This window comes from Panicum virgatum, chromosome 9N (assembly GCF_016808335.1).
Source record: "Panicum virgatum strain AP13 chromosome 9N, P.virgatum_v5, whole genome shotgun sequence".
Taxonomy (NCBI): domain Eukaryota; kingdom Viridiplantae; phylum Streptophyta; class Magnoliopsida; order Poales; family Poaceae; genus Panicum; species Panicum virgatum.
The window spans coordinates 72,903,644-72,973,702 of record NC_053153.1 but is presented as its reverse complement, the minus strand read 5'-3'; the positions used below and the strand labels follow the sequence as shown (position 1 = coordinate 72,973,702).

The 70,059-nt window shown below is 44.9% G+C and overlaps 4 protein-coding genes and 1 long non-coding RNA gene across 21 annotated transcripts; 3 read left to right on the top strand and 2 right to left on the bottom strand.

Annotated features, from left to right (window-relative positions):
* Positions 1-2,364: 2,364 nt before the first annotated feature.
* On the top strand, positions 2,365-6,370 carry LOC120692428 (transcription factor bHLH63-like). 12 transcript variants are annotated; one of them, XM_039975716.1, is made up of 10 exons: positions 2,365-2,508; positions 4,013-4,189; positions 4,316-4,487; positions 4,588-4,682; positions 4,785-4,931; positions 5,016-5,081; positions 5,180-5,248; positions 5,344-5,448; positions 5,550-5,708; positions 5,801-6,368. In XM_039975716.1, exons 3-10 carry the CDS (start codon positions 4,316-4,318, stop codon positions 6,011-6,013), a joined length of 1,026 nt encoding a protein of 341 aa, XP_039831650.1. In that variant the 5' UTR covers positions 2,365-2,508; positions 4,013-4,189; the 3' UTR covers positions 6,014-6,368. The 12 variants fall into 12 exon arrangements, 10 of the variants coding, with proteins under 10 accessions (XP_039831650.1, XP_039831649.1, XP_039831653.1 ...); XM_039975719.1 differs by lacking the exon at positions 2,365-2,508 and having other exon boundaries at positions 2,610-4,189; positions 5,801-5,888; positions 5,994-6,368; XM_039975722.1 differs by lacking the exon at positions 2,365-2,508 and having other exon boundaries at positions 2,612-4,189; positions 5,801-5,864; positions 5,994-6,368.
* Positions 6,371-30,982: 24,612 nt separating this feature from the next.
* LOC120691284 lies at positions 30,983-35,270 on the top strand. 2 transcript variants are annotated; one of them, XR_005682166.1, is made up of 4 exons: positions 30,998-31,449; positions 31,575-31,640; positions 34,412-34,669; positions 34,929-35,270. XR_005682166.1 is itself a non-coding variant. In XM_039974326.1 (3 exons), exons 1-3 carry the CDS (start codon positions 31,063-31,065, stop codon positions 34,565-34,567), a joined length of 609 nt encoding a protein of 202 aa, XP_039830260.1. In that variant the 5' UTR covers positions 30,983-31,062; the 3' UTR covers positions 34,568-34,663. The 2 variants fall into 2 exon arrangements, 1 of the variants encoding a protein (XP_039830260.1); XM_039974326.1 differs by lacking the exon at positions 34,929-35,270 and having other exon boundaries at positions 30,983-31,449; positions 34,412-34,663.
* A 7,065-nt stretch (positions 35,271-42,335) lies between these two features.
* On the top strand, positions 42,336-48,443 carry LOC120689530 (squalene monooxygenase SE1-like). The gene is made up of 8 exons (XM_039971817.1): positions 42,336-42,929; positions 44,531-44,642; positions 44,727-44,901; positions 46,349-46,517; positions 46,584-46,802; positions 46,937-47,212; positions 47,292-47,570; positions 48,087-48,443. Exons 1-8 carry the CDS (start codon positions 42,663-42,665, stop codon positions 48,192-48,194), a joined length of 1,605 nt encoding a protein of 534 aa, XP_039827751.1. The 5' UTR covers positions 42,336-42,662; the 3' UTR covers positions 48,195-48,443.
* A 3,846-nt stretch (positions 48,444-52,289) lies between these two features.
* LOC120690565 lies at positions 52,290-55,131 on the bottom strand. Its single transcript, XM_039973259.1, has 3 exons — positions 54,929-55,131; positions 53,359-53,435; positions 52,290-52,738 (listed from the first exon to the last, which is right to left on the bottom strand). The coding sequence occupies exons 1-3, from the start codon at positions 55,103-55,105 to the stop codon at positions 52,603-52,605; spliced, it is 390 nt and encodes a 129-aa protein (XP_039829193.1). The 5' UTR covers positions 55,106-55,131; the 3' UTR covers positions 52,290-52,602.
* Positions 55,132-62,244: 7,113 nt separating this feature from the next.
* Positions 62,245-67,142, bottom strand: LOC120690567. Of its 5 annotated transcripts, none has more exons than XR_005681821.1 (7): positions 66,201-67,095; positions 65,585-66,096; positions 64,927-65,100; positions 64,648-64,742; positions 63,907-64,008; positions 63,592-63,708; positions 62,245-62,632 (listed from the first exon to the last, which is right to left on the bottom strand). It is a non-coding gene; the product is annotated as an uncharacterized LOC120690567 (long non-coding RNA). The 5 variants fall into 5 exon arrangements; XR_005681822.1 differs by having other exon boundaries at positions 62,245-62,595; XR_005681820.1 differs by lacking the exon at positions 62,245-62,632 and adding an exon at positions 62,810-63,315.
* Positions 67,143-70,059: the final 2,917 nt, after the last annotated feature.

The window sequence follows — 70,059 nt, the reverse complement described above, 5'->3', positions numbered from 1 at the left end:
TCTTTTTCTTTTTTGATTTAACTTCATATGCTCGCAAACTATACTAAATGGATGAATTTTTGAGAAAATTTGACACCATTAGATTCGTCGCACCTTGAAGTATTTTGAGGAATTTTTTGTGAATTTTTCATTTTTTTGAATTTAAATTTGAATTTTGAATTTGGGCCGGTTTGGTACCGGCCCAAACCGAAACCGGGCCGGACCGGTTTGACCGGTAACCGGTCAAACCGGACCGGTTCCCACCGGTTTGGTTAACCCTGCTTGTGGGTCCTCATTACATATTTATTTATCTATTTTCTGGGTCTCCATTTATGATGGAAAAATGTACATATAATATTGTATTTAACTAACCTCTTATTGCTGTCAATAAAACTGTGATATCCATGTCCTTATTCTCATGGTTCTGACCTGGATGTGGTTCCAAAAGTTGATAATACATTATACATTGAAGGGTTATGTATTCATTCAAGCAGAATCCTAACTTTGATGCTAAAGGGTTATTCTTGGACAATCCACATTTCCCAGAGAGTCTATATTTAATCTGAACTTTGAGGTGCTTCTGAGTTCTGACTGGATCATTTCATTACGCAATTCAGTCATATCAGACTGGGCATAGCGTGGGATGATCATAATTTGCTGAAATTGTAAAGCATTTTTGCTTGATGCCTTTGTAGTTTGTTCCATGTTGCATTGATGGCCTATGATGGATTGAATATTTGAATGCCACTGGTGGCTTGGAGCTGGGGACCAAAGATTGCAGAATTTCTTAAGGTGAACTTTACATTGACCGCAGGAAGAAATACCACCATTTTGGTGTACGCGTGCATCTTGTTTAGCCATCTTCTATTGACTTTTGGCCTAATTATCCTTTGATAATGCGTTATTAAACCATTAAATATCTGTCATGAGATTTAGCTTTCTGATCACCGGTCATTGGACTGGGACTTTGAGCCACCGTTACCAATACTAAATTCAGAGCTGTACGGGGCACCCGGAGCCCGAGAAAGGCGTCAACTTTCTGTGAGATGAACTCTTTGCTTGTGGTTTGGTGCACTGAAAAGATTGTGGGGGAAGGGCATGGGAGCAAAGAGTTTATAAATCAGATGGGTTAAGTATTCAGTGTTTTACTGCCATGAGATCTCACTGCTATGATTGTTGATCTGAATTTTTATTCTAGGTTAATTTGTGGTTGGTCTATATGCTTTGTGAAGTAGCATGCACTCAATTGCACTAGGCGTGACTGCTTTACAAAGCAAGTGTGTATTATGTACTTCCGTTGGTGCTAGATCATTCTGTATGGATATTTTGTTGTTTCTCTACTGTACCTTCTATGTTTGTCAAATGAATATGCGATGCTTGGTGTACAAAAGATAGTTTCATCAGCTATGGCTGCTTTTGGAGAAGTGTTCTTTGTTCCAGTGCTAAATCTGAACTACTTAGATCTGTACTATGGTACTCTGCACTTCTATTATCTTGTGTAAAAGACATACAATACTTGTGCATGTCTGGATAAAACACAAATATGTTCCTGATGTGTTTTTGTTTATCCAGCATATGTTGATCTTGAAACAAAGGAAGATGATTGCAGCAAGGCAGAATCTCTATTCGTTACCTATTCACTTGGATTACCTTGTGAACAAGAGTACTACGATAGAAGCTGCAAGGTGCTGCGCAAGCGCCACCAAGCCCAACTACAGGTTTCCGGACAGTGAGAATCAGATTCGAATTAGGTGACGATACACCTCTACCTCTGGCACGCATGATGCCCCTGCTGCATGCAGTTCTTCGCTTTGACTGTATTATTCGGCGTCCAGCCCCCTACCAGCTTCCCCTCTCCACTATTGCTTGATAATAATTCTTGCAGCAGGAGCAGGTGGCAGCAATGGCACCGGATTCTGAAAGGCCTTAAGGTGAAACAGGACACTGATGGACTGCTTGGCCGCGTTTGGTTTAGGGTCAAATCAAGATTTCACAAAAAGATGAACTTCCGTATAGAGTACTAAATGTAGTCTATTTGCAAAACCTTTTCGGGGACGGATGTAATTTTTCGAGACGAATCTAATGGTGGTAATTAATTGATGATTTGCTACAGTGATGCTACAGTACCATCCTCTAATCACGCGGTCAAAGATCTCATTAGATTCGTCTCGCGATTTGCACGGGGGTTGTGGAGGTGGTTTTGTAATTAGACTTTATTTGATACTCTAAATTAGTGGTCAAAGATGCAAAAAAAATTCGCAAAATTTTTTTCAGCATTAACCAAATTAGTCGTCATCTGACAACAGTATGGCAATGTAAAATTTGAAAAAACTGTGAGAGGCTGGTGGAGAACTGGAGACAACAGTGGGGTCTCCAGCCATTCATTGTTTTCAGTCGTAGCCACATGTCTGCATGCCAGTACATGGTGAACACTATTCACTCTAGCAAAGGTGCTGGTGAGGAATAGCAGAACATCTGATCGAAAGAGGAGGAACAGGGGGAGCAGCAGTTCTAACCTCCGTGCTGGTAGTAAGAAATCTTCCAGTATTGTTTGGTACTTTATATATATTGTGCCGTGCTCTTTGCAAATAGTTTTGCATTTAGGACTAGTACTTCACTAACAATATATTATTAGTCTTTGGAAGTACTGCAGTATGATGTCTTCTGAAGATGGCAGATTGCTTTTATCCCTTCATGAGCATTCTGTCTTTTTGAACAGTATATAGGCATTCCTCTCCCTCTCTTTTGGAGGAATTATGGGCATGAGACTGTTAACTCATTAAGTAACATTGGACTTCTTCCGGATGATTTCTTCTCTTCATCGGTGTGTTTTGACTCTTCATCAAGAATTTTGCTCAATCTTTGCTTCAGAAAAGGGTTAGGTCCCAGCATTTGTTGAACTTTTAATCTTGGTTGAACCTAGCTTCTAAATCACCTGGTGATTCTTACATCATCATGCTACGGAACATGATGTGAAGTTGAGAACTAGTGACAATGATGCACCGATAATCTGTCTAAATCCATTATTTATTGTTCTGGCATGGAATTTGGATGGCTGGAGGGTCAGTAAGCACTGTTGAGTTTTGAGGAATCTACCTTGGCCACAAGAATACAACCAGCTAACTTTCTGGCTTTTCTCGATCATAGACCCTAATCTGCTTCCGCGGTTCCCCTTGTGATTTGAAGGTCACACTTTCTTAGCTGTTGCCCTCTTGTTCTGTGGATCTGATTCTATGGCTTCTGAATTCTCTCATTTCCATCGAGTGTGCTGGTGCGTGGGCAAGTCGGCAACTAGCTAGCTTGGGCATTCTGCCTATCAAAATGAGAAAAATTATGAGAAATTGGACTCTTAACCGATGTCCGTCATTAGTTACTATAGTAACTTTAATTTGCATTCAGATTCTGTGCTGTTATGTCGAATTGTGGAGTTTATTTCATCTTTTTATGCTAGAACTGGTCCATGCTTAGAAGTAAATCCTTGAAGAGTTCTTTATATTCTTCTGATGAAAATTAGTTACTTTCTCAAACTGTAGGCTCATATAGTTGGGTTGGTAAGAAAATCAGGAGGACAGAACTTTAATAGTGGCATGTTCAGAGGGTTTAAGCTTACGCCATGTTCGGTGACCGCATGAATAGTGTAGGACTGGTAGAATGAATAGTATTCTGTGAGAGGAAATAAGCCAAGACAAGCCAAGTCTAGATAAGCCGAACAGCCTCTTAGATGGGCCCTGTTCATTGCTTAATAATTAACCTTATTCTGGGCTGGGCCTGCGCTATACAGATCACTGTATGACAGTAGTATCTGATCCTTGGGTTGGTCACTAGGTCTTCTGTTTGCAGCACCAACTGTAATCGATCTTCATTCAGAGCCCTCTTTATTCTGATCTCTCGATTTGATCCAGCTGGTGCGTGGTTGTTAGTAGTACTAGTACCAGCAATTCTATTCCAGGACTTGGTTTCCACTTTTGCCCTTGCGTTTGTCTATTGCATCAGGCTTACCTAGCCTTCTCACTTTGGACAATCTTTATGTAAGGCTGCAAGGGTTAGTTGTTCCTTGTTGAGCCCTGCAAGGAATTGACTGTGTCGAGCTCCGATCTACTCCACCCTTTAAGTAAAGCTCCTTCAGTTCACAAACTTGGCAAGTTAGAAGGTTATCAGGCATTCCCAAAAATGATTGCAACATCACTCTGAGTTCAAGTATCAAACACAGGTTGGTGATTCCATTTCTTCAGTAGTACATAAGTTCATGGCTGGATCTATGTACCTTCAGTTTGCAACATGAATAGAGCTACCTCTTCAGTTTTCAGAGTGATGATCAATCATTGTTTCTTGGCAGATGTATTCCCCTCCCTGCACCGATCCTGAAAGCGAGGACAACCAGTGCTTCGCAATCGGAACTAACCTGCTTGCTTCACTAGACCACGGCATGGATTTTGATGGGCCTATCGTCTTTCCAATGAACAATGTAGGCGTGCAAGAGGGGGTTCAGCTTTACAATTCTGCTGGGGGTATATTTCTTCTCGGTTCAGTTTCTCAGGAAGATATAGCTGTTGATCTCTGAAGCTTCGACTAATAGCATTCATTGCCATTGTTCCCAACTCTTCCCAGATACTCAGCTAAGTAGAAATATGAACACAGGCAGGTGTTTAAAGGGTGGTAAAAGGAAGGGTTCTGGAGAGGACAGTTCATCACTACATTCTATAGTAAGGAAGCTAGAAGCTATCACCGCACCGTCTCATCGATTGTGTCGTATCTTGTCCGCTCTTTTTAATTTCATCTATTGTGCTCGTAATGTATTACTGCAGGATGAAACCGGTGCATTGTTGCAGCGAGAAGTCAGCATGGAGTGTCCTGATGAGAAGCCAGGTGATGCTGGTACCAACAGGGAGGACTACGTGCATGTCCGGGCAAAGCGCGGCCAAGCCACCAATAGCCACAGCCTTGCAGAAAGAGTAATTTTAATCTCTTGAGCAACATAATCAATGATCTTGCAATTCTCAACTCCCTTGCTGATAGCTTGGCCATTCGAAATGCAGTTTCGAAGGGAAAAGATAAATGAAAGGATGAAACTTCTTCAAGACCTCGTCCCAGGTTGTAACAAGGTATGTATGCATCGAGCAGATGGTTATGCTCATATTGATGTGATGGTGTTGTGCTCTAAGCCTCTAACCAGTGGGCACGTGTTGCTATGACAAGGCAGATTACAGGCAAGGCCATGATGCTTGATGAGATCATAAACTATGTACAATCTCTGCAGCGGCAGGTTGAGGTAAGTGTAATAGAACTTCTATTGGAAAGTTCTGTTAAGACTTCTCTTCGGCAACAACTGAACCTGTATGTCCATGTTTGCTTTGGATTTTTCAGTTCCTTTCAATGAAGCTCTCAGCTATCAGTCCTGAGCTGAACCGTGATCTCGATCTGCGAGATGTAAGATTGCAATTTGCAAAGTCCAACTGCGGGGCAAAGAACGTATTTCGGTTTACTGTCCCCATAGCGCATATAGATTGACCCTTCATTAATGCTTGTCATTGTAGATCCTTTGCTCACAAGATGCTCATGCTGCATTTCAGGGATACAGTCCACAACTTAGCAGCGTGCATCTTAACCTGTTCAGGGCATCTCAGCAAGGTTTCTCGCGTCCAGAACCATACGGGATGACCCCAAATCCAGCAAATGTTCATGTGGCAAGACCGGTTCAGCAGTTACTTCAGCTACCTGCATTTCCACAGGTTTGTACTGGACGCCCTTGAGCAGCAACAGCAAGTCAGCAAGTGCCTTGCAACAACTAACGGCAATTAATAGTATTTTTCTCCCATGGCAGAGAGGAGTCGTCTGGGACGAGGAACATCGCACCATTGCTCCGGATGCTTTCACTTCAGACGTCGGTGCTGGTGCCTTAGAGAATTCTTGTGCTTTCCCAGCTTCTCCTCCATTGCCATGTTCTGCATTTTTCTTGCAGGCTGCAGCTGCGTTCAACTTTGTGAAATTTCTGAAGGTCCATTTTGATGTTACAGATTCAATGAAAGTGGAGTAACAATCCTGCGGCTCGATGGTGAGGACCTCCACATGATCACATCTGAAAGCCTTGACAATGACAACTTAGTATGTTGGTCTGCTATTGGGAAGCTTTTGCAAGTTGCAACGGTGGCACGGCCTCTCCTGGGATGAACTAATTAACCTTGGCCTTTAATGATGAACACGCATCATGTACAGTTGACTGATCAAGGGGGTGAAAAGTTTGTGATCTGGTCAAAAAGATAATGTACTATGTTGGCCTGGAGCCCTGGAATTTGTGACATAGCTGGATTAGTGATTTGGCGAGTGATTCTACCTAGTTATTTGCTTGGACAACCCAGTTTTTGAGAAGCTTGATAAAGTTCTGGTTAGTACATATTGAGAAGATAAATTCCCTCTATCAACGGTAGAACCGAGAGATCGAGATATTTTAGATCATACTCCTCTGGTTCTTAATACTGGTGTGTCCACTCACCACTCTAGCCAACGTCCTTTTAAATTTGAGAGAGGATGGTTGATTAGGGATGGTTTCTATGATATGATTGCAAGTATTTGGCAATCAGAAACATGTGGACGTACTTCTCTGGAGAGGTGGCAGAATAAAATCCGTAGGCTCAGACAGCATCTTAGAGGCTGTGCCAAACATACAGCAGGGACATACAGAAAAGAAAAAAAAGAGACTTCTAGCTATTTTAGAGAAGTTAGATAAGAAGGCTGAGACTACCTCTCTTTCAGATTAAGAGGTTAATTTTAAACACTATCTAAAAGAGAGGTTAGTTCTTCTTTTGCGGGAGGAAGAATTAAAGTGGTACGAGAGAGCAAAGGTGAAAACACTTCTAGAGGGAGATGATAATACAAGATTCTTCCATCTAGTGGCTAACGGAAAACACCGAAAACAACATATTTATAAACTTGAAAATGATCAAGGAGTTGTTATTGGTGATGCCCAGCTTAAGAGCTATATCACTCAGTTCTATAAGGACCTGTTTGGGCCTCCGGATGCTTCAGACATTACACTTGAGGAAGATCGGATTCAGGATATTCCACAAGTGACACAAGAGGATAATGAGATGCTCACTAGTGAATTCACTGAGGCTGAGATAAAAAGTGCTATTTTCCAAATGGAACACAACAAGGCCCCCGGCCCTGATGGCTTTCCGGCTGAATTCTATCAAGTATTCTGGGAAGTAATTAAGGATGACCTTTTGGCCCTTTTTGCGGACTTTCATAACGAGGATTTGAACCCCTTCAGCCTGAACTTTGGAATCATTATGCTAATTCCAAAAGTTCAGGAGGCAACACAAGTTCAACAATATAGACCTATCTGCGTTCTCAATGTTAGTTTCAAAATCTTTACTAAAGTAGCTACGAACAGGTTGAACAATGTTGCCCAAACAGTGGTGGGGCCAATGTAGACTGCTTTCTTACCAGGCAGGAATATCATGGAAGGAGTAGTCATCTTACATGAAACTATCCATGAACTGCATACCAAAAAACAAAATGGGGGTCATTTTTAAAATTGACTTTGAAAAGGCCTATGACAAAGTAAAGTGGTCATTCCTTCAACAAACGCTACGCATGAAAGGGTTTTCCTCTAAGTGGTGTAGATGGGTTGAAGGGATGATTTCTGGTGGGAGTGTGGGGATCAAAGTTAATGACAAAATTGGTCCATACTTCCAAACTAAGAGAGGGCTCCGTCAAGGAGATCCTATGTCACCCATTTTATTTAACATCGTTGCGGATGTGCTGGCTCTCATCATTAAGAGGGCAAAAGACGATGGTCAAATAAGGGGTGTCATTCCTAACTTTTTGGATGATGGTTTGTCCATCCTACAGTATGCCGATGACACCATCATTTTCATGGATCATGACCTGGAACAAGCTAAAAATCTTAAACTGTTGCTTTGTGCTTTCGAGTAGTTATCCGGGTTAAAGATCAACTTCCACAAGAGTGAAATTTTTTGTTATGGGGCAGCTAAAGAGATGCAGGACTTCTACACTGATCTCTTTGGTTGTAATGCTGGGGAATATCCTTTTAGATATTTGGGAATTCCAATGCACCATCGCAAGTTACTCAATTCTGAGTGGGGAAAGGTTGAAGAACGATTTGAGAAAAAACTCTCTTGTTGGAAAGCTAAGTACCTGTCTTATGGGGGCCGTTTGGTCTTGTTAAATTCGATACTAAGTAGCCTTCCCATGTTTATGATGTCCTTTTTTGAAATCCCAAAAGGGGTACTAAAAAATCTTGACTATTTTAGATCGAGATTTTTTGGCAAGGCTCGTCGAATAAGCATAAATTTTGACTTGCCAAATGAGACATATTATGTCGTCCTAAAGATCAAGGGGGACTTGGCATCTTAAATCTGCAACTGCAGAATAAATGCTTGCTGGCAAAATAGTTAGTTAATCTGCTTAATACCAATGGTATTTGGCTAAGCTTACTAACGAATAAATATCTAGGTTCCAAATCCCTCACGCAAGTACAGGCAAAGCCTTATGACTCTCATTTCTGGAGAGGTCTCATGAAGATCAAAGATGAGGTTTTGGCCAATGGCTCTTTCACTATTAGTGATGGGAGCAAAACTAGGTTCTGAGACGATGTATGGGAGGGTCAAGTGTCATTCAAAGATAAATATCAATCACTTTACAAGGTTGTGAGGAATCCTCATGCGACTGTGGCCAGTGTTTTGGCCACAAGGCCACTCAATTTATATCTTAGGAGGGCTTTGGTGGATAACAAATTGGTTGAATGGCAAAACCTTGTAGCACAGATTGCTCATGTTCAACTGGTGGGTGGGTCGGATACGTTTAGATGGAATTTGACCAAATTAGGGTCTTTTACTGTTCGATCTTTGTATCTGCACTGTTTAGATAGACAACCACCTTTTAGACATAAGCTGATCTGGAAATTAAAGATTCCTCTAAAGATTAAGATTTTCCTCTGGTTTCTTCAAAGGGGGATACTTTTAACTAAGGATAATCTTGCTAAGAAGAATTGGACAGGAAGCCAAAAATACTGTGGATGTAATAGTAACGAGACTATACAACATCTTTTCTTGAATTGTCCTTATGCAAGAATGGTTTGGAGGATTATCTTTTATGCTACTGGTTTAACGCCACCAAGATCAATGCGCCATATGTTTAATTCTTGGCTGTCTAATCAATCTAAAAAGATTAGGAATGTCATCTGGGTGGGGGTGGCTGCTATTTGTTGGGCGATTTGGAGATGTCGCAATGTTATTATTTTAACAAAATCAAAGTTAACTCAATTTTGCAGGTCATCTTCAGGGAAACATACTGGTTCGGTTCTGGGCTCAGTTGTAGCGTGATGTGACACCAAGGACGCTTTCTCCAGCTTGAGCAGACATTTTGAGACAGTTGCTCTAGATTTAGTTAAAGGAGAGTGGAAGCATGTCTATCGCTTCCAATAGTTATATGTCTTTCTAGAGTTTGGTGTGCTCTTCCTGTTTTTTCAAACATTGTTCTTTTGGCTATGTATGCCTCGTCATAGAGGCCGGATTGACTATCCTTTATCTAAAAAAAATCTCTATCTCTATCTCTACTGCTAAAAAGGTTGTAGTGTCCTCACAGGGGTGGTTCTGCCGGCAGAACCATCCCACGCGTGCCGACAGGTGGACCCGCTCCCTCCCCGAAGAACTGCTCCTAGCCGCTGCTGCCGCCGCTCCTCCCGTCGCGAACACAGCACCCGTCACGGACGCAGCCCCACGCGCGCCCCGCCGCAGCCGTCGCTCCGCCATGGGCGCGGATCTGCATCCTCTGAGCTCCGCCATGGGCGCAGATCCGTTGCCGCCTCCAAGCTCCTCCCCTGCTCCGTCACGCTGGCCCCCTGCTCGTCCGCCGGGCGCCGGCCGCTCGCTGATGTGCCTCCGCGCGCACGTGCTGGTCCTCATCGCGCCCCGGCGGCCCCGCCCTCCGCCGCCCGACCGCCACCGCCTCGACTCCTCCACCGCCACTAGGAATGAGAAGGAGGGAGAGCAGGGGACGAGGCGGCGGAGGGAGGGAGGGAGGCCGGGAGCCCGAGCCGCAGCCCGAGCCACGTGGGGCCCCTGCTCCGGCACCGCCCGCGCGCCACGGCAGCTCGCCACGGCGGCAACGAGTGCCCCCGCCCCGACTCCTCTACCACCGCCAGGAATGAGCAAGAGGGGGAGCAGGGGACATGGCGGCGGAGGGAGGGAGGCCGGGAGCCCGAGCCGCGCGGGGGCCCCTGCTCCGGCGCCGCCCACGCGCCACGGCAGCTCGCCACGGCGGCCGCGAGCGCCCCCGCCCGGCCCCGCCCGCGCGCCATGGCAGCTCGGCATGGCGGCCGAGCTCGCGCCGCCCAGTGGAGAGGAGGGGGAGGGGGAGGAAGGGGGCAATGTGCGGCGGCGGCGGAGAAGCATGGGAGGAGCAGAGGAGCTGGTGGATGGAGAGAAAGATGGGAGAGAGAGAGAGGGGGGGAGGGCACGGGGGTAAAAAAAAGAAAAATCTGACGTGTGGATCCTACCAGTGGTCGTTGGGATAGAGGATAGAATACAGAGTATAGCGGGTGCAGAAAACTGAGGATAGAGAAGATAATTTTGATGACCCGAACAGAATATTCTTTTTAGAGGATGGATTTAGAATATGACGAGTACGGACAGTCTTAACAATTAGAGTATGCACTTGGCAGTACTAGAGATGTTTGGAGGTGCAGAGGGTTGCCGATTGATTAACATGGCAATGCATTGTTACACAAATTAACATTAATTGCACTGTTTGTCCAGTGGTGTTTCAGCAGAAGACAGATAAATTTGATGTTCAATTTTTGCTGTCTATTTGCAAGGCCGCCTCAGTATATTGTCCGTTAATTAGTGGCTCTCAGTTAAGTATAAAATATCCTCCATCAAACGCAAGGGTTTGGCTAAATCGGAACTATATTAAAGTGAGGCTAAAAGAATAGTATTTGGTTTGCAGCCTGGCTAAAGTTAAGGTAGTAACGAAATTGGATTTGTGTCTTACTGGATTTTTTTTAAAAATATGCCATGATACGTGGGGCACATAAATTTTTATCATTTATTTTATTCAAAACATATGTGGCCGTAGCATCGCATGGGCCTTTATCTAGTAGACAAAAAAGACAACAACAACAAAAGTATGTTTCACATCCAACCTCTTTCAGACCATTCCTGCTCATTCAGTAACATTTTCATGCTTCTTACGCCACGCATATGATCCTTGGTGCTCGCGATTCTGTTTTCCCATCTTATGTATTCCTTGTTTATCGGCTCTGCTGCCGCAGACAACTACCAAGGTATGATTTCTTCCCAATTCACATAGTTGTAACTAAACAAAGATGTTCCCTTTAGGGAGCACTCGGCTGCAACCCTTGCATAGTTAGATGCTAATCTGAATGGTGCCATTTGCCAGGTTGGTGCTGATGCTCAACATGCACCTGTGTCTGCATATGGAACCCCCCTCCTGAATGCGACTGCTGCAACAGCTTCTCCTAAGGAGCATCTCACAGGTTATTAAATCCTCCCCTCTTTAACTGACCCATCATTTGTTTGAGCTGTGACGATCACATTATGTCAGTCTGAAGATTCACAAACATAGGTCCTGTTTAGATCTTTACATGTAAACGCAAAAAAGCCGTAAACACATTAAAGTGAAACGGAATCTTGCTAATTTGAAGCACTAAATGAAGTCTATTTACAAAATTTTTTGCATGGATGGACTGTAAATCGCGAGACGAATCTAATGAGCCTACTTAATCCATAATTTGCAATAGTGATGCTACAGTAACCATCCGCTAATTATTGATTAAACATGGATTAATTAGCATCATTAGATTCGTCTCGCGATTTACAACCCATCTATGTAAAAAGTTTTGCAAATAGATTTCATTTAAAACTTCAAATGCCTTGTTTACATAGATAGGACCCTATATATTTCATCTGCATAATCTTATTGTCCCTATTTCAATAGATTGCAGGTTTCTCTAGAACAAATATACCAGGTTATTGTGCTAGAGAAGTTTGGTGTAACTGTAAGTAACACTGCATAGTACATAATAGAGGGTTTGTATTGTCATTGTGACCTGTGTGTTAGTTGCTAATCTTTATAATTGCTAGCCAAACGGAACACTTGGGGATATGTTTCTGCATATATTTAACATCCTCTAATTGGCAATCCAAATATGGAAGTTCTCTTATTTCCATTTCCTCAAAAGTCCTCTTCTGTTAACCTGAATTGTGGGTCGGGATCCACTTATTGAGGTTAGTTTCATCTGTTTTAACCATTGTTCTTATCTCAATTTTAATTTGTGAATTTTTTGTTTACTTTTCTTGCAATGTGGACCAATGTAATCATTTTCCCCTGACCGTTAAAGAGGTGCTAAATGATTGTCATCTTGTTATGTTTGGCTTCTGATATGCTGCAATTTAGGTATTTCTTTTTTTCATGATACAAAGTTAACCCTGTAAAGCTGAGCACGATGGAGTGAAATTTGCTTGCATCTTGTTGACGCCTTTCAGGATCAACACACGAACGCACTCGAACGTGCGGCGCGAAGAGGCAGCTCGCTGCAGCGCCTCCTACGTAGACCGGTCAGACCGGTCCCTTGGAGCGGTCAGACCGGTCGCCGCCGGCAGATTGGTGACGAAACCTACGAACGTTAGTCCGGGAAGACCCGTCGGGGCAGGCGCACGTAGGGTTGTTCTAGGGTCGGCAGGCCACCTAGAACGCCCTCAATCGACATAGAGACGATGGAGGAACAGCAAATAGTAGATTTGAAAAGCTAGGGCAAGAGAAAAGTAAAAAGATAAAAGTTGTATTGATTTGACTGATTGGATGTCCTAATCGGCCGTGACCCTTTATATTTATAGGGTGGGGTGGACTTATCCCGCAAGAAATCCTATTACAGATCTAAATCTACAAAGAGTTCTAGTTGTACTCGGATTCCAGGTAGACCGGTCTGACCGGTCAGACCCACCGGTCAGACCGGTCGGTGTTGCCAGACCGGCTACATGGTCCAGATCGGTCAGACCGCTCAAAAGCACCGGTCTGTTCGACTAGTGCCAATTTTGGTCGTCAACATATGCCCCCTGTTTTTTTGGTGATGCTAGCATGCCAAAAAACAAGCCTTTGGACCAAAATTGTCTAAGGACGATGATAAATATGCATCGGCCATATTTTGTTCTAAGGGCGATAAAATCTATTGGCCATATCTTGCTTCTTTTTCAAGCTGATGACGAAACAACTTGCTTAGGCCTCCATACCTGCTTCATGGTCGCCGACCTTGCTGGTACAACCTCCACTTGCTGTTCCATAGACTCCTTCTTGCGCATCCGCTGCAGCCTTCTCTTTTGGGTGTGAGACAAGCCTGAAGGGCACCACCTCGGCTGTAAATACCTATTGTCTTGCTTTATGTCTTTCTCACCCTCCTTGCTGCAATCAGGTTTGCTTTTGACCAGATTATTGCTAGCAATAATCGGTCTTTGAGAGGCACCATAACTTGGATATATAGAAGAATATTGAATAAAATATGGATGTATATACATTCTACTATAATCCATAGGTGTGTAATAGTAAGGATACGACCAGAACCATGGAGCAATCGGCCCACCAAATGAATATGGCACAAAAGCATTATTACCTTGTTGAACATGAGAAGCCTTGCTCATGATGCTCCGATGATGGATTTGTATCTTTAGCTTGATCTGGTCGCTTGTTTTGTTTCTGAGTAGCTCCTTTCTCCTCATACTTGGCCAAGAGTTGCTTGAAACTCGGCCTCTCCTTTTTGTTGTTTCTGGATTTTTTTTTAGAAATCCCAGATGGACCGGTCGGACCGGTCTCCAGACCGGTCTGAGCAGATCTGGCGTCCTTCTGTTCTTGCCCCCCGAGCGCTGAATTCTTCAATGAATCTTCAGGGACCTTCTTTGCTGGAGCTTCCTGATGAGATTTCGAAGGCTCAGACCTTTCTTCACCAATAATTATATTTTTTCCTTTTGTTGACTCGGCTTGATTTGGCCGAATTAACACTTTAGGATTACTCAATTCAAGCACATGTGTATGTGCAGGGAAAGAATTCTGATCCACCTACATTTGTGGAACAATTATTCGGCCTTCATTAACAGCCGATTGAATTTGCCTTCGAAGCACATTGCAATCATTAGTCGCATGAGAGAAAGTATTATGAAATTTGCAATAAGCTCGCCGCTTTAATTCTTCAAGCGGCAGTATGACATGCGACATCTTGATGTACTCATTCTTATATAATTCATCAAATATCCTCTCACATTTGGATACATCAAAAGTAAATCTTTCTTGCCAATCTTTATGAATCGGCTTAAGAGAACCGCAAACGCAAGGTTTATCATTAGAGGACCAAATAAATTCAGCGGTATAAACATCTTTACCTTCATCGTCCGAACAATTGGAATCACACCCGAGCACATAAACAGGACGATTAGGTTTTTCATTGGACTTTTGAGAATCTCTAGCTTCTTTAGCTCGGCTTTCATTAGCCAGAGCCTTTTGTAAGACTTGACTAACATCTAGAAATTTTTGTCCCTCTAGCTTTGCTTTATGAAAATCAAGTAAACCAGCAAAAGCTAGATCAGCTAAATCTCTATCAGAAATTGTCAAACTATAATATCGGTTTCTAGTATCTCTAAATCTTCTAATATACTCAGAAACACCTTCATGTATCTTTTGCTTAACCGATGTGAGATGTGACAATTTCAATTCAGTTTCACCACTAAAGAAATAATCATGAAATTTTTGCTCTAAATCAGCAAAAGTGAAAACTGAATTGGGTGGCAATGAAATAAACCATGTAAATGCAGCACCCGATAGAGATAAAGGAAATAACCTCAATTTGTAAATATCATTAGTGCTAGCTTCACCACATTGTATAATAAATTGACCTATATGCTCCAATGTAGTTCTACTATCATCACCAGTGAATTTAACAAATTCAGGAATTTTAAACCCTTGAGGATATGCAACATAATCGTAATTCTCAGGGTATGGCCTTTGATAAGATCGGCATTTGGCTTTAGGCTCTATACCAAAAGTTTGCCGAAATATCTTAATCGCCTCCTCTTTGATACTACCTGATCCAACATCATCGGCGTTAAGCCGATTTGTGATCAGTGGACTACTAGGTTGAGCAAAGTTTGGCAGTGTGGAATGTCGCAACGAACTTGCTGCTCCATATGGCACATTGGCATGAGGTGATGCATTATAATTAATTCGGTTTTGCTGATTAGCCGAATTAGTCACAATAGCATTATTAGTTGGAATTGCCGAACCACGAATTGTCTTATCGGTATTAGATGTAGACGCATTATTACCGACAGACTTCATACCAAGATGTATTCAATTCGGCTAAAACGGTCATCAAACATATCATGCATATTTTGACCAATAAATTCCAACTTATTATTCACATGAGAAGAAACAGCATCATCTATAGCATTAGCTATTTCAGAATTAAGGACAGGCTGCTTGTTCTCATCGAAATTTACCTCAAACTGTGAAGCATCGAAGCCGGCATCCGTCGTGACCTTCCCTTGTCGGTCGATGGAGAAGTGCGAGATGTACTGCTTCATGGCTTCTTCCTCCAGCTTCTGGATCTCCTTCTCCTTCTCCTCTCTGATCTTCTTCTGGATGTCATCAAGAGCCTTCTATTGTTCGACCGAAAGTTGCTGAACAGTCGGCCTTTGGATGTTGGCGGCATCAACATCGCTAGGTTTAGGAATTTTACCGGCCATGGCAGCCGATTGATTCTTTCCCCAGCGGAGTCGCCAAAAAAGTATGTTGACGCCTTTCAGGATCAACACACGAACGCACTCGAACGTGCGGCGCGAAGAGGCAGCTCGTTGCAGCGCGTCCTGCGTAGACCGGTCAGACCGGTCCCTTGGAGCGGTCAGACCGGTCGCCGCCGGCAGATCGGTGACGAAGCCTACGAACGTTAGCCCGGGAAGACCCGTCGGGGCAGGCGCACGTAGGGTTGTTCTAGGGTCGACAGGCCACCTAGAACGCCCTCAATCGACGTAGAGACGACGGAGGAATAGCAAATAGTAGATTGGAAAAGTTAGGGCAAGAGAAAAGTAAAATGATAAAAGTTGTATTGATTTGATCGATTGGATGTCCTAATCGGCCGTGACCTTTTATATTTATATGGTGGGGTGGACTTATCCCGCAAGAAATCCTATTACAGATCTAAATCTACAAAGAGTTCTAGTTGTACTCGGATTCCAGGTAGACCGGTCTGACCGGTCAGACCCACCGGTCAGACCGGTCGGTGTTGCCAGACCGGTCAGACCGCTCAAAAGCACCGGTCAGACCGGTCTGTTCGACCGGTGACAATTTTGGTCGTCAACACATCTGAATCTCAATGATCTAATAACTTGAGATTTTGTTACCTGTAGCCCTCTAAGTTCCTTAATTTGGTGGTGGTGTTGCTAGCCCATATGGTCATGGTTTCGAATTGAATAGCCATTTCAAAACAGTTTGTTGTTCGCGATATTTGGTGTGCTCTCTTATGCAGTCGTCTATCATGCCTTGCACTCCCATGCATACCCGCTATGGTGGCTATGTGCTACACTGATCAAGAACACGAAACTCTGCCTGACAACGGGCACGCTGATCTGAACCGTTGCGTTCATATGCACTCTGCCCAACAATGAAAATTCCATCAGAAGACTAGCCACGAACAACGTCCTGTACCAGCTCCTTCCTCCGGCTATGCTCACCCTTGCCGGCGCAATCAACCTCACCCTCGACTTCGCTAAGCGCCATGTGGTGGCTGCCTGTTCCTACATCAGACGTTGTGCCCTCAAGAACTAGACCAGCGGTAATAGGCCCGCATAGTCGTCCTTGTTATCACAGGTGCGTTCTCTTTGCCTTCTTTACTTTTCATCGCTGAAAGTGGCTAACACATTCTGCTCATTTCCATTTTGGTGCCTGTTTCCTAATCGATGCAGGTTCCGGTTCATGCGCGGCAAAGACGACGCCTCCGCAGTGAAAGCGATCGGGTGCGGGAGGGAGTAAATTAGGCACTATTATTTTTTATTTTAACCTATTGTTCCAATTAATTTGCACAAAACTTAAACTAGATCAAACTATCTAGATGTACAACTACGGTTCACCTTAGTGTGAAATCCTCATCCCAAAAGAATTTTACAACCTATAGCCAATCCTAAAAAGATACTACACCAAAAAAATAAAGGCACACAAGTTGCAATATGAAATACGGAAGATTAAAGGGAGGGATGAGAGGAAGCGAACTCTCGACACGAGAATTTATCCCGTGGTTCGGATTACCACAAAGGCGCCCCTACGTCCACTTTGTTGAAGCACTCACGAAGAGTATCGCTTCCCGGCAATCAAATCTCTTCCGTGAACACAATCACGGTCACCTTGATCCCGATCTTCACTAAGGGACATTGCCCACGAAGGAGGGGTCTCCGTCCCCCGCACAATGTTGTCGACGCCGCTCCACACCAAGCCGGAGGGTCGTTGACTTGCCGGCGAGCCACCAATTGCTCCAAGGGGCCGACGCACCGTAATACAAGTGTGGTTCACTCTAGAACCAGCCACAAGAATCTCAACCTTGCTTTTTTCACTCACTCAAGAGCTAATCTAGCACTCACACTTTACAAAGCTTGTGCTAAAACCTAAGGATATGATCAATGAGCTCTTGTATGGCTTGGAGTTGTTCTTGGGTGTGTATGAGATGTCTTGGGACTCCAGCAATCTTCAAATGGCCGGGATGAGACATATATATAGGTCACCAACTCGAACTAGCCGTTACTAGCCATTAGCCAGTTTCCGCGTAGGCATCGGAACTTCCGATGCATAGGGCATCAGTTTTTCTGGTCACTCTGCGCTCCGAAGTAGCCGTTGGCAACTCTGACACTTCTGCAGCTGAGTTGGCAACCATCGATTTAACCGATGACTTAGTATCGGTTCAACCGGTGCCTCTTGATCTCCATGTAGTCGTTGCTCTTGCTGACATCATTGCACTGACGCCTTACTTCGACACTCCACTGGTTCAACCAGTGCTGAAGGCGTGGCTACCTCGCGCTTGACATCGTCTCTGGAACATAGTACGTTGATTGCACCGACGCTTCTCTTGACACAGTCAGTTCAACTGGTGCTTCATTCTTTCTTCACTTAATCTCCAGAGGCGCTCAATCTTGCACCAAAGCCAGGCCGTCGGATCTTCCGACTACCATCGGATGCACCGATGCCTAGCATCGGTTCTTCCGGTGCTACTGGTTTCAGTAGAACTCGTCCAATTCAGCATTTCTTTGAGTTCTTTCTTCGTGTATTTGTTTGTATGACCTTTTTACATCATCCCTAGGATTTAGAAATGTTCACACAACAAAACTATTAATCCCATTGATTGCGTTGTCATACGATCACCAAAATCACTCGAAATGGCATAAATGGTGCCATGTTCGTTACAATCTCCCCATTTTTGGTGATTGATGACAACATAATCAAACCAAGTATAAAATTTGCAAAAATTGTCAAATTGAACCACTTACACTTGCTTGGATGCTTCCATCATCCAATGACGGCTTGGTCTCCCCCTAAAACCATGATTCCCCCTTTTGTTCCTCCCATATTTGCTACTCTTCTCTCATATGTTGATTTGATCCAATCGGCATGTTTCCCCCTTTGGAATATATTTTCCCTTCTTGGGAACATCTCTCCCACTTTGTTGGGAATATTACTTGCTTTGATCCATATTTCTCCCTCTTTGGAATCAAATCACCTAAAAGGTCTTGCACCTAAAAGGTCTTGCAGAACAATATAGCTCAAGAGAAGATTATTAGGCTAGGGAGTTAGTTCCATGATTTATAATCCAATAGTATGATATCAATGAAGATACCAATTGCAAATTTACTACGGTGGATCACAACATCACGAAACTAGCATGACATGAGCTAAGCTTTCCACAAATGTGTTCACAAAATGATAATGTGAAAGTCAAGTGTACAACTAGATGTTCCAACAAGAAAGCTTAGATCATATCATACTCGGAGGTAGCTCTAAAATAATAAAGGTTTGACAATGATATCAATTGAATGAGTTTAGAACCTTGCATACCTTCGGGAGTTTTTCTTTGTTTACCTTGCATGTACCAATTGAAAGTGATTTGCAATCAATTGAAAGTCTTTAGAAGATGAGCACTTGATACACCAAGATTAAGCAAATGTATGAGCACATAGCCTATGAACCTAGATATGAGCATTTAAGTTCAATAGAGTATGGCTCAATATGCATGAAGCACAAAATATATAATCACTCTTATAGAGTTGTTTGTTCACATTGAGCGTGAATAACATTCTCTTAGAGTGTTAACTCTATCGTGAGACTACAAAAGATAAACTAGCAAATATGTTAATCTCAAAATCACAAACCATAGGATGAACTCCCTCTAAATGTGTGCATTTAGTGTTTGAATCACCAAGCAAAAGTATACACATAGTTTTTGACAATAATTTGGGAAGTTTACCCTATAGCTTGTGTTCATGGTACACAAATGAAATACATACCTTATGAAGACTATGTACCATGAAGGGTAACCTTGTGTAGTTTTCTACACACTTATCAAACCATGTAGGTTGCTCATGGATTAGAATCATAACACAAGTAACCCACCATATATCACACTAGGAGATGCAAGACATGCAAATATCCTAGCAAGAGCAATGGAGCTACATGATGCTTGAATTGAAATCTAACTACCATTACCTTATGGGGGATTTGGGCAATAAATGTCCAAATTGTGAGCTTAGCTTTTTTTTGACTTGAATCTTTTCTTCAACTTGTAAGCTAAGTCTCCAAATCTCCCGTAGCCATTCTTGGGCTTCAAGTCTCTTTTGGAACCCACACCGTTTGAGGCCCCTTCATATTGGTGATTATGTCCTTGGGCACCCAAATGGAGTGATTCCAACTCCTTTCCTTCTTCCCAACCTTGTGAGCAACCACCTTCCCATTGGTCTTCTTTTTTATCATATAGGAGGTGCTATTGCTTTTGTTCCTCCGGTTGGGCTTGGTGTAGATGAGAGAACTCTTAATTGTTAGCTTTTTCTTGTTCTTCTCATCCGGAAGCTTCTTTCTTGATTGAGGACACTTGTTGGACTTGTCGCTTTCTTTGTGGCACTTTGAGCAAGTCACGGTGGACCCCTTCTCAAGCTTCTTCACCATGTCTTCACAGTTATCTTGAGAAGGTAGGACATTGCTCTCTATGCCTTTGCCCTTCAATCTATACAAGTCCTTCATGAGTCTTTCCACTTCTTGCTTGAGCTCATCATTCTTCTTGGCAATGAGATCATCACATGATTCTACAACAATATTCTTATTGCATTTCTCATTGCAAGGGTTAGAGCAAGATTCATCAATTAAATCAATGCAAGAAGTTGAAGCATCTATCCTAGAGATTAGAATTGCACAAGGGATAGTTTGCTTCAATTCCAAAAAGTCATTAGTACCATTAATGCTCTCAAATTTTAATTTGAGCTCTTCATGCTCCTTGCTAATCAATTTGAATTTGCACATCAAATCTTCAAAATTTGTAGCGAGAGAAGCATTTAGATCATTGAGAGCATTAAGGTTTTTGATTTCCTTTAATTTCTTCTTAATGACTTTTTGGTGTTCATGAACAAGGTCAAGAAGTTCATCAATTGAAGGAGAGTTGGAGTCATCATCACTTACATCGCTATCCATATCTTTAGCCATAAAGCAAGTGTTGGATGATGATCCTATGCGGGTGGTGAATTTCTTGTTTGATTTATCACATGAACTTGCATTTGATTCTTCACCACCGCTTATCGATTCACCAAATATGACAAATGATTCATGCTTGGGCTTCTTCTCCTTCTTTTGCTTGTTCTTCTTGAATTTTTTCTCAACCTTCATGAGTTGATGGGGAGGCCCATCCTTGAGGAAGATCATATACCCCATTGAGTTGATTTTCTTCAAGCATTTGTTCATCTTTTTTACTTGCTTGTAGAGGTTGGGGTGCATTGGCTCTTTTTCATCATTTGAGGAGTTTCTTGCATCTTCTTCTTCCTCATCACTTGAGCTACCTTTGATGGCCATCTTCTTCAACTTTTTGAGTTGCTTGCATGCAAGTGCACTATGTGTTGGTGAGGAAGATGACGCTTTTGCCTTGATGTCATTGCGTAGCTCATGAGCGATCACCTTGTTGAGAACTTGATTTTGTGTCATTGTATTGAGATCTTTCTCATATAGAATTGTGGTCACCAAATCATAGTACGGCCTTCGGAGTGAGTGAAGTATCTTGTGAATGAGTTCCAAGTCTTCAATTTGCTTTACACCTAAAGAATTGATCTCATTCACAAGAGTGTTCAAACATGAGTACATAGATTCGGCATTCTCATCATCAAGTGGCTTAAAGCTATTAAGCTTATCAATGAGAACATGATATCTTTCGTTGGCAACATCCTCCGTGCCCTCATGGTTCTCAATAATAGTCTTCCATAGCTTTTTAGCATTTTCACAACAATAAACACGATTGAACACATTGTCACTAAGAGAAGACAAGATTATGTATTTGGCAGTGACATCATTTTGCTTCTCTTGTTGACTATTATTTTTTACCCCTTCACTCACTACTCTCCAAACGTTTAGCCCCGTCGCTTGGAGATGGGCTTGCATCAAAACCTTCCATCGTTGGAAGCCCATGCCGTCGAACCGTGGAGCGGGTCTAAAAGGATCCATCCTTTCCCCCTAAGAGCTAACTCACTAGGCGGTGAAGCCTACCGATCTAATGAGCCGGTAAACACAAATTTGCCAATGAAATTGGGTTTTTTTAGAGAAGTGAGTCCCGGCTCTGATACCAATTGAAAGCGATCGGGTGCTCTAGCCTAAGAGGGGGAGGGGTGAATTAGTCACTATTATTTTTTTACCTTAACCTATGGCTCAAACTAGTTTGCACAAAACTTAAACTAGATCAAGCTATCTAGATGTGCAACTACGATTCACCTTAGTGTGAAACCCTCATCCCAAAAAAGTTTTACAACCTATAGCCAATCCTAACAAGATACTACACCAAGAAAGTAACAGCACACAAGTTGCAATATGAAATGCGGAAGCTTAAAGGGAGGGATGAGAGAAAGCGAACTCTCGACACGAGGATTTATCCCGTGGTTCGGATTGCCACAAAGACGCCCCTACGTCCACGTTGTTGAAGCACTCACGAAGAGCATCGCTTTCCCGGCAATCAAGTCTCTTCCGTGAACACAATCACGGTCACCTTGATCCCGATCTTCACTAAGGGACATTGCCCACGAAGGAGGGGTCTCCGTCCCCCGCACAATGTTGTCGACGCCGCTCCACACGAAGCCGGATGGTCTTTGACTTGCCGGCGAGCCACCAATTGCTCCAAGGGGCCGGCACACCGTAATACAAGTGTGGTTCACTCTAGAACCAGCCACAAGAATCTCAACCTTGTTTTTTCACTCACTCAAGAGCTAATCTAGCACTCACACTTTACAAAGCTTGTGCTAAAACCTAAGGATATGATCAATGAGCTCTTGTATGGCTTGGAGGTGTTCTTGGGTGTGTATGAGATGTCTTGGGACTCCAACAATCTTCAAATGGCCGGGGTGAGATGTATATATAGGCCACCAACTCGAACTAGCTGTTAGCCAGTTTCCGCGTAGGCATCGGAACTTCCGATGTATAGGGTATCGGTTCTTCCAGTCTGAAGCGTCCCCTCATAAGAGAAGACTTAAATGTGATACAAAGCACCAGTCCCAGGAGGCTGATGCCACATTTATTACATCAGATGGTTCAAAACCGTACAAACCTTGGAGGACACTCGATACAGATGATGATAATTATTAACCAAGCTACAACATAACACCAGACTGCAAACCACATAGGGTCCACTACGGGCTCAGAGTACTGCAACAGCGGAGGCATCTCAACGGGGCCGGTTCCACAGCAAGGTTGGGTGTAGAACGATAACCCTACTCGGCGACGTCTGGAACGAAGTCCGGGTCTTCTTCTGTAAAAAGTGAGAATGGGGTGAGTACGATCGTACTCAGCAAGTCCAACCACACCCACGGAGGGGGTTATAACAGAATAATATGCATAGGTAAATCAAGGATATGGTTACGGTTTAATTTGCAGGAAAAACGACATTTTATGCAGGGGTTTATTTTACGGAGAACCTTTTAGAAATCAGTTTTTGTAGTAACACAGAGTTCAGGTTTTAAAACTGCTACCGGACTCCCCGTCCGTCGTAGCACACGGCACAACTGCCGGACACAATTCCAAAACAACTCACACCAGCCCATCCCAAGGAAACACTAGTTATGTGACCACACCGTAACTCGCCCAATACCGTGGGCACGGACTATTCGAATAGATTCTTAACTCTGCAGAGGTGTGCAACTTTGCCCACAAGTAGGATACCACAACTCGAACACCGTCGTGTCGGTGTAGATCCCAACATAGCCATTACCCACCATAGCTAAGCCTGACTAGCCATCACGGGATGCACCAAGGGGTCATCGACCGTTCACTTAGGTATAACCGGGCATAAGTCACTCGGGGCTTATCCCTTTTCCTTAGTCACCCGTTGCTCTCAGCTCTCCTGATGGCTATCACACCAACTAGTGGGATTTATGCTACGCCGTTGCCCATTCAACGGTCGAGTGGTTTGCACGATAAAGGAGTTAGGTGAGATGACACACCAACTCGGTCCTTAGACACGACAAGATGGATATCTCCCTTCTTTGCCCTGCCACACAGGCATAAGCACACCAATCGGCAATCCATACAGAAATGCCGTCCATCCCGTCCATACTCATCTTTCGAAAATCCACATTTTTATTCCCTTCCCACACGCACACATTTTCTTTATCAAATAAATTATATTATGAGTAGAGTCCTAAGCGTTCTAATATCGATTAACGTCCAAGCAAAATCAGACATTAATCTAGGTGGTCAAGGAATAGTCGTCACAAATCAAGGGGTGGCTATCCAACCGTGTTTTCATGCAAGTAAAACATATGCAACTTTATAAAACGGGCCATGGGGTTGTGTTTATAAAATCTAGGACCGAAACATGCATCAAAGGATGGGATTGAACTTGCCGTCTTCAAAGCCTTCGGGGAAGTCCTGTCCTTCGGGCTCGGGGTCGCGGAACTGGTCTTCGTTCTCTTGCTCGCAGTACTGCTCGTTAGCGGGCTCTCCTTCGTTCACACCGCGGTCTACAGCACACACAACAAACATCCAATCAATACAAGATCTATCGTTGAGCTCGAATCGGAATCACATAGAATATGGAGATAGAAGTGACATCTTTGAGTGGTTTGGTAATAGCGCGGCCCGAAACTATAATAGAAGTGACATGGTAAAGTTTGGGGTCAATCGGAGTTGTTTAGGCGCATGAAATAATAGGTTTCGCAAAGGTTCGAGGGTTAGTTAAGGGGCCAGGGGCCTGGTTGTAAATAATCCTGGGTAGGCAGGGGTCTGCTTGTAGTTTTTGGAAGCTTTTGGGTTATTCTGGAGAGGTCAGGGGTATACTTGAGATTAAGTTTATATTGGAGGGGGGTTTATTCGCAAATATATTAAAGGTGGGGGTGTTTCTGCAAAAAGACAAAAGGGTGGAAGGTTTCTTTAAGAAATAAAGAAAAGGGGGAGGGGTTCTTGGAAAAATTGCCATCCCCTTCCTCCCTCCCACGCTGGGAAACAGGGGAGGTGTCCCCGGGGTGCCGGCGGCGGCCGATTGGGCCGTCCTGGACCACGGCGGCGGCCGGGGGTGGGGGAGAAGGGCTAGAGGGGGCGTGGGGTTCGATTCCCCAGCTCACCTCGGCTCGGGGCGCGGCGAGGGAGCAGGGCGGCGCGTACCAGCGGCGGCGGGCGGAAATGGCGGCGGCGGCGGCGCTGTGAGCTGCGAGGAGAGGCGGTGGTGACCGGGGAAATTTGGGTGCGGAGGAGCGGCGCCGGCGGGGCCTTTTATAGCCGATGTAGGTCGGTTTGGGGGGGGGCGTGGCTGGTGGCGAGTAGGTGGCGCCAGGCGGGCGGCGCGGCGGCCTTAATGGCGCTCGGCCGCGCTCGCGCGTCGTGGAGCGGCGCACGGGCAGCGAGGTTGTGCATGGGTGATGGGACGTGTGCTGCAGCGGTGAGCACAGGGCGGCGCTATGCGGGCAGCAGCGGGCGGCGCGCGGCGCGGCCAGGCGTGCACGTGGGCTCGGCGGAGCTCACGTTGCTGCGGCTTGGCGCGTTCGCCGCGGCTCAGTGCGCGTGGAACGCGTGTGGCGCGCGTTTCTGGGCGGTGGCGAGCGGCGCAGCGGGTGGCACAGCGGCGGCACGGCGGGCGGTGCGGCGGCGCGCGCGTGCGCGTGCGTGCGAACGGCGCTGAGCGGGTGGTGGCGTGGCGGTGTCGCGGCAGGGGCGGTGCGCGGGCTGGGAGCGCGCGCGGCTGAGCGGGCGGTGGCGTGGCGCGGCGCGGTGCCGCGGCTCGGGGCACTGGGCGTACGGGCGGCCACGGAGCGTGGCCGGCGCGTGCGGGTGCGCGCGGGCCGAGCCGTGCGGAGTGGCGGCGAGGGGGGGCCGGGCCGGTGCGCGCGTGGTGCACGGCCGGGAGCGAGGCAGAGGAGGGGGAGGAAGGAAGGAGAGAGGGAGAGAAAAGAAAAGAGAAAAGGGGAAAAGAAAAAGAAAATAAGAAAAAGAATTAAAGGGAAAGGAAATGGGAAAAAGGGAGGGAGAGAAAGGAAAAAGGAGGGGAGGGGCGGTGCGCGCCAGCGGCGACCACGGCCGCGGTCGGCCACGCGTGGCGTGCGGCCGCGGGAGGTGTGGTACGCGGTCGGAGGGGAAGAGGGAAGAGGAGAGAGAGGAAAAAAAAAGGGGCGGGATTCGCGGCGGCCGGTCACGACGCGTCGCGTTGAAGGAGATGGGACGTGGATTGAAGTCGGTTGTCGGGTTGTTCGGGAGAGGCTCTGGGGATTAGGGTTCAGGGTTTGAGTCGAGCTCAATGACAAAAACAACTTTAGCGCATAATTTATTTAGTGAATTTTCGGGATGTTACACAGTCACTCTGCGCTCTGAAGTAGCCGTTGGCAACTCTGACACTTCTGCAGCTGAGTTGGTAACCACCGGTTTAACCGATGACTTAGTGTCGGTTCAACTGGTGCCTCTTGATCTCCATGTAGCTGTTGCTCTTGCTGACGTCATTGCACCGATGCCTTGCTCCGACACTCCACTGGTTCAACCAGTGCTGAGTACGTTGATTGCACCGACGCTTCTCTTGACACCGTCGGTTCAACTGGTGCTTCATTCTTTCTTCACTTGATCTCCAGAGGCGCTCAGTCTTGCATCAAAGTCAGGCTGTCGGATCTTCCGACAACCATTGGATGCACCGATGCTATAGGCATCGGTTCTTCCGGTGCTACTGGTTTCAGTAGAACTCGTCCAATTCAGCATTTCTTTGAGTTCTTTCTTCGTGTATTTGTTTGTATGGCCTTTTTATATCATCCCTGGGATCTAGAAATGTTCACTCAACAAAACTATTAGTCATATTAATTGCATTTTCATACGATCACCAAAATCACTCGAAATGGCATAAATGGTGCCATGTTCGTTACACGCAGGCTTCGGCAACAGAAAGGCTGCAGCTTTTGAAGCCATGCCCTGCAACACAATGCAGGCTAAATAGCTTATCGTTTCGGCAGCTGTGTGCGCTCGCCTGCGAGCCGTTTCCATTGACTATTTCGTGTGTATTTCGGCAGTTCTTAGCATTGTTTCCAAAATTTATGTAACGGACAAGTCTATCCCTTCCAATTAGAACCACCGCCGAATCCGCCGCATCCCTTTCTTTTGCATGATTTCAATCCAGCGTTATTCGCCGCGCGCCAATGGCGCGCCTCATACACTAGTTCATGATTAATGTTCGTCAAATTATTCTTGATTGTACGGTGCAATGGAATTCCATTTATGTCGAATTTTTATTTATTTTTAAACTATTTTTCAATTTTATTTTAAAAATAACCCACCTAGATATATATATTTGCAGATCTAACCCTTTTGGTCGCGCCAGTCTGCGTGGCGTGACAAAAACACGCTGTCGCGCCACATGCATTGGCGTGACAAGATGTGCCACGTTGACACGCTTCGGAGCGCTCGAAAGATGTCTTCCAGCTCATATTCCACGTGTCAACCTTGTCACGCCACTCCCACCGGCGTGACAGTACAGCCTTGTCACGCCACCCCCGATGGCGTGACAAGGTTTGACTTTAGAGAAATCATATCTTTTTCATACAAACTCGGATGGAGATGATTTTTATACGAAAATTGTAGCTCTCAACGAGATCTACAACTTTGTAGTTTTGATTTTTTTTCATTTGAAGTCATTAAGATGGTTAAATAATTGATTTAAATTTTTTACAGCATATTAAGCACTTTACCTCTATCGGATCATCTCTAACTTGACATGTTTATCATGGTTCTACAAATTAAGTTCTATATAATGTTTGATATATGAAATAATATGGACTAACGAATAATAGTTCGATAAGAGATACAATGAGAAATCAAACTATATCATCCTTGTGTATGAAATATAATGCAACTCCCTAGATATTAATTATAGCTATAAGCTAGATCAAGTATTTTTTTTGAAAGATTAAGATCTTAAAATATGATAACAGTTTGAAAAAGATACAAATGTGTAAGTTTTATACTAGTAATTAAATGGTTTAGATGAAATGAGTTCTTTGTTGTTCTCCATCTTATGGCCTTCTTTTCACTGTATCTCCTTTGGTCAGCGCAACGCTTATCGATTGCACTGCTTGGTTTGGCTAGCCAAGATCATCACTCAAGGTGCCTCCATGGTCCCACCACTCCAGATATATATTATATTAATAAGCAAGTGTTGTTATAGAAAAAAAAGAGCCACCACGTTCGTCGAGAGGGTCTAGAAAGTTATACATTAATCTAAAAAGGAGAAGGATTTACACAATTGGATTTTACGAAGAACTAATGATCTAAACTGACTCAAGAGGCCATATCATATACAATTGAAAAATATCTAATTTCATAATTAAAGAATTAAAAAAATTAGAATATAATTATAGAGTCCATGCCGAATACAAAAATTCGTCAGACTTTCCCACCCAATCGACTACGCCGTATGGCACGTCTAATGGGGATCAAAACAGGTTGATCCTGATAGATGGAAGTAAAATGATGGGGCATGATGATGGGGTCAAAACAACATAATATATGGATGCAAAAGAATGACACAATTATTGATTGTTTTATATGCTTATTTGTATATGGGCTTCCAACAACATCAGGGACCGTAAGAAATTCGGCACAACGGTAGTAGAGAAGTCTCCATACAGGTGGTGGTGGCAAAACGGTTGTACATATGCACATGTAACTTCAGAGTTGATTTGTACAAAATAGATATAATGTATATGCACGTAATTTGATAGGCGATGTGAAAATATGTATAATAAGACTTAGTGTTGTATAGTGGTTGAAGAACAAACTCTAGGGGAACAAACAAAATAGCCTGCTACAACAAAGTATTTATAATAAAAAACAAAATGTACCAAAACTAGCCACGCTATTAGCATGGACCAACTCACAAGTTAAAGCTATAATTAATAATACATAGAGTGTTGCATTATATTCCGTACTCAATGATGATATAGTTTGATTTCTCATTGTATCTCTTATCGAACTATTATTATTTAGTCCATATTATTTCATATATCAAATATTATATAGAACTTAATTTGTAGAACCATGATAAACATGTCAAGTTAGAGATGATCCGATAGAGGTAAAGTGCTTAATATGCTGTCAAAAGTTTAAATCAATTATTTAACCATCTTAATAACTTCAAATGAAAAAACTCAAAACTACAAAGTTGTATATCTCGTTGAGAGCTACAATTTTTGTATAAAAATCATCTCCATCCGAGTTCGTATGAAAAAGATATGATTTTTCTAAGCTGGCGTGACAAGGCTGTACTGTCACGCCGGTGGGAGTGGTGTGATAAGGTTGACACGTGGAATATGAGCTGGCAGACCTCTTCCGAGCGCTCCGAAGCGTGCCAACGTGGCACATCTTGTCACGCCAATGCATGTGGCGCGACAGTGTGTTTTTGTCACGCCACGCAGACCGGCGCGACCAAAAAGATTAGATCTGCAAATATATATCCGGGTGGGTTATTTTTAAAATAAAATTAAAAATAGGTTAAAAATAAAAAAATATTCTACCATTGTTTTCTCTACAGCCTACTATGTCCCCTCTATGCAATTCCAGCATTCCACCTGTATCTATTTCTTTATTTCACCGAACTCTCTGTGTCTCTGCAATTCTTGCAAAGGACGCTGCCTCTAAAAATTTCTAAATGTCATTTTCAATCTGACAACATGGAAATGCCATTTCCAGATTGGAATTGTTTCCCATCTGACGTGCTACTTGAGCAAGGTCCATCTGCCTCCCTGCACTCATTCCAGCTTGTGATGGAATTCTTTTCTGCAGTGCTATACAATATGAGGAGCAACACGCTCATACAATTGATGACGCACATTATGTTTCATTTTTTTCATAGAATTATGTCTAGGAAACCATTTATTTTCCTCTCTAATTTTAGTTTCCAGTTATCGCTTTGATTCAGTGCCTGTAGTTATGAACAAGTGCACAGCCAAAAGGTGCCGAGTTATATTTGTGGTGCTAGCAGTAAAGCACTGAGAACACTTATCTTAGTAATGGGATAATATAGATGCTTCATGTCATCTGCATCAGATTATCTGGCACTTCAAACTCCTGATTCCCATTCAAATTGATCATACGGATCATCAAACACACAGGCAATCTTGCCACTCCTAAGCGCTAACACTATCATTTGCCATGGCCCTAAAAATCAATCATCCATGCAACATCAACAAGAAACCAGCAGCACATCACGCATCCTCTACAGGCGTAGCGTAGCGAGGCAATCTTTCTAGTCAGGTAAATAAGCTTATAACATTTAACTGCATGTATCACAAAATACAAAATTGTGGAGGTGGTTTAGAGCATAATAAAACTACTCCCTCCATCCCCAAAAGAATACAACTCTCGATCTTTGAGGGGTCAAATTTATATACTAACATTTATATCTCCAAATAGATTTAGTATGAAAGCATAATAAATGATTAATTTAATAATACTTATTATGTAACATAAATGTTAATGCTATTTTGTATAAATTTGATCAAACATGGAATTGTTTGAGTCCTCAAGAAGCCAGAATTGCATCTTTCTTGGGAGGAGGGAGTATATGTTCCATTGATACCAGTATTGCGCTTTCTACTGTTCTACTCCTCCCATCCCAAATTACAATATATTTTTTTTATCATGCATCTGATACAACGTATGCCTAGATACACAAGAAAAAACTATATATCTATAAAAATCAAACGAACTATAATTTGAAATGGATGGAACATATATGTTATACTAACACGAATTAACATTTTTGGATTACAATCCATGTGAGCTTTTTTTTGAAATGTAACAATCTTATATGTTACTTCTAATGGTAGAAAAGTTGGTGAAATGATAAATAAAATTCAATGTGAATTTTTTTGTACAAAACAACCCAAACAACCCATGCATGCACACCTTTAATAAATGCAAGTAAACCCTACCTTTATAAACATATTCGAGAAACTAGATTATTACATCTACAATTACTATAGTGACTATATGTGGCTTTTTGCTGAAGGGATATGTGGTTTACTGCTGAATCAATTTTGCGGATGGAACTTTTAATTTACCGAATTGATTTTACCGATCTAACAATGTCTAGAAAATCTTTCCAGTTACAAACTGCATTGTTCATGAATAAAAAACATGTTAAGATATTTTTAAAGTCAAAATTTGGATGCTGTTCCATTTTTGCAACGGTTTCTGGACAATGTTATAGAAACAAACTCCACTTACACTAAAATCCAAACATAACCGATAAGAAAAGGGTGGACGGTCACGAACTCGGGACGAAGCCACCAACCAGCTCGCTGCCTCCCCGCTGCCATGGCGACCTCGACCTCCCTCCTCCCCCATCTCCTCCCCGCCCCTGCCTCCCGCCACCGTTTCCACCCCTCCCCTTCCGCATCCCCCCGCCACCTGCGCCTCTCTCCTGCTACTCGCCTTCTCCGCGCCGCTCGGCGCCGGCACCCCGACGCCGTCGTCGTCGTCCCGGACGCCCGCCCCTGGGTCGGCGATCTCTCGGGCGCCACCGCTTCCTACCGGGAAGGCGGCGAGGAGGACGAGGACGACGCGGACGAGCACGACGACGAGGACGAGGACCGCAGCCTGGACCTACTGGCCCGGTTCCTGCACTCCGTGTTCAGGAAGGCCTCCCGCCGGGCGGGCCGCGCCGCCAGGTCCGTGCTGCCGCCTTCCGTCCCCGCTGAGCTGGTCTGTTCCGCTCCCCGTTTCTCTTTACTCGATTTAGATTTCAGTTGGAAATTGGCGTCGCGGAGGAATGGTGCTAGGATCTCTCGGTATTGGGTCCTGATCTGGTGTTGCCCGTGCGTATGCAGGTGAAGTTCTCGGTCAATGGCGTGCTTGTCCTGACGTTCTTATGGATCCTGAAGGGTCTTCTCGAGGTGAGCGACGCATTTGTATGCTGAGCTGTTTCATGGCCTGCCTCGCACCAGTTGTGAAACATCACTCGATCTGTGCTTGTCTGATGTTACTTGCGCTGGATAGCAGTGTAGTTTGTTCCTCAGAATGGCATTTAGATTCAGGGATCAAGTATCTAGTTCATGTTGAAGAGACATCCATTGCATGCTGCTTGGAGAATTTGTCTAAAATATGCTGTTGGTTACCTTGATTCTTAAAATTGTGAAATAATACTAGGATTGTTACGTGCGCTGTCACATGGTTCGAAATTTATAAATAATGCTCAATTAGTTGGGTATTTATTTCCCTTAAATCAGGGGATCACCTTTGTTCTTCATGACTCATCGTTTTACGTACTCAAAGAATGGGTTTAGCAGATTCGGAATTGGTTCTTCAGCAGAAGAGAAAATAGGTTCAAATAGGAAGAGTATAATGAAGCACGTTAGGCTTACTGCAAAGATTTGTGATAGCTCAAGCTTTAGTACAGATAATTCATAGGGCACAAGATAATTAAGTAGAACCAGCCAGAGTAGGATTGTAGAAGCACCCATCACACGAAGTCAGCTGCTGCATGGTAAGGTACTAGTCTAGTGGAGCAGCCTGAGGGTTGTCTTCTACAGCAGCCAGTAAGGTTGAGCTCGGTCGATGCAGCATCTCCTCCTTGTCATGCCTGGCTGAGACCTTCACAATATGATGGTGTATGTGTATCAGCCACCCTCTAGATGAATATGCTAGGATGATTGTAGACTCAGGGGTCAGGGCAACTGGCTGGATTCCAGTTAGCCACAGGCAGGATGTGTATATGTTGGTAATTGACTAATTGTAAACTGTAATTATCTGAGTGGTAAAATATGGTGAAAAGCCCTGTTGCCATATGTGAGTTTTGGATTACCATATATGTGATTAAAGTATTGAACATACTAACTCACGAAATTGATAATATTATCTGAATGGGGATTTCCTTATTTCAATATGTTGCATGTTTATATTGTTTGATAAATGATAAGCCACCCTGTCACTCTGCATCTAGTATTTTTTAACTTTGAACTCCTCTTACTTTCTAGCTAGTGTTACTCCTGGCCCCTGCATTCAGACAATAGCAATTTTCAAGTTTTATCTGCTGTCTAATTTAGAAGGGTGGACCTGGCGCAGTGGTAGAGGCTCCCTACCTTGTGGGCGGCCTGGAGATCCTGGCTTCGAAACAGCCTCTTTGCAGAATTTCAAAGGAACTTGTGGGGGAGCTTTTGCACTGTGTAGGAATTCCCTTTCCCAGACCCACCTTGTGTAGTTGTGTGGGAGCTTTTGCACTGGGTACACCCTTTATCTGCTGTCTACTTTAGTTGGGTCTTCTGCTAAAAACTGAGTGCATGAGTGCAGACTACAGGCCCTGTGGGAGCCTTTTTCTCTGTGCTTATCCTTTATTGCCCTAGTACCCATTATCACTTGATAATCAAAACAGCAAAATACACTATCAAGTAGCAACCCTTCTACAATTAAATGTTCAGTCAACAATTTTTAGGCCTATGTCAAATTGAAGCCCATCTGCAATTTGAGCACCTCTACCACCTTGTGTATTCAAGCCCCTCGCCCTCTTTGTTGTCTAAGTAGGCCTTCCTCACTGAATCCTGTCAATTGGGCTTGTAACTGTGCCTTTAGAAACCTGGAGATTTTGGTGCTGGGCCAGGAAAGATCCCATTTGATTTTAACCAAAATTTTTGCTGCCCAAGCCTGGTACTATGAGGCTGTAAGACATATCACTGTCAAGAACTAACGAAATTAAGTTTCCATCAAGCTCCAGTTTATTTTGGGCTTGTTAAGTACTGGCTGTACTGCCTCGGCACAGACTACCTTGGTTTGTTGGGCTGGGAGCCAATTGAACCACATTCGAGCTTCAGCCAGGAATATTTTTGTCAGTACTTGTAAATTGTCGCAGCAGGTGAAATGAGCATGAACCGATCTATTGAATGTACACTAGGAGTAACTTGTGGTGGTACTGGCTGATAAAGAAATTGGCAAGAATCAGAAAGCAAATATCATGGAGGATCATGCCAATCTTCTGAATTATAGTGTGAATTGAAGTAGTTTGTTGGTTCAGTCCATATTGAAGTTGAAGGTGACCAACACATGTCATTCGTGTTATATTTCTGGTTACCAGTACTACCCAAAAGAATTTGTTCACAATAAACTCCCGGTGCAATTTACTTGGTCTTCTCCAACTGATATCAAGTAGTGGTTGATCCGTGCAATAAACTCACCAATTACTCAATTAGGATAGGGTCACAACTGCCTGATACCAGGTCAGGAAATGTCCAGCAACTGGATTCGTCAGCATGTGGCCAGATTTGTGTGTAAGACATTAATAAGGCTCACATTGGTCAGTTTGTTGGAAATTCCCTCTGACTGCATTTAAAGTTTTAAACGGGGAGCCCATACAATGTTCTTGTCATATGCCTCTCAATGCTTTAAATATAATTCTAAATGGCATGCTTTGAATATTAAACAAATGTCATGTTCAGTTTGTTTCTTGTAACTCTCGAAATAAGTTTGATTGTCGGCAAGATGGCAAGCCCAGTAAATTTGATTGTCCGCTTAGAGCATATCTACAAACTTTTCAGTTGGTGCGTGCATCACTGGAATATTGTACTTTGAGGAGCACATGACATGATATAAATGGCTTTGCATTCTATTGCGTTGATGATGTTGCGAATTTGTTTTGTCCCTTTCAGTAAAACTGGTTCATGTTTTGTGTGCACAGGTGGTCTGCACATTTGGAAGCATGGTGTTTGCAAGCATCCTTCTTGTTCGAGGAATATGGTCTGGGGTGACTTATATCAGAGAAAATCGGTACAACTATATTCACCGGATCGACAACGATGATAGCCGATGGAGCAGAGTACAGACTGCTGGTTGATATTTTGCTTTCCTTCTCTGTGGACACACAGACAGACACACACAGACTGCATTGGCAGGCTCTAGAATAAAAAGAAATATAAGAGTTACTTACTAATGAGATACTCCCTCCGTTCCAAATTATAAGTCATCCCAACAATCTTGGAGAGTCAATATTTTTCAAGTTTGACCAAATTTATACACCAAGATAATAACATTTACAATACCAATTAAGTATCATTAGATTCTTTGTTAGTTATATTTTAATAGTATACCTATTTGATGTCATAAATCTTTGAGTTTCTCTCTATAATTTTGGTCAAACTTTGAGATGGTTTGACTCTCCAAGATTCTTGGAATGACTTATAATTTGGAACGGAGGGAGTAGAATGCTCCCAGTTCATTGCCAACTAGGATGATTGCTATTGCTATACCCCTCAGCTGGACCGGAATGAAACAAATCCACACGTACCTGAACAGAATAAGTGGTTCCTCTCGACCTGGGCGCATTGAGGATCGATGCTTGAGTTGGTGGGAGCTCATACGCGCAGAAAAAAAAAGAAATGAAATTGTGCTGAAGAATGTTTGCAGTTCTGATCGCGATGCATTTGGAGGTGCCAGGCTAGGCTTGTATGCATGTATGAGTATATGAGTATGAGTATGACACGTAAGCAGCCGAGGTAGTTGCAGATATTGAAGAACGAATGCTTGTTTTGTGTGCAGAATACTCAGTTTGTTTTAGAGTGCGGGGCACATCGATCTGATTTCGTCACGCAGAGAAACACGACGGATTGTATCCGATGTTTCAGTTGACCGTTCTGAGATACAATGAACGCGACAACGGAAATCCCGCTTCCGGGGTTGTCTTCAGGATCGTGTTCCTCTGATCCTCAACAAACTGCCGCCGCATTTGTTTGTTCTTGACTTGTGCAGCTGTTCCCGTGCATCCAAAATTTTCAGCCCGCTGCTGCTTGGTGCTATCGATACGATGGTGGCCTTGGCACAGTCACTGTTGCCTGGTGTCTTCTCTCTTTTTTTTTTCAACGCTCGTTGTCTAGTCTGTTCCTGGCGTGCTGCACTGCTGACGAAGCTGTGGCAGGCAAGAAAAAGAGCAAAGGACGTGCACCTGTCCGCTCGTCCATCTTTTCTCTTACAATCAGCTAGTAGTGTTTTCTTTCATATTAGACCAGCATCAATCATGAACTCCAGCTAATTAGCAGCATTTTTATTTAATAACACATTAGCACCAGCTACAGCCACGGCTAGCCCAAGAGCGATAAAAGGAACGGAAGCTGTGGAAATTGCGGTGAACAATAAAAATCGCGCCGTGCCGCCGCTTCCTTGGCGCCAGCGACACACGATCGACGTGCCCGCGCGACACGCCACTGCCGATGCACAGTTACGAGCCGAACCACTTGCGCCGAAGCCTGACAAGAAGCAGGCAAAGCAGTCGTCTTTCTTTCGCCTACCAGATCCTGCCTGGTGGCTCAGCTCTCAGATCAGATCTGGGATCTCCGGCTCCGTCGTCTCAGCAAGAAAGTTTATAGGTTTATAAATTTTATAAATAAATTTTATTTAGTATTCTATATATATATATCAAAATATTCGATATGATTTTTTTTTTGTGTTTATAGGTTTACAGGATCGGATCTACGCCATTGATGCCGCTGGTCGCCGCGCGCTCCCCTGATTGACCCGTGCATTAAAAGGCCGCGGCGCCCTGATTGGATCCGAGCTCGCCGCCTGACCTCGGCAGTCAGAGCAGCGGGGGCGGGCCGGCGGCCGCCGGCCGCCGGGCCGCGGGCGGCGGGGAAGCGTTCACGCCTTCACGGCGTGCTTGACCCGTGAAAGGCGCCGCCGCGTGACCTGTTTGGACAGCCGGCCCGCCGGCGACGTGCGAGCCACCGCCGGACGCCGGGCGCTGGTGCTCTGGCGGGGCGGTGCGGTCATTTTCATGGTCACCCTCGCACGTGAGACGCGTGCTTGTTTTTTTCTCGAGCACAGGACCACGAGGACAAGACAAGGACACAACGGGTGGTTGCTACAGTATTTGTTATTTTTCTTTTCAGTTTCTGCTCTTTTTTTCGAAGCAGAACGCCGATCCCTCGCCCCACATTCACCGCTGCTGCTGCGCTTGCTTTGCGGGTGGTTGACGGTCACTAATACTGGAGCAAAGCAGATCGTGACGCATCAGTTCTGAACGAATCAATGCACTCAACGACCATTTTGGCCCAGTTTGTTTTCCTCTGGCATTCCCTATCATTCTCTAGCGCATGCAAATTAAGAATTTTTTTTTCATGCATAGAATACTAAATAAAATTTATTTGTAAATTTTTTTCAGGGATGAGTGTAATTTTTTACGACGAATCTAATAACGGTAATTAATCGATGATTGGCTACAGTGATACTACAGTAATCATTCTCTAATTACGCGACAAATGACTTATTAGATTCTTCAAAATTCCTAGCGCATGGATTCTGATATTGATTTTGTAAACTGATACCTGTAGCTCGAGCTCGACCATGCAGATACAGTGGGCTCGGGCGCACATGGCAGGTCAGGGCACCGTGAGCGCATGTGGATGTGGATCCATCCTGTCCATAACTCCCAAAAGAGACCACCTAGCTACCCGCCCGGACGTATATTGTACCGGCTGGTACGGCACCTCTACCTCTGTTTCTGAATACCACTACTGTTTAGTAGTAACAAGTTAACTAACCAGACCCCTTCAAAAAATACTAGTTAGGTTAGTCGTATATCTAACAATATCTGGCAGATCTAGAAAAGATATTAGAAGGGATTGTTTCACATTATTTCTACCTATAGTTACTCTTTCAAGATTTAATTGTTATAAATTTATAGGAGGAGCTTAAGAGACTCCATACTTCTAGCACAGGTAGAAGGAGCTCGAGCCCCGACTGACCCGATGCTAGATTCGCCCCGCATTCGAGGCAGTCCATGCCCGGTTCATCCGTGTCAAGTCGCTTGCTTCTGCGTGCATTGCTGATCCATGCTGTGTGTCGCCAGTCCCCTGTGTGTTGCAGCTTCTTGTGCGGTTGCAAGATGAAAATCCTGACTGATGATCGTTGACCAGTGGTTTTGGGGGGAATAAAAAAAGAAACGCGTGCACCACGTGGGGTGCGGTTGGTACACTGTCACGAACACCACTCGCACGAGCTTTTCTGATTTAGAAAGGATCGCTCGCCTCCGAATCTTTGGGTCCATCCCAAACATTACAAAATTTGTCCATCTGATATTTGTATTATTGACATCTCGGGATGGATCACTGATTGTCTGGTTGCCAGCGGCGCATGAGACGAGCATCTCGAGTACCTGACACATCGCGTCGCAACAAACCCACCGAAAGAATATTTTTTTAGAACATCAAACCATAAAAAAATTTGAAAAAGTATCTATCATACTCTTCCTATCCTCCCCGTCCCAGAAAGATCGGAGTTGTAAGACTGGATGAACTATGAAATGGTAACAAATTACGTAAATATCCTTAAAAATAGTTTGATATGTTACCATATAATTTTTCAAACTTTATAATACATAGGAAACATTACAAAATTTGTGATCACGAGGGATACAAAGTGGCATTGAAACAGTGGTCCTGAGTGCCACACCTAGCACTAAATAATCATGACCCACATCTGGCGCTAAATAATCTAAATAGAAGTGGATCCTACATGAAATGATGATCTTCGGTAACAATTTTTACAAAATCTAAGCTGTACAACTAGTTTTTTTTTGGGGGGGGGGCGGGGGGTATACGATTAAGGAAAGGACTGTGTCCCGGGTCCCGGCTGCAGCCGCAGCTGCCAGGAGAATCCGGTGATGCGATCTGGAAACCAGGCAGCCGGACATGGGTTTGCACGCACCGGATTCGCGCCCGTGACCGTGGCGCCGTGGCCACCCGTGCTCCGGCGAGGCGGCCGGCGCTGCGGCGCCCAGGCTGGAGCTAGCCGCCATGCCGGCATGCACCGTGGCAGCTGGCTGCCTGGCACGCTCCCAACTGGGAGCTAAGCTAGATGATGATGCTGCTGCTGCTGCTGCTGCTGCTGGGTAGTAGGTGCTGGTGGAGTGGCCTGGCCTGAGCGACCGGTGGCGGCACTCGTGAGTTGGCGCGGCCGTGTCGCGACGCGCGCCGTGGACCAGCTGCATCCTGCATGCGCAACATCTGATTCTCACCCTCGTGCCCACCACGCACTCCCGATCTCCCAGCTTCGGTTCGTTCGACCCATGGTTTCTCCTTGGCTGGTCCAGGCGGTCGCCTAGCCCGGCCTGGGGCGCCACGGGCACTACCCTACGCACAAAAGATCAAGTGGTTGCATCATACGGTAGCGGTTTGGGCATGGTGTCCTCATGTGTAGACCCTGTGGTAGTTCGCCACTTTTACGTCTGCCCCCAGCCCCCCACACTGATCGCGAAATCTTTTTACTTGATTGTGATCAATTTTCGGTTTAAGGCAATTTGACGGGTTGGATTGCATCGAGGAGATATGTCCCATCGGATTGGCGCTCGTTTGGATTAAATTGCTTGAAGCAGATTCTTGATAGTTCCTTAGATATGTGCTTGTTGGGGACCATGGGCTCGTTTGAATTCTAAGGGGCTAAAAATTAGCTATCGAGAATAATCTTACTATTTAGAGATATTTAATAAAAATCTATGTATACAACTATTTGCAGAACCCCTGGGCTAATTCGCAAGACGAATCTAACGAGTTGTATTAATTTATAATTAGTGAATGATTACTATAGCATCATTGTGAGGAATGTTGAGTACCTTCTCCTGGCTGTGATGAGTGAATTGTCAACCGTGCGGTGTGATCGTGTGCTTGGTCTTTAGTTGCAGGTGCACGGGCGTCGAGTGTCGACGGAGAGCTGCCGTGGAGGTGCTGTGGCCGATGGACCGTGCGGTGGACGGCGGTGAAGGGCAGTCGGGACCGGAACTCGAACCGGGCGGCAGCTGTGGCGTCCACTCCTGGATCGAGGGCGCAAATACCGGTGGATGGCGGGTTTCTTGGTTTGCGCCACAAAACCAAGTCGGCGGACGGCGGTTGAAGACGCCAAGTCGTGGAGGCACGGGCGTCGGTCTCGGGACTGGCGGAGGAACGGACATCGACGGCGTCTAGGGCCTCGCTGCGGGCGAGGAGGTGACGGGCATCGGGCGGCGTCTAGGGCCGTCAGAAGGCCGAGGCAGGAACGGCGTCTAGGGCCACGGCGTGGAGGCGGGAATCTTCCCGCGCGTGGAGTTTTGGCGGTTTTCTCAAAACCGGCCACCTACCCGGATTTCGCGGACCCTCCAAAACCGCGGACCGGATCTTCATCAACACGGCGGCATCGCGGAGAAGACTTCGATTCGAAGAAAGAACCTTGGCCGTTAGATGAGTCCTTGTATCTTTTTCCGGTTTTGCCCCTACGGGCTTTCTAGTGTCTAGTTAAGTCTAGGGGTAGTTTAGTCCTTTAGTTCTGGAGTTAGTGGGCATAAATATCTACTCACCCACTCTCTCTTCCTTGCTCCTTGCCTGGCGCCCAGACGTGGAGCCGCCCCTTCTCCCAGGCGTCTCCTCCTCCTCCTCCTCCCTGTTCCTTCCTTCTTCTCTAGGATTAGGATTTTAGGGCTATGGATTTTTTAGACTCTTGTATGAAATTGATCGGGAAAGGAGGCCCTCTCCTCCTTGTGCCCTCGGGGCTTTTGAATTCGTTTCAATTTCATACATCTTGTGCCTTGTTTGGTTGAAATTCGATTTTCCCGTGTCGATTCTTGTGCACGAGATGAGGGGTTGTTTCTTGATGATCACGTGACTCATTGAAGTGATTCTAATCCACCTAGCCTAGTGCTAAATCCTACGGAATCATGAGTCTTTTCAAATCGAAGCTTTTCACATTCTAGGAAAACCCCGTTCTTGCTCGGGAATTCCTCGATTCCTCCCAAACCATGGAGTGATTCGTCGATTCTTTTGGTGGGTATGTTCACAAGATCTTTGTGATCGTGCCTGCAAAATTTGAGCCTCTTTGGACTTGTTTTGATCCTCCAATCGTCAAGTTTTCCAAAGGTCGCGGGCTGTGAAACACCAGTTCTGCTCGGGCTGGGTTTTTTCGTTATCGCCGGTTGAACCGACGCTTGAGATCAAGATCGTCGGATCAACCGGTGAGTAGAAGTTTTGGCTTTTAGGGTTTTTGGCCTTTCTGCTTGGTTGAACCGGTGCATTAGTTCCACATGCATCGGTTTAACTGGTGAAGCCAGTGATCCCTGCGTGCTGTTTTGCTCGTTGCACCGACGTATAGAAATTCATCAACGTCGGTTCAACCGGTGCTCAGTGCGATTCGTTTTGCAGTCTTTCTGGACAACTGCATTGACGCTAGGGTTTTGTTTTCATCGGTTTAACCGGTGCTCGTTAAGTCCGTTTTGAGGTGTCTCTGGACAACTGCACCGACGTTGACTCTTGATTTTGTCGGATCATTCGGTGTAGTAACACCGGTTGAACCGACGCTGTTCAAATCTATACGTCGGATCAACCGGTGCTTGCTTGTCTCTTGCTGCCGGCTCTGTGACGTCGGTTAAACCGGTGAGAGTTTTCTTCCCATGTCAGTTTAACCGGTGCTCATATACCATGCTTTCTCTGTAGCTCGCTCGCTGTTCTTGACTCGATCTCTTCGAAGCTTGTTCCTAGGGTTTGTGTTTTGTGCCTAGCTCAGCTATAGCTACACTTTGCACACTCTAGAAGAGAGGGCTTGTGGTGCGCGTTTGGGATTATAGGCCAAACTTTCCCTGAAGAAAATTTTAATTGGCTCTCATTCACCCCCTCTGGTCGCCTTTTCGGTCCTTCACATTGTAGCAAATTATGAATTAATTAAGCTCATTATATTTGTCTCGCAAATTAGTCTAGGGGTTATGGAATGGATTTTGTTAGCAATCTACGTTTAATACTCTTAAGTTTACAGAAAGAATCCACACATTTGGATGATTTTAGGGTACCTAAAGAAGATTAATGATGCTAATCTTAAAAAAATGATTACTGATGCGTCTTGGTGTCTGATAGGAATACATGAATTTGTCAATAATTTATATGAGTTCTTATCACGCCCTGTAAGCTCCTGCTTTCTGTGGAAGTTCATTCATCTCTTTGAAAATACTCCAGGTTCATAGTCGTTCGATTAAATTTGGTGTCTTATTAGGATGCTCAATTGCAGGCAACCAAACTCTATTTTCTAGCCGTAGGTGTCGGTTTAGTTTTCTGGCGATTCTTAGAGCAATGTCGAGTAGCATCATTAGGTGAAGTCATCTTTAGTTCTATTAAGATTGATTTCTGTTTAGATTACATTAAAATAAAGAAGGAGCTAGCACAGATGAGCTGTAAAGTTATATTTATTTTAAAGTTTGGATTTTTCCGTGGAGCGGAGCTCTATAGATACAACCATACGCGGACCACTATATTCATAGTGACATTTTCAGCCCTTTGTTGTGAACAACAACTCCACAAGTCTATTCCCTCCGTCCCAAAATAAATATAATTTTATGACTAAGCACGCAAACCAATACTAGATGTAAAATTATCAAAATATTATTTGTCTTTTGTAGTGAATGAATGAGGTGTTAGTTGTTTTTTTGAGAATCTTTTGGAAATTGGCTTGTCTTATGTGGTTGGTGGATCAAAATTAATATTTTTTGTGGGACAAATTTTGAATTCTAAAATTGTATTTATTTTGGGACAGAGGGAGCAGAACAAAACTATCACTAACAGAAAAACCGCAAGAAAATAACAAAATCTGAATACAAATTCGGACGAATTCAGAGATCCAGCTAAACCAAGCCCCGCCGGGCAGCTATGCGACATGGCTGTTGGCTGAGAGCGGCCACCTCCTCCCCGTTTCCGGTTTCCCCATAAAACGCGGAAGAATCTCGAAGAGTCGCTTCGTCCCATCGCCCGCCCCCTCTCCTCTGTCTCCGTCTCGCCTCGTCTCGCCTCGACCCCAGAGGCCCAGACGCATCAAACCGGTCTCCTCCTGTCTCCCCTCGCAACCCCAAAGAAGCCGCACTCGCAAAGGCAGCAAACGCACCGCGCACCGGAAGATCCCAGAGAGCGGCACGAGGGGCCCCCCATTGCGGCATGGCTGCTGTGGCCGCCGGCGCTGGCGTCGGGCTCCAGCTCATTGGCGCAGCCGCGGCCACGCTCCTAGCGGCGGTCCTTGTTGCCGCCGTGCTTGGGCGCCGCCGCCGGCCGCTGGCCCGGGCGCCTCTGGTGGAAGGGAAGCCCGCGCCGGAGGATGGCTGCGCGGTCGGCGACGGCAAGGGCGCCGCCGGTGACGGTGGGACGGATGTCATCATCGTTGGCGCTGGAGTAGCTGGGTCTGCGCTGGCATATACGCTCGGAAAGGTGTCTCATTTGTCTCATCCTACTCGTTCGTTCGTTCGAATCGTTTCACTAGGTGGCTGAAAGTTGGGAACTTTTTTTTTCGATTGAAAATCGCTAGATTTCGTCCGTTTTAATTGGCTACTCATTGCTTGGCGTGAAGAACAAGGGCTGGTATTTGTTGCAAGGGGAACGCAGTGTGGAATTTTGTTTGGCTTGGCTTATGAGCAGGGATCAAAATTTTCTCATGAATAGAGAACCCCAAAACAACTTCTGCCCTGCTTGCATGTTTCTATTTAGTTCTACAAAGTCGTCCACTTTTTTTCTTTTTGATCTGACGAGAATAAATTCCAGTTCATCTTTCCGTACAAAGTTTGTGTTAACAGTTCTGACCAGTCTCGGAGATAGATTCAAAATAGATTAGAGCTGTGATTTTTGTTGCGACTTACGTCGGTGAACTTTGCATGTTTACCGTGTCTGGAAACTGGAAAGCGAGGTTTCTGTCCCAGTCACTTTTTCTTGTGGACGTGGAATTCGTGTGGCTTATGGCAGTTAGGTGCTGCCAAATTTCCTTGTCGTGCAACTGTGAGCGGAAAATTTTCCTCCAATTAAAGCATTCTTGCAATACTTGCTCACCTTGTACATTGTTGGTCTCTTGGCCACAACTTTTGGGATGGGGAATGAAAGAGCTGAGGGGGGAGAAGGGGAGAGAGAAAGCAATAAAAAGCTAAGGGAAGATTATACGTGTACGCCTCACACATTAGTTCTCTACTTCTCTTGAATCGTGGACACTAAAAAGTTCTATGTCTAGTAAAGTGGTTAGTGGTGCTTATTGTTTTCCATAAATCTATATTGAAGTTGTAAATTAACCTTGAAGACAATGTTTCTGGAGCACTTACAAATTTTTTTTAGATGTAAATGGCAGCTGATTCAACACAGTCCTGTTGTGCTCTTTCTCACCATTAATGAATTGCCTAACTAATTTAGGTAAAAGAAAAGAGGAATGTCCAATCAATTTAATGACCTGCTTAACTTCACATAACTCCCAGCTGCTCGAGAGTGATGTCTCATCAATACAAAAATGCGGGCCGATCATGTTACTTGAGTTGACTGTTTCCCATTTGTCTGAAGATAATGTTCACATTAGAAATGGTTATATGTATGAAACAAAGCAAGCGATAAATCTCCTTGCTCACACGAAGTAATATTTTATCCATTTTATAGGCATTTTCTTTGTGCAATATGCCTTTTGTTCAGTAATGATCTGCAAGAAGCTGGGAAGAAAATTTTCAGCTGACTGCATATGTCTAAGACCATGTTAAACTGTGTACCGATTATCTTTGTATATCCAGCTTAAACTGTAAGGCACCATACTAGTATTATCTGAATTTTAATAGTAATGTCTTAGACGTTCTATTTGGCTTGATGGTGTGCGCTGTGATTTATTTTATCCCATGCCTATTTGCAGTTATTGCAGTGAGAACTTAGTTTCGCCTAGATCTGGGTATAATTGTTTTTTTTGGTACTATATTGTTCCAGCTCTCCTCTCCTTGTTTTAACAAGCAACTTGTTACAATATTCTGTAGCTTTTTGTTTCTAATCACCTTTGTTTGTTGGGAATCCAGGATGGCCGTCGGGTACATGTTATTGAGAGAGATTTGACAGAACCTGACAGAATTGTGGGTGAACTGTTGCAACCTGGGGGTTACTTGAAATTAATTGAGTTGGGTCTCGAAGGTAAAGCATACACTGGGTTCCTCATTCTATTTTAGTGCCTTTTCTAAAGTTAATAGAACCATACTAATTTTTCGTTCTGTTCAGATTGTGTGGAAGAAATTGATGCCCAACGTGTCCTTGGTTATGCTTTATTCAAAGATGGGAGGAACACAAAGCTCGCTTACCCCCTGGAGAAATTCCATTCCGATGTTGCTGGTAGGAGCTTTCACAATGGAAGGTTTATACAAAGGATGCGTCAAAAAGCTGCGTCTTTGCCCAAGTAATATCATTAATCCCTATGCTTTATTTTTATAATTTTCCTATATTCTTTGCTTAGTCATTCACACATTTTTTGTTTAAATGTTTCATTATTTGGTATTGTATATGCATGTTATTGAGTCCGGAACCAAGCATCGAACTGGTAAGGCACTCGGTTCATGGTTTGATTGGTCCAACCAGTCCGACCACTGGTTCTAACTAAATAATATATGATTGTCCCCACAAGTGCATGGCTGCTCTAGTGGTGTGTGAGTAAGCTGCAAAGCTCCAGGTCTTAGGTTCGAACCACACGAGGACTTTTTGTTCAATTTGGGCAGCGCACAACCCCAATCTTTCCTTTCGCCCCGCACCCAAGTACCTGACAGAAACTGCACTTCCCTCTACCGCTCTGCAGCAGTTTTTATGCCTGGTATTTCCTGGTTCAACTGGTTTTTACTGTTTCTTACATGTCCAATCTTTAACAGGACATGATCGGCCAAGGTCCTGGTTCCGGTTTTGCCTGTGGCACCACCGGTTCGGTCCGTTCTTAAAACTGTGTGTATATTACTTCTGTTTTCAAGTTGTAAAGTCAATTCTAGTCACCTGCACACTGACTAAGTGACGAATCATGACTAGTCAACAACTAGGTTCAATTAGTCGGTTGGCTAGTCCACCAAATTGGTTCAGTCTTCTCAGTCTGTCTATTGACTAGTCAGTCGGCTATACATGACTCTATATCTAATTAACCCATATATTGAGAGTATTGACATCTAGCAAAGCATGGAATAAAGACTATTAGAAGGCACAAATAGATCAGGAGGTGATCATTTACTTGTTTTGAACCCAACATGTAAAAATAACCAAAGAACAGAGTAGAGCAGTGGTGACGGTGCAGCGCATGAGGCAGCGAGCGGGAGAAATTTTCCCTCTCCCCATTCGTGCTTGGCTACATGAGCTGCCGTGTGTAGCCAAAAACAGGGCTGCAGTGTGTGAATTGACCCTTCTTACCAAGCCCAAGTTACGGGCTGAATCTCAGACTTGACCAACTAATTGCGACTAATCAAAGGTTGGCCGGCTGACTAGTTGACTTGGCTCTCAGACTTGACTACTAATTGCGACTGATCAAAGGTTGATCAGCAAACTAGTTGACTTCGCTAACTAATGCCGACTAGTTGACTTTGCTAACTAATTAACAAACTAATCAAGTTGAGGTTCACGAGCCAATGACTGACTAGTTGATTAATCATTGACTAATCAAGATTAATTGGACGGTTTGAAAGCACTGTATTTTTATCTTTAATTTGTTAAGAGTTCTTGATTTTGGAGCTATTTATTTGGTGTGTTCTAGTTCTCATGTTATTTCCCCTTTTTCTTTTCTCCATTCTTCATGTCTTCATCTTTGCATAAGTTGTATTATTTATAACTGCATGTGACGTGCTAATATTTAATGTACTGTTATTGTTATTCAGTGTCCAATTAGAGCAAGGAACTGTTACATCGCTTCTTGAAGAAAATGGTACCGTTAAGGGGGTACAATACAAAATCAAGTCAGGTGAAGAACTAAAGGCATTCGCACCCTTGACGATTGTATGTGATGGCTGCTTTTCGAATCTACGACGTGCCCTTTGCTCTCCAAAGGTAGTGTTTCACATTATATTTGTTGAATTTTGTGGCCCGTGGATATTAATCGAAATATGTTCTTAGGTTGATGTTCCATCTTGCTTTGTTGGGCTGGTCTTGGAGACTTGCCAACTTCCTCACCCGAACCATGGGCATGTTATTTTGGCCAATCCTTCGCCCATCCTATTTTACCCAATAAGCAGCACTGAGGTGCGTTGTTTGGTTGATGTCCCTGGTCAGAAGGTGCCATCCATAGCAAGTGGTGAAATGGCAAATTATCTCAAAACTGTTGTTGCACCTCAGGTACTTTTCCCTTTTTTTCCTAAAAAACATCATTTTTCCCTTTTTTTCCTAAAAAAACATCATTTTTCTCGTTTTAATCTTCATTGACTAGTCATTCCAACTAGATGCCATAATCAATGCTTGTATTTTGTCAGATTCCTCCAGAAATCTACGACTCTTTTATAGCGGCCATTGATAAGGGAAGCATAAGAACAATGCCAAATAGGAGCATGCCAGCTGCACCACATCCAACCCCTGGCGCACTTTTGATGGGGGATGCCTTTAATATGAGACATCCTTTAACTGGTGGAGGAATGACTGTTGCGTTATCTGACATTGTTGTCCTACGCAATCTTCTCCAGCCTCTTCGCAATCTGCATGACGCATTTTCCCTGTGCAAATACCTTGAATCATTCTATACATTGCGGAAGGTCAGTTTTTGTATAACCGTTCGTTATCTGTCTTCCCTGCAATGTGATTTGTTTATTTAACAAGCTGTCATATTTTCAGCCGGTTGCTTCAACGATAAACACATTGGCTGGTGCTCTGTATAAGGTCTTCAGTGCCTCGCCTGATCAAGCTAGGAATGAGATGCGCCAAGCTTGCTTTGATTACTTGAGCCTTGGAGGTGTCTTCTCAAATGGGCCTATTGCTCTACTGTCTGGTCTTAATCCTCGGCCATTGAGTTTAGTTGCCCACTTCTTTGCTGTTGCTATCTATGGTGTTGGCCGACTGATGCTCCCTCTTCCTTCACCTAAACGAATGTGGATTGGAGCCAGGCTGATTTCTGTAAGTCTCTCAAATCTTCTATTTCTGTCACTGTGCTTCGTTATGTCACGGTGGCAGCCTGTGGCAGACTGGCAGCCATAATTTATCATTGAATAGGAGCTTTAATATTAACGTCCAGGAAATGAAATGAGAAAAGTACCTGCTGTGTCATTTCGTCTTTTGACATTTTGTTCAGCCAGAACAATCTGAAACTTGGTAGTTTCGTGAAAACCCTTGTATAATTGTCCAGCATTTTGTTTGTGTGTCATTTGGTAAAATGCTTGTGTAATTTGGCCAGCATTTTGAGATATGTTGCACATACCCCTTTATTAAGTTGCAGATCTAGCTAGGATGGACGGGTATTCAAAAAATCTTATTTTAGTACTATGCGCAGGCAGAATACGTCCATCCCTAGAGCAAAACATACAGTATGCACGAGTCATCTCTTGGTCTATTTTACTCTAATGTAGGCATGTGTCTTACATAGAGAGCTACTCGTACTAGTTACTACCTTTTCTAACTGAAAATTCTATGCAGGGTGCATGTGGCATCATCCTCCCTATCATCAAAGCTGAAGGTGTGAGACAAATGTTCTTCCCTGCTACCGTGCCTGCATACTACCGGGCTGCTCCTGCTGCAGAGTAAACTGGAACTAGGAACCGACTCTTTGCTGCTGATCTGATGGCAACTGCTGTTTCACGGATGGCATTTTTCCAGCGTTAGTGGTCGTTCGTCGTCATTAGCCGGTTGTACTGATTCGAGTTGGAAATGTGTTGGGTTTCTTCTGTACGCATGTCGAATCCTGCAAGTTGTATATGATTCTGTTGAACTAGTGAAGTGAATACGTCGTCGTCTTTCACGCTGATCGAACTTAATTGCTCGCTGCCTGCTGAATGACACAGGTCTTGTGTGACCGCTTAGCTGTATGGTTGGTGAGCTCTTTTCTGGCTTCCAAGCAATGGACTCCGTTGGCAGCGGCACCCTGGCAGCGGCCGTAGTGCCATGTCTCCTGTGCTGGAAACTGGAGAGCGCAAAACTCTTTGATCTTTTGGAGGGAACTGAACTCTTCTTTTTAACAAAATTGTAGAAATAACCGTGTCCGAAACAGGCAGTAGATAGATAGTGTGAGACTATGCAAAGGTATCCTTTTCGATCTAATTAAGTTGGCCTCGTAAAATTCATCACTTGCAGAGAAACGAAGCGCCAGCCTCCTAGTCATCCTTGCACAGCTTCTGGAGCTTTTTGATTCGTGCAAAGGGGTGGTAAAGAGACTCAAAATTTAATCTAGATAATTTAAGGAGCGGATCTAAAAGAGTTGTGTTCTTACTTTATACATTTTTTGTTTTTTGTTTTGATGGGTTATCACATATAATTTTAAGCTAAAAATATATAAAGATTATGTTGGATTGTGAGTAGACTAGGATTATGATCCCCTTACTCGGGCTTCAGCATTCTGGGTAAGGCACGTTTCTAACTGGAAGATCGTGTCAGGTTGTCGCGCCTATGTCCTGGCCGGATGGAGCTGCTAGAAGAAAGACTTGTGGGATTCCATTAGAACAGCTCTGGGAGACTCCGCCCCTCGAAGCATTTCAAATTCGCACGATAAAAAAAACTCTACCGGGGGAGGAAATGACGCCACCGTTTTTTCATTAAGAGGAAGCCACACCGGCTTACCCGGGTAGAGAAAACCCCCGAATCTTGGCCCATGCTCGAGAGGGCCAAGCCTCGCGGCGAGCACAGCCACACCGGCTTACCCGGGTAGAGAAAACCCCCGAATCTTGGCCCATGCTCGAGAGGGCCAAGCCTCGCGGCGAGCACAGCGAGGGAGTTTTTTTACCCAACAGCCAGAAATTCGCTTATGATGAAAATCGAACTCAGAATCTGTTGGGCTGCAATGCTACCGGACCGGGCTAGCCAACTGGCCGCCCGGCCTTTCGCTCAAATTCGCACGATAGACCTTCGTTGGCTCAAAGTCATAAACTTATCAACTTAACTACATCCATCGCAATATTAGAAATGTTTCACCTTCGACAAGAATCCGAAGTACATTTATGGGTGCTACAACTGACCATGGACATTGACACACTGTATGAGAATGCCATAGCTCAACAGCAACAGGCCATAATGTGACTTCTGATATAAGACTAGCCACAGCAGTGGCTTCCATCGATGCTTGAACCAGGAGAGAGGGTTCTGGCATCGAGGTAACCACTGCAACACCGATGCTTGAATCCAGGCATCAAGGCATGTGGGTGCGTGTCGAGGCTAGCAACACCGGCGTGGGTGATATATTGGTCTGACGAGTTAGTCCCACTACTACTCAACATCCATGCTTCTGTTGTGCGCATTTTGGGTTTCACGGCATCGACAGAGGTGGCTTGAGCGTATGTAGTTTCAGCATCAGAGCCACCATGAGTATCTAAAATTCTAGATGTTTGCCAATAAACTAAGATAGTAGGATCCTATCGAGCAACCATGAAGATGCCAGGGTTGTCTCCCGCGGTGCAGGCCCTACATTGGGTTCATCTTCATCCAATCATCCTATAGCACATCCCCCCTAAAACAACCACTAAATGCACAACACAACATCCGACCCTATCTTCTATATCGAGATTTTTGTACATGGTTTCTGCACCTATCAGAAGAGGGGGAAAGCGGGGTTAGGTTGCTCAGTTTTCAGGAAAACAAAACAGTGCATATAGGATTATAAAATACTAAACACCACTCTGATAATGAAATGTGATTAGTTCCAGAGGGTACCTCCTAGTGGTGATTACAACTCTCAGACTTTCACATCACGATTTGCAAAAGCATAACCTACAGCCCTTCAAATCAGCACCGTATCAAATTGCATTTGTCACTTGGTGAGTACACTTTTTCAAAGGTGGTGTCTACTTTATTTTGGACAAAATGCTTTTTACACGTAAATATAAAGGAGTTATTAAATATGGTAAAAACTATCGAAAAAAACAGAGAGACTTTCGTTTCATAAAAAAAAAGACAACGGAGCGACTGGTAAGATGGAGGAAGCAGTCTCCAGGTAAAGTGAGCCGTTGCCTGCGCATGTAGCTCAAAGTGGCCTCTGGTTGCCTTGGAGGTTGTGAGCACCTGAATAGGAGAGATTTCAGTATTTGGGTCTCAATTCGCACGCTTCACTGGATTTGGGGCTCAATTCGTACGCCTTTCGGAATTTGACACTATGGCTACGAATTGTTCTATTTCAAGTGTTTCTTCTCATTTTCTCTTTTTTTACTTATTTTTTTCCTTTTCCTGGGCAACTGAAGTAACCAAAATACCCCTGCCCTTATCCTTCTCTCTTTTCTCTTTTCTCACGGGAGTAGCCAAAATGCCGCCGCGCCTCTGCCGTGAAGGGCTGCAGATGCAAAAATACAAGCTCATATATTTAGGGCCTGTTTAGTTCGTGAAATTTTTTGGATTTGGTTACTGTAGTACTTTCGTTATTATTTGACAATTAATGTCCAATCATGGACTAATTAGGCTTAAAAGATTTGTCTCGTCATTTACAGTTGAACTATATAATTATTTATTTTTTTAACTGCATTTAATGCATGTGTTCGAAGATTCAATGTGATGGATACTGTAGAAATTTTTTTTGGAACTAAACACGGCCTCAGAGCTTTGTTCTATGAGAAAAGACAACTAGGGATGGCAATTCCACCTGCGGATGCGGGTATCCGCGGATTTTAGACCCGATGGGTGCGGGTCCGATATTTCACCCATGGGTGGACCCAGTGCGGGTTTGAGATTCCACCTGTGGGTGTACCCGCACCCATCCAAAAACAAAGAAATCTTGACCAGCCTGCTTAGGTAAAGCCCAACTTAACTATTCTAACTATAAAATGAGTATAGGAACTTATGGATTGGTTTAGTTTGTCCTTATTACTATGAATTTATGAATTTGTTGTTAGTTTATCCTTATTACTTATAGAAATATATTGTTTGATTGATTAAATTAATGATTTTTTGTATTTTTATTATATTTTTTGCCACACCTGCGGGCACACGAAACCCACCCGAAACCTATGGGTGCGGGTGAAAAAATACACCCGCGGGTCTACATGCGGGCAGGTTTCTCCCAATCCTGCGGGTTTGCCTACAGGCGGGTTTTCGCCAAACCCGCACCCGCATCCGCGGGTGCCATCTAAAGACAACTATGATTTGTAAATTTTTGAAAAAAATAGAAACAATTGAAAGGGAGAAGTCTATCGGAACCAACGCCTGTCGCCACAAGTGGCAAGATGGAAAGGCTCTTCTCGTGGATTGGAAGTCCAGCCGTGAGTGTTAGCATTAGCAGAGATAGCACAGGCTATGGCCTATGGAGCCGGCAGCTCTCCCCTCGACTCCTCGAGAGGCACCAGCATGCAACCAATTGTTACCCCTATTGTCAGACACGATATCTTATAATTCTTAAACAGTCAATCCACAAATTTAAGTGTCTGACGATCGATTTTTCCCTTCTATAAAGTCCTACCTTCCTCTTAAGAAAATATCTAAATATAAGTCCTAAGATTCGATTCTCCTCGTCAATAAACTGTCCTCCGAAGGATGGCAAAAACGAATCAGCATGACGTAACGTAATGCTGGCTAAAGCATAAAAGACAACATATGAGTGATAAAAACTTCTATTACATTATCGGAACAGGTTTCATCTTCTACAAGCACGCAAGGTACAGCTATGGGTGCTACAACCGTCATCCGACCATAAACATTGCACGAGAATACGTCGATCAACTCTGGCCATATGCTTCAGATGTTTGCCAGTAAAATTAACATATTAGTCAACAAAGGGATTGCTAGGATACTAGGATAAATAGCACCAACTACGAAAGGTCAATCAAGCCGACAGCTTACAAGTCATCCGACCATAAACATTGCACGAGAATACATCGATCAACTCTGGTCATATGCTACAGATGTTTGCCAGTAAAATTAACATATTAGTCAACGAAGGGATTACTAGGATACTAGGATAAATAGCACCAACTACGAAAGTGCAATCAAGCCGACAGCTTGATGCAGTCTTGGTTCTTCACTATATCTTTATGCGACGGAGGGCCTTCCTTGTCTTCATCATATAGCAGGTCGTTGACACTAAAACAAAAGTTGAATACCAAACCAAGAACTTGCTCCTCTGTTCTAGATCAGCATTTTTAATCCGGTACATGCACCTATCAAAGGAGGGGGGAAAGGGCTGCAATTGTTAGGTTTGTGGCACATGGATAATACACACCAAGTAACTAAAAAAAAGGTAGTGTGATAAAATAACATGATAATGAATCACGATTTTGTTTCACAGAGTATCCCTAATGGTGGTGACTCCTATTTATAGACTAGGGTCAGCAAAGTTTACAGCTCAAATAACAGTGGCATGATTCAGTGCCCTTAAATCAGTACAAAATCAAGTTAGGACTTGATGAAATTAATCAATGAGAAATCATGGTAAAGGGGTAGAAAATCTACCACATCAAGTTGCAATTTTTAGACACTTGGTGATATGTTAAGGTTGTCGCTTGTTCGAGAAAAAAAAAAGATATGTTAAGGTTGTTTGTTCGCCTTTTTTGGATATCCTTTTTATATGCAAGTTTAAAGGTATTATTAAAATTGCCTAAATGGACTACTGAGTTCAAATAATAAGAATATGACTATTACTCAAATCAGAATAGGTGGGAGTTGAAATCTGATCAACAAAAAAAAATATTGACTGTCTAAGCAGAGAAACTAAAATAGAAATTGTGATTCTGCAAAATGAAACAACCAACAGTGTTGCATCACATTCTTGTGCACTCACCGATGCCACCACATACGCAGACCATTCTCAGCTTCATCTGCTGGCACCCTACCCCCAGTTGAGAAACGCCGATAGCTCTGCAGCAAGCACTCTGATTGTAAGTTTGAAGTCTAGCCCAAGAATAGTATAAGCCAGAGGACTGCAAACCAGAATATTGCATCTATACACTCAAGTTTTATTCTGCAGCTAACCACAAAAGAGTTGAAATGGATGTAGTTTTCTATTCTTCACGTTAAAGACGCTTGATTTAAATTAAATCATGACATGACTCTGTGTTATTCTAAACAAAAAGATTATAACTCACGGTTGACATGATTGTTGATTAAAAATAAGTGTCAAGATAACCAACAAGGGAAATGGGAAAAGATGGCCATTCCCCAGTTTCACAGGATGATTGACAGGTGTTTTTTTTTTTTACCAGAACAGCAGGGGAGCTCCCTACCTATTTTATATATTTGCTGTGCTTGAGCTCTGAAGCTCAAAAGGATGGCTGACGATTGATCATGTGAAACTTGAAAACGAAAATACAAACAACGATATTAGGGCAATCACAACATTATTGCTAGTACATAAAATGGCAAACAACGCAATTCCCTGCCTGCTCATGGAATTATCACAGGTAGTCAAGAGTTGGAAGCGGAAGTACAATAGTTGCAAAAGGCTACTGAGTTAAGGATGCGAAATTAGCATCCAGATGTAATCAATGAGCATAGAACAGCCGAAGGCAACTCATAAAGAGGCAAGACAGATGCATAAAATGAACAGGTTCAGGAATTTGTGGCACAAGTCTAAACATTACAAAAGTGGATGCAAATCTCAAAACCCTAATTGATCCAGTAGAATAAACCAAAATTTTGCATTGAACAGACCATCCCCAGCAAATATTTCGATTTTCATACTTAGGCAATACGTGGAAAATTGGTACCAGATGATATATAAAAAACAATTTCCTATATTTAGTTGCCAAAACTCTCCAGACGTAGAAAAGTAAAATACAACAATAATGATAACTGCTACAAGTACACGATAACAAAAAGAATCACAGTGAGACATCAAACTCTTAGAAGAACGTACACTAATCGAAGCAATTAAATTGGACTATTGCACCCATCCAGGGCAATAAACTCAGTACTATTATTATTTGTAAAGAGCTGGTGAACAGCCCCCACCGACCAAATTCCTTACCAAATAGTAGTGGACTGATGGGAGAGAGTGGTTACCTCAAATGTATCCCAATCAGTGCAAGGGCAGAGGGCAAGTTTCGATAATAAAGGTAAAGATGCTACTCGTAGGGTTAAGATAAAAAAAATGACCTAATACCCTCAACAATCCCCACCAATCCGATGGGATTTTTACCAATCCGACCAAACCCTAAGGAGTAAAAATTCAGGTCAGGTAAGAAGTTGGTTGCGCGGAGGAGGAAATCTACGGAGCCACGGTTCATAGATTGAGCAGGATTATTTAGGTTTTCCCGTGCCTATGGGCCCAGATCGTGTCATCAATATACAAAGATCAGAGCTTTGTTAATCTACGAGGATTATCAAACACCTGAGATCTGATGTTTCCTTACCTCGAGGCTATGTCCAGCCGGGCGAAGAGACGGCAGCGGCGGCGTCCTTGGCGCCGAGTGGCGGAAGACTTGGTGAATCTCCATCCCTGTTCCGCCGAAGGACGCGGCCGCCGTGGAACCAGAAGACCCGCAGCTACGGCGGCCGACCATCGCCAGGACCGATCGAATCGCCGCCATCCCCAATAGCCCTATCTCTCTCTCTCAAGCCAAATACGAGGCCTTGCGCTGTGTAAAATTTTTGAAATCATATTTTTCTATATTTGAAGTACTAAATATATACTAATTACAAAATAAATTATAAAACTCGTGTGTAAATCGCGAAACGAATCTAATGAGCCTAATTAATCCGTCATTAGATATTGTTCACTGTAGTATTACTATAGCAATTTAGCGTCTAATTACGGTCTAATTAGTTTCATTAGATTCGTCTCGCGATTTACAAGCAAACTGTGCAATGTGTTTTTTATTTCGTCTAGATTTAAGTCTCCATGCATGTATCGAATTTTTTTTTTTGAATTTTGAATTTTGCAACTAAACAAAGAGTTGGTCTTTTGGTGGGAAGTATATGTTTTTATGTAAGGGCCTCAAGGGGAGAGGGACATGCTCGGCCGTCTATCTCTAATTCGGTTCAGTTAAACCAGCCGGCACGGTCCAGTTGCTCCGACCCGAGCAAACTCGGACCAGGCCGAAAAAGCACGCAAATCATCTAGTATTTACTAGCTTTATACCCGTATATGTTGCTACAGACAATAAAATTATATTAATTCATACTCCCTCCCTCCGTCAGTATTTGCAACTCACAGGTCTAAACATACTCGTATATTTTTTTTCAGCCCCTGATCACTATTATACGTCCATGGCATTCCGAGAACCCAAGATCATAGAGATCGCAGTGGCTTGAATACTCTCTGAAATCCAACATTTGGCATTCAGGCCGCGGTGTCTCGGGAAAATGCTCATATTGTCACATTGTCTCACTGAAATCTCCTAAAAGCAACCAAGGTCCTGACTAAGCACCACATAAACTCCCTAACAAGTCCCACATAATTTTTGGTTTTCAACACGAGGTCGCAATACACAAAAGGCACCCTCCATGGGGCAGCATTCATATCTTCCTTTATTACAACATCAACATGATGTCCTTCCTGAGACAGCAAGGAAACATCGACTCTCATCCCAAAACAAAGCTAAATCTAGTTTGTCGCCGAGGAACCCCTGGCGAGGAACAGTAACAGTGGTCATCTCAAGTGTCTCACTAAGAGCAGGTTCTATTATTTCGCCGGCAGCCGGCTGGGAGCTGCGGTGGGGTGCCGTGCGACTGTGGTGGGTCCTGCCAGAATTCAATGCCCTGCAACACACTCAGCCAATAAGGCCCCGTTTAGTTCCCAAATTTTTTCCAATAGGATCTGTCACATCAAATCTTTCGACACATGCATGAAGTATTAAATGTAGTTAAAAAATAACTAATTACATAGTCTAACTAATTAGCACGAGATGAATATTTTAAGCCTAATTAATTTATAATTGGACATTATTTGTCAAGTAACAACGAAACGTGCTACAATAACTTTTCGCCAACTTTTTGCAAACTAAACGGGGCCTAACAATCAGACTTCCCGTCTTCGTCGGTGTTGAGCAGGCGCGTCATGACTCGTGAGACGCCCGCAAGACTCTCTCTCTTCATTCCTCTGTGCTCCACGTCGGATACCGCCCGGCTTACCACTGTTTATAATACTTGCTCTAAGAATTACCTATGATATCGTTATTTGCAGTTGTTGGTTCTTCTCTAATGTCTTGGCAGTACTATAACTTGGACAACTGATAATAGCAGCTCAGATAATTATAAGACATCGTCGATTCCAAATCCATCATCAAAGAAAAATGACATCGGTGGTCAAGTTATAGACTAATCAACGGTAAAATCTCTACATTACTCCTTGCATTTTATTTCTGAAAAATATCATGACAGCTAGTTTATTATTTCTATCAATGGTATAAAGTAGTAGCTACAATTACTTTTCGAAGCGCAGAAACAAGGAGGGGATATCAATAGTTTGATCCAAGATCCAACACAGTTTGAATGTAATTCAACATTCAAAATTTAAACTTGGTTCAAATACCAAAATATTACAAGCAGAAGTTTCTTTTTAAGGGTTATACAATTACAAGCAGAATATATATGGTCCTTTAAGATCATCTCTATCTGAATAGTTAGAGCTGATCGGATTGTAGCAAATTAGAACCAAATTTCCATATGAAATACAACAACAACATAGTCTTTTGTCCCAAGAAAGTTGGGGTAGGCTAGAGATGAAATCCAAAGAAATCGCAGGTCACGGTTTAGGCACCCTGATAGCTAGTCTTCAAGCGCTCCTATCCAAAGCTAGCTCTTTAGAGATATTCCAATCCTTAAGGTCTCTCTTAACCAACTCGTCCCAAGTCAGTTTAGATCTACCTCTACCCCTCTTTACAATATTGACCCCCTTTAGAGCCCCACTATGCACCAGCGCCTCAGGAGGCCTCTGTTGGACATGTCAAAACCATCCCAACCGATGTTGGATGAGTTTCTTCTCAATTGATGCCACCTCAACCCTATCTCGAGTAACTTCATTTCGGACTCTATGTGTGCCTGCAAAACCACAGCAACATCCACATCTCTGTTATGCTTAGTTGCTGGACATATCACTTTTTTGTAGGCCAACATTCAAAATCATATAACATCACCGGCCGAATCACTGCCCTATAGAACCTATCTTTTAACTTTTGTGGCAGCCTCTTGTCATAAAGGACACCAGAAGCTTTATGCCATTTCAACCAGCCAACTGAAACTCTTATGCCTGACATCTTCATCAATATCGCCAACCTTTTGTAGCATCGATCCTAAATACCGAAAATTATCCTTCTATGCCACCACTTGCCCATCGAGGTTAACGTCTCCATCCTCATGCCTAGTCAATCTGAAATCACACATCATGTTCTCAGTCTTTATCCTACTAAGTTTGAACCCTTTCGACTCCAACGTGCGTCTCCACAGCTCTAACTTCCTATTAACCTCTGCCCTACTCTCATCAACTAGCACCACATCATCAGCAAAGAGCATACACCAAGGGATATCACCTTGTATGTCCCTTGTGACCTTATTCATCACCATAGCAAATAAATAAGGGCTCAATGTTGACTCCTGATGTAGGCCTATGTTAAATGGGAAGTCAGTGATGTCATCATCACAAGTTCGGACAAACGTCACCACATCCTTGTACATATTCTTAATGAGTGTAATGTACTTCGTTGAGGCTTTGTGGGTTTTCAAAGCCCACCACATGATATTTCTCGGTACTTTGTCATATGCCTTCTCGAGATCAATAAAGACCATGTGCAAGTCCTTCTCCCTATATCACTCCATCAATTGCCGTACTAAGAAAATTGCCTATGTGGCCAACCTTCCAGGCATGAACCCAAACTTGTTTTGGATCACACTTGTCACTTTTCTCAGGCGATGCTCGATAACCCTCTCCCAGAGCTTCATTATATGGCTCATCAACTTAATCTCACGGTAGTTAGAACAACTTTGAACATGTCCCTTATTTTTGAAGATCGGTACTAATATACTTCTCCTCCATTCTTCAGGCATCATGTTTGACTAAAAAAAATAAGGTTAAAAAAAGCTTAGTTAACCATTGAGTCGGAATATGCATCCAAAGGGAAAATAGAATTTGTGCTATTCACCTTTCATAAGGGTTGGGGACGCGCCTCGGCGCTGTTTTCAGGACTAAAAGTTCCTTCCAAATCCAGAAAGTGATGGACCTCTATCTAACAAGCATGTTTGGACAGTGGAGGTCTTCAGGCCATGTAATCCTGCATGGAGTATTTTCAAAGGAATGGGAAACCTATGTTTTGCTTAGGTCACCATGCGTTTGGAACGCAGGAAACTGACATGGAGATTCCGAAGGAACTGAAGAATACATGTACTTTCACAGGAAAAATAAAAAATGAGGTCTGATCTAAGGATGGCAACGTGTCGGGTTCGGTTCGGGTGGAGTGTCTGGCACCCAAAACCGAAACCCGAACTTAAAACCTGAATCTGACCCGAACTCCGATTCGAGTGCAAATTCATGCCCAAAACCGAAACCCGCGGATACCCGAAACCCAACGGATAATTCAAAACCCGAAATTTGGTTGCCAGCGAGCGGCCGGAGGCGCTGAGCGGCGAGCGCGGTGCGAGCCACCGTGCATGGTGCAGGGGTGCCTCCGCGCCTACCGCCTGGGCTGCGTCTGCGGGTATGCGCGCGACCGCGGCCTCCGTGCAGGGCGGCCTCCGGCCCTCTGCCTGTGCCGAGCGGGTGGGCCACGGGCGCCGTGTCGCCTCCGCGCCTGCGCGAGCGCCGAGCGCCAAGCCGGCCTCCGGCCCTCTGCCATGCACGGTGCGCCGAGCCGACGAGCCGTGCGGGGTGGGCGGCGCCTCCGCGCCTGTGCAAGCGCCGAGCGGGCCGGGATGCAGGTGAGCGCCGAGCAAATTCGAGATGGGGATGAGGTCGTGAGGTGAGGCAGGCGGCCTGGCAGCCAAGCTGGGTTACGGGGGTCGGGGTGAGGGAAGGGTCACGATGAGTAGGAAGGTGGGTGTTCCAAGGTTATATAGTTAGGGTTGCTATGTGGGCCTTTGTTGGGCTGATTGCTTCGGGACCCGATGGTGATCCGCGGGTTAATTTTGAAATCCGTCCCAAACCCGAACTGTTTCGGATATCCGAACCCGCAAATTCGCGGGCGAAGATTGGAAACCGAACTTGAAACCGGCAAACCCGAAATCCGCGGATACCCGCGCCGAACCCGCCCCGCTGCCATCCTTAGTCTGATGTGATGGAATAGCTGGTGCTCGCGCATATCGTGCTTATATGCAGTCTTCACTCATTAAGATCTTGCATTTCTTCTCTGGTTCACTCATTAAGATCTTGCATTTACCATTAGCCGCGACCGGTGTTTGCCTCTCCCACGAGCCCCATCTATGGATTGGAGAGCATGTCGCCGGAGCACATCCACCAGCACCGAGAGAGCAAATGGTCTGCTTAGAGCAACTCCAACAAGTCTCTCGGGTACCATAATATGGGGCACCCTAACCTAGGGATTAACACGCATTCAAAAACGCAAAACGCAATCAGGCAACCAGTCCAAAGCCCCCCCCCCCCCGCCCCCGCCCCCGCCGGAGCAGTGCCATCATCTATGCTTGGACGCCCAAATCCTCTCCAGACTAAAGGCCCCCGGGTGCAGTGCCATAATCTATGCTTGGACGCCCAAATCCTCTCCAGGTTCCAAAAGGCCCAAATACACGCTTGGCCCACGGCCCAACACCAAAGTATGGCTCGCCCGAGTCCTCACGAGCCGCAGAGCGATCTTCGCCTCGCCCGAGGCCTCCCCGCCGAGGCCCCTGGCAGCGCGTTACATCTCCGCCTCGCCCGAGGGTAAGAGGCTTACCCTCGGGGAGCATGAGAACCCCACCCTCGGCCGAGCCCTCCGCAGGGCCTCGGTACGCGGGGAAAACTCCGCCTCGTTCGAGGCCCCCCTCGGCAGACTAGGACTGTAACCTTCCCACTTGATGGAACCAGCGCATTTATTGCGAACCACTTCGCGGCATGGTGCGGGTGTCAGGCGGCGTCAGCAGCCACACCGCACAGCGAACGTGACCGGAGTCCCGTCCACCAACTCCGGTCACTGTGCCACCATTCCCAGCGCTGTGCGGACCTGCCATGCACTGCGCGGACAAGACCGGCACTGCTCCTGCCACTATGCTGCCAAATCTTTGTACTCCCCCCTCTGCAAGACCCTCGGCGGGCATGGGCAACGACCCTCGAGCACTGTACGACTATTGACCAGGACAAGACCGCCATCAGAAGCACCCTCGGTGCTCCGCCCGGTCAGACGCGGAGAACAGCGTGCCCTACTGCGGTCGCCACGCCGCCCACGAACGCCACAGGACAAGGACATATTCCAAGCATGGCTAAAAGCTTCCAAGGACGATGACCATGCCCGTGGCCATGCCTCACAGTGCTCGGCAACAGGAACTGCCAACTGCTCCACCCCGATTCGGGGAGAGGATGACGAAACCAGAGACTTTCCATGCATGTAATCCGCCCCTCCTTGAGCCTATAAAAGGAGGAGGCGGATCTCTCCCCAGGGGGGCGAACTCTCTGAGACACACTCAAGCGTGTTCTTCCCCATATTGGCACTTGCCTCAATCACTCCTCACGTACACTTAGACTTGAGAGCTTCTCTCCCTCTCTCGGCCAAACTTGTATCCCCTACTACAGGCACCCCCGTACAAGATAATACAGTGCTCACTCCCTTTTGCTGGACGTACGACCCCGTTGGCCGGAACCAGGATAAACCATGTGTAATTGTGTTTCATCTTGCATCAACTATCTAGAGACAGAGACACGCAACATCATCACTAGTTGGTGCTGGACCGCCAGGTCTAGACACCGACAAAGCCCAAAAAACTATATCTAGGAGAGCCCCTATTTTGGTCACTAGGAAGGCACCCAAATACCTCCACCCGACCCCTTCTTCCACGGGTGGGTAGGGAGGCCCCTACATTTTTTTTTACTGCCGCACAGCGTCGCCCACGCCCCCAAGCTCGAGCTGCTGCCGCACGCGCGCCATCGCCGCCTCGCGAGCTCGGGCACCCCTGCCGCCCCCACAGAGCTACGGCACCCAAGTCGACGCCGGCGCCCCCATCGCCGCACGAGCGAGAATACCGGGAGCCGCACCGGATTGAGCACGCTGGTCGCCACGGCGCTCGCGGCCATCACCGGCGGGCAGGATGCGAACCTCGTGCCACTGCGCACCGTTCGTGTCGCGCGCGCCTCGCCACCTCGGCCGCTCCTCCGCACCGTTGCCAAGACCCGGCCCGGCGCTTGCCGCTGCCGCCAAGAGCCGCCCAAGCTCGCTGCGCCGCCGCACGGGCCGGCCTCCGCCCAAGCTCGCCATCACGGGATTGGATCGGCAGAGGGATAGGGAAAGAAGAGAAATGAAGGAGTGGGGGAGAGAGAGAGCGGGCAGGTCCCACTTGCTCGGATTCGAACCGTGGGCGAGAGCCACCATGTCGAGGAAGGAAAGAGATGCCCTCGCCTTCTAGCATAGCAGCCGCAGGCATCAGAATTTATTGATTTACTAGATTCCTCCCGTACATAGGCAATACAAATTATAGATTAATAGTATTTTAATTTAGTAGACAATGTAAATTGCATTTCAGGAAGTATAGCTAATGGTCTATCCCATTGCTAAGTGTATATAAAATCTTCAATGCAATAGAGGAGCACACAATGTCGTACAAGATTTGCATTTTTCAGTAAAATCCATGTTATGCAATAGATCCCATTAGATCATTTGGTAAGTCTAAGTTTCCTGATGAGACAAGTATACAAAAACTCTAACACTGATATTTTAATTTTTCATTGTGTAAGTCAAATTCAGACATCAACCTTCATAACTCTGAACCCACATCTTCCTTCAGAAACCAATTCTTCACCGCATCTCCACCTATGGTCCGCTCCTACCATCTGTCAGTCTTACCATCACCGTATCACATTTGCCATCTCCAATAGCATCGTCCTATCGCATGCCGTCTCTCACCATCATATTTTAAACACGGAGAGAATGATTCAGAGCTCCCACTTCTACAGATAAAGGAAAATTACAAGTGACCAGCACAGGCTGCCCATTTGAAAAGATCTATATTCAGTTCAAAAGCGAAACAATGAAATTGAAATAGTGCTGCACAATGTTAACTTAATGAGAATTAAAAATCTCCACCAAAGTTCCCTACATGATAAGTAGCAACTTGTAACAAAAATGACTAATAACTTCATATTAAAAACAACACAGACAACATCAGTAACTCGATATCTATTATGGTAGAGTGGTATTGGTAAATGATCATCACAATTAGGAGGAAACAAAAATAACACCTGGCACTCCAACTCTTTAGCTTGCTCCCTCTACTTATCCACTCGATCCCTCAAAAGTACCAGAAGAAAAAAAATGCACACAAGGGCATTATTAAAGATGGCTAGTCCAGACCCATACAACAAAGAGTCTACTAAGAAAAATAGTTAGAGTGTGCTTTATAGTTGGTGTGAGATCATATGAAGACCTTGTGAATTCATGATTCAAGACTACTGAAATTATCATGAATTCATGATGAGAATGAATACAAAGACCAACACAAATAGCAATGCGCACTTTAAACAATAAGCTTTTGATGGCCAATCGTTCAATTCCAAAGAGAGGTCATGTGGCTAAGGCTGCAATGCTTAATCCTCCTATCACTCGGCTCTTCACAACATTACTTTAATTGTTGTGTCGATACCTTGCTAGCCATAATTTTTTTTGACCATCTGCAGAGAGAAGGTTATTAGCAGCAAAAATTGCTTCACAGGAAAAATATTTTTGAAGACCTTACTGCAGGGTTACTGTCCTTAAAGGAGAGACTTTATTGGAACAAAGAAAGACAACAGCCTTGAATAGAGGAGCATGAAATAAACAACTAAAAAGATTAGGATTTTGCAATTTATATCTAGTAGTAGACTTCATACAAATGGTATGACCTGATTGGTTTAGGAGGATACATGTACCAGAAATCTAATGACAGTTGAAATGCCATTTTTACCCACCCAATTATTGTTTCATCAGGATCTATTATTGCCTCGTTGCATGTGGTTTCTCCCTCTGTAAGTGGCATGGAAGACAAATAGCATTCAAATGTGATACACATATGAGGCTATGCAGACCTGATCACAAATAAGCACAAGTGGCATGTAAGAAACTGATATCAGCAAGATGTAGCTACAGATAAGATTAGCTCAAAATTTTGAATCCAGCCAACTCACTAAAGTTGATTTGTTAAAAAATATGAACACCAGATTTCTTCAGTTAACAGATTTCAGGGTCAAGATAGCAAGTTGAGTGAGAATAAGTTGGATGCATACCTTAAGAGCCAAAGATTATTGCCATCTCTTGGGATTCATCGGTAAGCAGAAAGTACCCTCTTCCTTAGGGCCTTATAATAGAGTGGAATGCAGTTCGACCACCTGGATGAAGGGAATGTAGATCAGCAGCTGCTCAGTTCTAAATGCCTGAACCACTATGCATGGATATGAATGTGTGATGCAATCTATCTGAATTTTTAGAACTACAATCAGCATATAGATGAATTATCAGATGACACCCGTACAGTTTAGATCTCTCTAGCTAGCATGACCATGGGCGGCAGTGGTTCATGATTTTGCTCGTTGTACAAGTATTAATCCTGGCAACACTAGCGAGACACCTCCTATCTGCGAGCGAGATCCCAACTATCTGCTTCGTGCCCGCACACGGACTCGGCTGCGCGCACAGAGGGCTGTTTTTGCCATAGTCATACATGTCAGGTCAAAGCAGCAAATATTGCCATAGTCATACATGTCAGGTCAAAGCAGCAAATAAACCATTACGTATTACATCTATAGTGCAACCAAAAGCGAATTGTTAGGCAACTTTATAGTAATCTCAACAGCCAACAAATAATGAGTTCGATCAAAGACTGAAGCTGATTAAGTAACTCAATGTGATTTCTGGGATAGTAGTTCTTTTCTGATTTTCTGAATTTATAATTGAACAACAACAACAACAGTAATGCAAAACATACTACCAAGCATGTATCAGCACACAGGTGATAGCATCAAACATACTGCCAAGCAGATGGTAGAAGTGGAGGATCAGCTCCTTATCCCATTTTTGCATCTCGATCTATGAGTACTGCTCCTTTGACACTAAAAAATTGCATCTGCTCCATAAAAAGACAATGTAGTCATCTTATTAATAAAAACAACAAATATTATCACAACAGCATGGACTTCGATCCTTCCTAGCATTTCATCAAGGATGTGGTGGCATGCAAGAAACAGGTGGCAGAAGGGATGGAATACTATTACTGTATTTGATAAGATAAGCAACGGAGACAGCAGTACCTCATAGCTTTTGCACATCCATCCATCTCTATATCTCGCTGATTGCGTCGTGCGTGTGCTGCACTACGTTGTTGACGATTCACGTCAGTCTTTGGTAGGAGCTGTCGAGGGCAGGCAGTAATCTACGGGTCCAATCCCATCGCCGCTTGAGGAGGTCATCGCCACCCAGTTGCTCTGCACTCCCCGCCGTACCGGATGCAAAGAGTTATTATCTTTCTTAATCTTTTTGCATCAAGTGATATGCAGAGAGTGAACTTTCTGAATTTTTTATATGAAATAACATGCAGATTACTTTTGAATTTATAGGTCAAGTATAACATTGAAAAAGTTCTGAACTTTCACCAGAGTAAGGACTCCTAAAAGTGTACATTTTTTAAATTTATAGACTTGTTTGCAACTAAAAGTAAAAGTCCAAAAACTGATCCTAGCCTGAAATTGAACCTATCGCTTAACTGAAACTAAAAAGTGAGCTACAAATTCTAAAATGAGTATGGCAACTGCGAAATGAGCTAAACTAAAAACTTTAAAAGTTAGGAAAATAAAAACTAAATAGTAAAACCATCAATTTACTAAACTTGATCATTTGCAACCACATCTAAAAAACAAAGAGATGTTGATCTGAAAATACAGTATCAAAACGGACAATAAGAGTTCTTACCCGGATCTGCACTTCTACAGCAGCATTGCCTCCTACTCCTCCATGTCTCATATGTACAAACACATCTTGCTCTGCATCACCTAACCATAATATCTAATGACCAAGCTAGGGAATTAACATGAAAGGAAGAAATAATAACTTATCACCTAGACAACATGTGACCAACCTTGCTAGTAGCTGACCAGAACACTAAAACGAATCATTAATTAAAGAAAATCAGCCAATGCATTACTTACAGAAAATAATAGGCAAGCAAAGTCTACCACACTTGAAAATAATATGCAAGCAAAGACTACTATACTGTACATGAAAATTAACCCAAAATTTATTCCATTGTACCAGTAAAGTAAAACATATATCACCTCAAGAAATAAATGCGATTGAATAACTGTGAGGATAAATGAAATAGGATAGTAATAAAGCAAATAATAATTTCTTGAGGAAAGCAAACAGTTCTCTTGGCTCCAATTCAGAATTGTGAGCTGCTGTCCTGTGACGAAAAGTATGGTAGTCTGGACAAAATATCGAGACAAAGTGTGAGCTCCCGTACCTCATAGCTTGTGGCAAGCACCTAAAAAACATGGAGAAATATTGAGACAAAGTTTGGACGATGTACCTGCGGTGAAAAATTGGAGATGGCAATCAGGACGGCTCCATCAAGCAAGCCGTAGTAGACCCTTGGGGTTGAGACGTTACCCATCCCCCTCACCACCGCTAGAACAGATAGATGTATTGCAATTTTTTCGACGTAACACAATGTGGTGTTGGCGGGATGGAGCGAGGTCATCGATTTTCTTTGAGCACTGTCCGGCCTCAGTCTTCTCGATGCTGGACTGTGCATGGTGGAGGATTGCCGGGCATGATAGAGGTGGTGAGGACGGGATCTGCAGGGCAACGTTCGGGAAGATCGGAAGGACGCCGACTGCAAGGTTGGGAGAATGATGCGCTGGAGTCTTGGAGAGAAAGGAAGGAAGGAAGGAAGGATGCGAGGTTCAGGAGATTGGAACGGGATCATGGGGCGTGAGTAGAGATTGTTAGGTTAGGATCGGAATTCGCGACGTGCGTACCCAATTTGGGGGTCTGCGAGGCGATTGGCGGGCTGGAGGTGGCCACCAGCGTGCGGGGTGGCGCACGGTGGTTCGGCCGGGGGTGCGTCCGCTGTTCCAGCACCGGAGACATGGGACGTGCGTGGGGAGGAGAGCGCGTTGGCAGCAGGAAAGCTCACCACAGCAGGTCAGGCGTCTAGCGTTGGCGGTCGCGAGCGCCGGTGTCCGGTCACAGGCCAATTCCAACCGGGGAAGATGTCGAAGCGGGTGAGGAACGATGGGTGGAGGTGGAGTAGCGGGCGGTGCAACTGCGGGTGCGGGCAATCGGAGGGAGATGGCTGGTAGGCGGCACATCAGGGGGCGGCGGCGGGGAGAGGGAAAGAGAAAAGGAAGAGGCGACGTACCAGGGTCCAGGGACATGGTATGGGTGGCGACGACGGGGGCACGGCGGCGGCTCGGAGACGACGGACGAACCGGGGGGGGGGGGGGGGGGGGTTGATGATTTGATCTGCGTCGGTGCTTACGGCACCGCATAGACCTGACTATTGCAATCGTTTTTTGCCTTTTTTTTCTCCCTCTAAAATTGTGTTTTTTCACCATCTCTCTAAAATTGTGTTTTTTTCTCACCTAGAACAGCCTTTCTTTTTAAGAGCAAAAGCGTCATTTTTCATCTATCTTGGTATTCGTGCCTAAATCTAGAAATGCAAATATTTTGTGACAGAGGGAGAGATCGCATGTTCACCATTCGAATTTTGTCGGGTTTAACCATGCTACCGCTTTTGTTCTACTTCCAAGCCTAGATTCTCTAGGTCACTGTTTCAGCACAACCTAGCAGGCTGCACTCGATTGACTGGCAAGCTGTGCTTGGCGTGGCAGATAGAGGTGGCGCCTCTAGGCTCGCAGCAATCACACCAACAGAAGCCTGGTGCAGCCTGCTGATGGCAAACTTGTCAGAGTCCAGCACCCAGAACGGCGAACCTGTCGGTAATTAGATTAGATGGGCATTGGCAAGCAGATTTATCAGAAGAGATGTTGCCATATGGAGCATTTGGGTTTTTCCGGATCGTGAAATAGGAACACTTCTTAATACGTCTTTGGTTGAGACTATCCACACCCCATCTCTCCTAAATTTCAACTCTAAAAGAAATATTCCTGTCTGGTCAGCGAGATTCTTCCTCCTACACCAACTTCACCCGCATTCCATCAACTCTACATTTTAACTCTATACCCCACTACCACATATTATATTCATCCCACCACAACCACCACCCGAATACGGAGACCTCCAGTCCGCCGCGCGAGCCGTTGCGGAGTGGGGAAAGTAAATGAGCACAGTGCTTGGGGTGGATCCGCGTACAACTCTGGCTTTGGCGTAGCCCGGAGTTCTCCCGAGCGTGGAGGTGTGCTTGGAGCTGTGGACTGCACTGCTTTCTACTTTAAATATCACCTCCATCTGCATGCCGTACCGGTGGAGGGGAGGGGTGCGGATAGTCTGAGTTCTTAGTGCTGTCATGTTGGTGTTGCAATGGCCCTCTTGTAATTCCAAAAACCTATTGTCGGTACCCTGCAACTGGGGTACCCACTCCTACTATGCCAAGACTCGCGTAGTTATCCGTAACTACGCCCTAAGGAGCTGAGCAGCCGGACCCCTGGGGTCCGACTCCATCTCACCGGACCAACGGTCCCGGACCCGCTTCCCGTTCGGGGACGGGTCCAGTGTCACCACGTGTCCCAGAGGTGGAAATGCTCAACACCTGTGACCGCGGACCCGGACCCCCGCAGGTGGGTCCGGGACCTCCACGTGCCATCCGGACTCCCGCAGATGGGTCCGGGTCCTCCACGTGCCTATCCGGACCCCATGAGCTCTCGGCTCAGCTAGCTGCTCGGGAGGGGTCCGGAGCCGCCACGTGTCACGCAGACGCGGGCGCAGGCGCAAGCTTTCCGCTGGAAGCTCCCTCACCCACCCGCATTAAGTGCGAGTGGTTGAGGCGAGCTCTGCTGCCTCTGGGCACGGGGCAGCTTTTGTCAGTCCACACTGTGGATCGCCAGTTACTGATGCGGCTCATCAGTTACCAAGGCAAGCATTAAAGACTCAGCGCCGTGCGCATGGGCGACGAGTCATGATGACCAGCTACTGACTGGAGCAACAGTGCACGCTGCTACAGTAGACTGAGTCAGTAGAGCGGCGCTTCATCATGACCTCGACGCGCAACTGCAGAGGCTAGACTCTACTCTGATATGACAGCTCAAGACCATCCCTGGTCAGAAGCTACGCACGGAAGCCGACGACAAGATCTCCGGATCTGAGACATTGAAGGTCAAAGTGTAGTTTATAATACATCGCCGGGTCCACATGTCGGGGCCCCGCTCAGTGTACGTGCTCCCCTTGGACATATAAAAGGGAGAGCACGCCCACTAGAACACAGATACACACAGGCCAAGGCCAGGATGCTCGAAGCCCAGGCAAAAGGCACACACAACACAAGCTCGGATTCACTCCGAACAATTCTGTTCTCAACCTCTTGAGAGCACAAGCAATACAATACACAGTGGACGTAGGGTATTACGCTCCGGCGGCCCGAACCACTCTAAACCCTCTGTGTTCATCGTGTTCTTCCACCGAGATTGGGCTAATCCTAGCTAACCCCCGAGTACTCACCCTCTGGGTTTAGGCGGGTGCACGACGCCACCCGGTTGTTGGTTTACACACCACGACATTTAACTGTCGGTACCCCTGGACTAGGGTACCCCTTCTTGCTGTGTCTAGGCAAGAGCCTCGTAGTTATCCTTGACTACGCGCTGGCGACCTAAGCAGCCGGACCCCCGTGGTCCGGAGCCCTTCTCACCCGGCCAACGGCCTCGGACCCATTTCTTGCTTGGGAAGGGTCCGGTGACGCCACGTGCTCCGGAGAAGGGAGCGCTCAGTCCAAACAGTCGGGGGGCCCCGGACCTCTCACGGAGCCCCGGACCTCCCACGGAAGCCCCGGATCCTCCTACGACGTCCCGGACCCCCCTCGGGGGCCCGGACCCTCATATACTATCCGGACCCCTCAGCGGGGAGGGAACCAACTCCCCGCCTGAGGCTGGTCCGGAGCCGTCACGTGTCCACAGGTACGGACACATGCACGGTCGCGAGGCTTCACTGCAAGACTCGCCCACCTACCGCATTCAATGCGGGAGACGTAAGTGCGCTCTGCCACAGCAGAGCCCGAGGTGACTTTTGTCAGGCTGTATTGTTGATCGCGCGTTACCAAGGCGCACAGTGCAGCCGCTGGCGCCGCCCACGCCACGCGCGTCAGTTTGCTACGCCAGTTAGACACGACAGCTCGGCTTTGCCCATCATGGCGCCTATGCGGTAGACCCAACAGTCTACGCCGCAGCCTACACTGCCTCAACGGGCGCCTCGCCGATGGGACAAGTGAAGACCCC

Bases quoted from the DNA above. Each gene is read 5' to 3' on its own strand.
- LOC120692428 (XM_039975716.1), top strand. From the start codon at position 4,316: ATGTATTCCCCTCCCTGCACCGATCCTGAAAGCGAGGACAACCAGTGC. The intron at 4,932-5,015 runs GTAATTTTAATC...TTCGAAATGCAG, and splicing joins GCCACAGCCTTGCAGAAAGA to TTTCGAAGGGAAAAGATAAA. The intron at 5,249-5,343 runs GTAAGTGTAATA...TGGATTTTTCAG, and splicing joins CTCTGCAGCGGCAGGTTGAG to TTCCTTTCAATGAAGCTCTC.
- LOC120689530 (XM_039971817.1), top strand. From the start codon at position 42,663: ATGGCTGCTGTGGCCGCCGGCGCTGGCGTCGGGCTCCAGCTCATTGGC. The intron at 44,643-44,726 runs GTAAAGCATACA...CGTTCTGTTCAG, and splicing joins AATTGAGTTGGGTCTCGAAG to ATTGTGTGGAAGAAATTGAT. The intron at 47,213-47,291 runs GTCAGTTTTTGT...TCATATTTTCAG, and splicing joins CATTCTATACATTGCGGAAG to CCGGTTGCTTCAACGATAAA.
- LOC120690565 (XM_039973259.1), bottom strand. From the start codon at position 55,105: ATGGCGGCGATTCGATCGGTCCTGGCGATGGTCGGCCGCCGTAGCTGC. The intron at 53,436-54,928 runs GTAAGGAAACAT...TGCTTGCTGCAG, and splicing joins CGGCTGGACATAGCCTCGAG to AGCTATCGGCGTTTCTCAAC. The intron at 52,739-53,358 runs GTGAGTGCACAA...CTCCTTTGATAG, and splicing joins CTGCGTATGTGGTGGCATCG to GTGCATGTACCGGATTAAAA.
- LOC120691284 (XM_039974326.1), top strand. From the start codon at position 31,063: ATGGCGACCTCGACCTCCCTCCTCCCCCATCTCCTCCCCGCCCCTGCC. The intron at 31,450-31,574 runs GTCTGTTCCGCT...GTGCGTATGCAG, and splicing joins CTTCCGTCCCCGCTGAGCTG to GTGAAGTTCTCGGTCAATGG. The intron at 31,641-34,411 runs GTGAGCGACGCA...TTGTGTGCACAG, and splicing joins TCCTGAAGGGTCTTCTCGAG to GTGGTCTGCACATTTGGAAG.